We start from the raw sequence: 72,089 nt of genomic DNA, 5'->3' as shown, positions 1-72,089 counted from the left end.
TCATGTAGATGTACTTGAGATTTTTTTCGGAAGTTGTTAGAGTTTTGGAATTCCTTAGGGTGAATTTGGGGAAATGTAGTTCTATATTTTATAAAGTTAGAAACACATGATGTTTAGATGAAAGGAACTCAAAAATGGTATCTTGAGTCTCTTTTAGCTAACTTAACTTCAAAATTAAGTATGGAATATCAGGAAATTGCAATATTAATCTTCAAAGATATGCCCGGAAGTCACTCTGAGTGGCAATTCTACCTTGGAGCTTTTGAGGCTCAACAAGAGCTTCCATATGCATTCCATAAATATTCTGCATCGATATGACTGCATTATAGAGGCGTTTTCCATTTAGATTAAATATATGAGCTTGGTCAGAGCTTTCAAAACTCCATCTAGGTGCTTTCTTCGTTTGTGTCATTTAGGAACAAGGTGAAGAAAATGCGATAATAATGCCTTAAACCAACTTGATTCTTGATTAGGTAAAATCCGGTCTTACATCAAAATCACTCCAAATAGACAAAGAACATGCTCTTATATATGCTCACAAAATTGAACATGGTTAATTATATTGATTGATTATACTCATGATTTTCCTCATTTATTGGATTATGTTCAATGTCTGTTGGGGCAAGACGAACTATAGTCACTTTTTTTGTCAATGACTGCAGTATGTTAGCTTATGGAATTGCTGTGCGAACAACGATACAAAAGTTCTGGGAATTAGAAAGTGAAAGAAGTTATCTAATGACGGATCTAGCTTTCGATGAACTCTAAATGCGGCAATTTGTCCTCAAGCGCCTTCGCCAAGCGAGTACCTTAGTATGCTATATGTCTCCAAAAATCCAACATCATTTCAATTCATTTCAATTCAAAAATTCTACCCAAAAATCACCCAAGAACACCCTTATTTTCAATTTATAACGATCTGGAAAGCTTTCAAATTTTGAGATTTTATTTCAATTCAGCACAAAAAATAGTTCTTCCTGCATACGTTTGCCATGTGAAACATACTACTTGAAAGTGCATTTTTCATCATGTTTTTCTTTCATTCACAAACACAAAAAATAAAAAATAATTTTCTCTATCTTTGCATTCTTCCCCACAAAATTCTAATGGGAATGTTCTCCCACTTTTTTGTGTGTAGCTAGCTATGATGTGAAATGTAAACCCATTTTACAAATGAAAACTCATTATATGTTTGAATATTGTAGATATATACATACATTAAAGAAGATACGATGAACAATTTTTTTTCATACTCATGAATACCATGACACAATTCTATTGTCTGCATAATTAAAATGCATTCAAGCTTGCCAACCCGATATTTATCTTGATTACGAAATAAAAAAAAAGTTCTTTTTTTGATGTTCTCATTCTTTTTTATTTTCTCGTCTCCATCTACACTGATTCATTGTGTATCATAATTGTTTTTGCTATCTGTATGGATGGGAGACAACAGCGACACTGACAACAGTCAACTGGATGATGACGATGACGATAATTTTAATGATGATTATTTTCGGGAAGGAAATTGTAGTTAAAAATTTTTTGCTGCTTTTGAATTGAGTTTACTTAAGGATGGTCTGATGGATGACCTGGATTGGATAGTCAATTGGAACTGGAAAAATAGAGATTAATCAATTTCTGCTAAAATCTAGCAATTAAAATCCATTTATTCATCAAACCTCCTTCCACATTCACTTCCTTATTCAGCATTCCAACCCATTCAATCAACATGACAAGCTTCACAGCAACAGCAACAAAAAAATCAATTTTCTCAAGCCACTAAAAAAAAATTCGCACTAACCTGAAAATTAGAAAGCATTTTACCGTCGATTTAACAATTGTACATCCACAAAAGATCATTAAGCATCGAATTGTATTGCTCATATGTATTCACAGGCGGTCACGACGGCTTTCTATACACCATCACATATTGATTGAAATTAATTATCGTTGATTTATCAAAATAGTGATAAATATATGACAAATTGTGTGAAATTAGACATCACAATAGATTTGTGGCTGCGGTGCTGTTTTTTGCTAAGTTCATGATGTTTCTATTAGTGACAATATTTTAGAGGGCATTAAACTCCTATTTGAGTGCTATTTAATGACTAGATGAGGGGTTTGATAAGTGTGAATAAAAAATCTATAAAGTGACAAATTTGTCGAAATTCCCTTGAGTCCATAAATATAAAGCTACAGCATAACAATTTTCCACACCATCAATAAGTTGCTAGCTATCATAAAAATGACAAACAAATTATGAAAATTTCATAAGTAATTCATGCACATTTTACAGTCTCGAATCTGCAACTGAGCAAAAACTTTCCATTTCATTAACACAAATTTATTTCTCATCATCTTCACTTCTTAGCGTTACAGCTGTTACCCAAAAAAGAACGAGAAGTTTTCTTAAATGGGGAAGTTGTGGGATTTGTGTGCATAAGGCGCATTTTTTGATTTGTTGAGGAGAATTCCTTGGGTTTGAGGTTGATATTGGGAATCTACATGACTATCCAAATATAACAAGTCATTCCGGGTCACGCCGGGATGATACTGGATTTTGGATCGATTAACTCGATTTCTGCTATTCGGGTAACACTTTCGGAAGGTCTAAGACGTATTAAACGCCAAAAATGTCGATCTAGGCTGACTTAAATATGGTTTGGTACTCTATTTCACTGAATCACGTCAGCATTACAGATTCTTGCTGATCTGGAGACAATCCTTTCATATTCTGTATATCGCATGCCTTCCGGCGTCCTAGTTATGTCCAAAATATTGAAATGCGAGCTTTTCTTGCTATGTGACAGTTAATTGTCAAGGTTATTGCCTATTTCGGATAACTTAACACCATTTTCAAATGACTCATTTATCAAACTAATTCCAAAATCACCGAACCTTGTCAATCACTCAAAATACAGCACCAAACATCTCTTGCTCTACAAACATCTACTCCAAAAAAACCGTCAGTAATTTCTGCAGCAATAAAAGAAGCATTTGAAGAACAGCTGAAGTTGAATCAGCAAATTGTTAAATGTTGATTGACTAAAATAATAATACTAAAGCACTGCTACTCATTTTTTTTTCCTCTCCTTAATTGAAATACTTCTTACTTAAGACGAAAATGAATGTGCTTTCAATTTTCTGCGAGCGACTTTTTTTTGTGTCTTCATACTTTTTTTTTTGTGAATGTTAAAATTAACTTTACCGCACATCTGAAAAATGAAAATTGCGATACGGATGACAGTTGATTGCATTTTAATTAATTTTCGCCATCCACATGAAATCTGGAGTATTTTTTTCTTCTCACTCGTGCTGGTGCTGGTGCTTGAATGGAAATAATTAATCGAGCTTTAAACAATTTATTGCTACTATTGCTTTTGATAGTGGTTCACCCTCAATTGATGGTGGTTTATGGTTATCAAGGTTTTGAATTTGTTAAAGCTAGTTTTTTGTAAAATTTACATCCATGGATGCTTGCAGCTGTAAAATGTAAATTATGGAAATTTATAGCAATTTTTGTATTTTGTGAATATTTTGGTGTGGGTCGATATGAAAATTATTGCAGATAATTAAAAATTTCTCAAAAAATATTAGAATTTTGAACTTTCTTTTTGATTGCACCATGTGCTGAAATGATTTTTGTTGGATTTAATTAGTAGATTTTAATTGTCAAAAGGCAATGAACTACAATTTATAATGTGACAAACTTGTAGTTGAGATTTGAATTGAGGGTTCATTGATGGACGTAACGTGAAAATTGACTTTTTGAAACCCCATGTCACCTCCTTCGCCCAACGCATAGTCAAGAAGCATGTAGATGAATGTGCTTACAAAATTGAGCATTTTCAAGTATTTTGATTAAGAATACTCATAACTAGGCTCATTTAAAGATGTGGATGCTCATTTTATGTCACCAAATTAGGTAATCATCGGGCTAGATGATTCAAAATTAGTTCCTACTCAGGGAATGGTCGGAAATTAAGTAATACTGGAATAAAAGCGTTTCTAGACCACTTTCCTGTACTAAAGTGTTCCGTAGTCACCAAAATAATTACTCCGTAGCCACAATCTTAAACCTTCTGCTCTCCTCTAAGTTTTATTTCATTTCCAAACCTTCGCAGACAGTAAAACCAAAACAAGCATCAAATCTCATTTACTATCATACCTCCATCCAAAAAAACGCAATAAACTTCATCAATTTACAACTTTTTACCTCAAAGCACAGCCACTAAGTCGTAGAAAATCTCCATATACTGTGGGAAATGACATTTAGTTTTCAACTTCAATTTTCACGCTAAAACTTTTCAATTTCAAGCTGTAAACTGCAACAAAAAAGAAGTAAATTCTCTTAAACATGCAAAAACTTTAACATCAATTAAATCGAATCGACTGGAAAGTATTGAAGATGCACAAAAAAATAAGTCTGTATCCGGAAGGAACCAATTAAAATATACAACAACTTAATTTTTTATCAAATCATGCTTAGAATAAAATTTTAATTGGAATGTGATTGAATAGAAGTAAGCTCATGGATATAATGAGACATGTACATAGATTTTCTAGATCCTAAATGACAAAGTTTTTCATACGTGTCGAGTGTGATTCGGAAAGTAAAAAAAAATGCTCAGTTCCTCCCACAAAACCATGAACTATAAAGTTGTTGAATGAATAAAAAAAAGTGAAAAAGCCACAATTAAAAATCGTTTAAAAATAAATTACCTTTTTTTCTGCACTCTCTCCGAAAAATGAAAAAAAGTGTTGATTTGAGGGGAGATACCAGCAGGGGAGGACATTTAAATAAATTTCATTAAAGCAGAGGCATTAATGTTGATAAAGTCTCACACCTCTCACAAGTGCGTTTATGGAAATTAAGCTGAATTGTTGATATTATTGCATATCATATGATTAAAATTGAATGAAGCAGTTGATGAGGTTGAGTGTGATTTGGAGATGGAGACGCAGTTTGAGTACGGGTTGTCGAGATCGAGAGCAAGACCAAGACTTGCTGGAATAGCACAACTTGTTCGCTGGTACACCGCTACGTCGTCGTTTTAACGGGGAGACGCAAAGCAGTCATGATGGCACCTTGGTGACTGATTATGATCCATATCTATGGGAAAAAGTGCTATTCGTCGCATTGTGTCGCTTAAGTTCCCACTTTCGGTGTAGAGATTTGGAAGAATTTCCTTGTAATCTCGTTATCAGTCTCGAATTTTTGTCAAAATCGAGACTGTCGGAAAGCCTAGCTAAAATCCTTAAATCTGAAGAACATTAAAAGACATGAGATATTGAATTGGCTACAAATGACTTAACTTACAGATAAACTGGCTGACACTATGCTTTTTCGCTCAGGATCGGGATCTAGATTTCCCGATTCCGATCCCGAAAGTCTACCCGGTCGGAATTTCGAGAAAGCATAGCTTAAACACAGATAGAAGAACCGAAAGTCGGATTTACAGACAGTTACTCGGTAGACACAAGACATATAAAAGTTGAATACTGACCAAGTGTCGACATAACTCTAGGTAGGGCCCCATTCACAGAAATTAAATCACATACCAGAAAAGCTTCAACCTAGACACAAATGGCTCACTTCTGCATCATATGCCTTCCTGATTAAATATGCAGACATCCAGTCACAATTCTTCTAAACTTCAAACATGCTCAATATTTACCTCAGCAAATTGTGCTTAAACAAGACCAATAGAAACGCACCTTTCATCATATCATATCACATTCCATATATCCGTGCGAGTGCATGTAATATTTAAATTACAATTTAATTGAATTTTTTTTATATATTTTGCTACTGTTAAAATTGTTTCCTCTTAACACTCATATTCGTGCGGGGAAACGATTAAAGAAAGAGAGGAGGTAACATGGCATCATCAAGGGGTGTTTATACATGTGAAGGAATAAGAAATTGGATTAAATTTTAATATCATTTTACATCTCATTTATACGTGTATGAATGTAATACTCTTGTATATTTAATATTTTTTAATGCTCTGCATTTTCATTTCTCGTTCTGGTTTGTGTAATATTCCTTGTGCTGGTTTAATGGATGCGGGGTTTAAGTAAATAGGGAGAATTTTTTGAAAATTGTGAATTTTTTGATAAAAATTGTATTTTAATACTTGTTCCTTAGTGATACAAATGAAGAAGGCTCTGGCTGAACTTTAAAGACTCTGCCATCCGTATGCCGTCCGTATGACGTCCATATGCCTGTCAAATTTGGACAAACTCCATAAAAGAGGTTAAACAGAGCCTTAAAAGCTGCGAGACTTAGCCTTCTTCACTTGCATCGCTCGGATATCCAACCATACCCTTGATTAACTCATCACAATCCAAGTCTTTGTCTCAAAACCCAAAACAACCTTTGACTTAATAAAAATTCAACAATTATTTCCTTTAAAAAACAATGCTGATTGCCGCATTATTTTATTTGATGATTTAATTAATCTTTTTACATAATATAATTGGATTAATTAATCTCTAACAAGTGGATTAGTAGACTTATGGATTATTGAATAATAGAGATCAGCATTGATACATCACAAAAGATGATGTCACTCTATTATGTTAATCTCAAAGAATTAAACAATTAAATTAGTGAATTGATTGAAATGCGGCATAAATGAAGATGAGATAAGGTTGATTTTTGAGCTTTGATCAGCAAGTATAGCACAAAGATTGAATTAAGATGATCTTGAGAATTTTTCATTATTTATTGCTGCAAATCCAGCAAGATTCTACTCTAAAATCAGTCAAATTGAGCTTTTATCAATTAGGAACAAGAAAAGTCATGAAAAATTCTACAAACCTTTCAATTTTCACTGCCAAAATTATAATGAAAGAGTCACAGCACAAAATTACAAAAAGTTCCGGATCTCAAGTTAATTGAATCCAATTAAAAAATCATTTTTGAACCCAAATTTTCATTTTAAATTCTTCTTTTGTCTATATTAATTGATGATAAATGCTGAAAAGGAATACACTCCACCATGGAGCATGATGAAAAGGAACAGAACAAAAAAAATTGTGAACAATGCTTTTTAATTATTTTTTACCGCATGTCTTCGGTTCAATGGATTCATTTAATTGAGAGAAACCTTTTTTTTCCTTTTTACTGATAATTTTTTATATTTTTTTGGGATTTTTACTGATTTTTCCTAGAAAGGGATGGTAGAGATGGCAAAAATGACCAAGGGTTTGATGATTTGCATGATTTTCGTCATGATGGGACTAGACATTTGAAAAATGAAGCTTTTCAGGTACTAAGTTTGAAAAATCAGGGAGTTTAAGCTCTGAAATTTACTCTGACTACACTCCATGCTAATGCCAACATGTCTATGCTGTAAGGTCCACTGTTTTTTGACATTTTCACGTCCTGAGACTTTGGATATCAAATAGAAGACCCTGTAGAATCCTTAAGTTGTGCATGATACTGATGCAATCTTCCTACAATCTTGCAGAATGTAAGACAGTGGTGGACAACTTGTGTGCAGCGGCACTTTAGTGAGTCGATTTCTGTCGAGGCTTAACACTTCGGTGTGTTCATCACTGTTGTAAGAATACTCCTCTAAACTTAATGAATTAACAGCCCTTAAGCTACCAAAACTCGAATAATTGAATAAACCAGACGCATTATGAACTGAATTGTCATCAATCAAAGTCACCTTCCAAGAAATTCAAAACTTGACATTAAATTTGTTACTTAGAAGAAGGCTCAATAGTCAATACTTGACAATAATTTCAAATGCTCTTCATCAACCAAACATTCCAAAATCACCTCTAACTTCATTATCTCCATGCCTTCTTCTTTTCACCCTATCCAACCAACAAACCAAGCAATAAAATGGATGAAAAAGAACGAAAAAGAGAAAAATGATCACAAAAAATTGCGATAAGAAGTAAAAATGAATGTCGATAGGTATGTCAGGCTGAGGTTTTTGAGGGTTAATAAGGTTTCGAAATATAAAAAAAAAATTGATTACTCAAGAAAGGAACAAAGAAGAAATAAATTTTTCTGCACCAAAAAGTGCCCTTGAAGAATAATTTTTGTCTAATGAGCTTACATGAGCTGACTGTTATTGATGATTTTCAGATGTTACTTCTTCTGTCTAGAAAGTTTTTTTGGGTTGATTCTCGGAAGAAGAAGCTGATGAAATTATGAGAAGAGGTTTGGATGTAATTTGATGAGATTTTATGGGAAAAATTGAAAGTTTTGAAGATTTGGAAAAGTTTGGTGATCTTAAAATTTTGTGGAAAGTTGGAATTAAATGGTGCGGGTTATTGAGTGGCACATCTATAAGTCTAGCAATTCATAAGCTATGCTGACTATTAGCTGGACTAGTTTTAACCATAAACTCATAATCCCATCCATGTACTTCATTGTCTTCCAAAACTTCCCAGCATGTTAACATCCATTGACCCTGTCAAGTGCTCTTAAATATTCAATAAACCCACATGATGTCAAAAAAAATTTCATCCATCCTAATCGAAGCTCAACACATCGATTTATAACTTCTAAATCCAATAATCCCATTGACCAAAAAACCACACAACTTGACCATTTTCCCCTTTCTCTATTGAAGAAATTAGAGCAGTAAGTTAATTGCTTATGCAACTATAAAAACTCCAAAACCACACAAAATTCGTTCCTCACATTTTTCATCGCTTTTTATTATGTTTGCATAAAAACAAATAAATATAAAAAAAGTATCAAAAAATAACCGCACAAAGTGGAAATTTGCAATTTTAGACACAAAAACACACAGTACAACAACAAAAAAAAGAGCGAACGAGACGGAATAAGATGAACAAAAAAAAACAACTTTCACTGGTGTCATCACAAATTCCCAGTATCGCGCGCACAAATGAATGAAGTAAAAAAAAAACGAGAATTTCTGTTTGTTCAGTAATAACAATAAAATGTGACTGTATGGGTGACATGATGCGAGATATATTCATTCTCATCTCGACACTCTGTTATAACCTTTTCACCAACAGTTCATTTTTGATGTCAACAGAAGCAACTAGAGAGCGATGGAGTTCCACATTTATTTTTTTTGTGCTTCGTCAATATTTGGTACGAATGAAGCCAAAAATTGACAAGCGAAATTGAGAGAAAATATTGATAGAGATTTTTATCTTCGTTCCCGGAATACCTTACCATTGTGTCAATGGTGATGCAGATGAAGGAGAAAAAATGTTGATAGTAAAGACGAAAATGGAACTAACAGTTAATAATTTTTTTTTTACTCGCTCGCTTTAACATAGTATAAATGCTATTTCAGCAACTACCATGACACCTCATTTGAATAATCAGATTTGAGTCTGTCCTCTCCTTCATTATTATCGTCAACTTGTATACCTTTTTTGAGTGGAATTTTAAATTAAGATGGATAAAATATTCACTTTTCTGAGGTGATGGTTGATATCAGGGGTATAATCAGAGGGTGGAGGAGGTGGTCAGAACCCCCATTATTTGGTTGTAATCTCAATACTTGCCCAATATCCTCCAATTTTTCAAAATTCATCCAAAAAAATGTCAAATGTCAAATTTCTTTCCCATACCACCAAAATATTCCTGCCTACATCCCTGGCTTAAATACTGTAGATGAACTGTGGAAGTGACAATGATTGTCAATACTTTAATGTAACTGACCATTTAGGTTGAATTTAAATTGAATTAGATGTTGACAAGATTGTCATGAAATTGACACTTTTGTGCTATTTATTGTCAGTTGATTGATTTGGGATTAGATCAAAGGGAATTTCAGGGAGTAGCTTTAAATCCGTATAGAATAAATCGGTTAATTGGTTCAGAACTCTGAATCAGGCTGGAGTGACTCTGGTAAATAGTCGGATTTAAACCAAATCAGGATCTAAACCTAAAAGACAAAGAAACTGTTTATTGTGGTCTTTCTGTACCATTTAAGCTTGATCTTTGTCAGTTGATGCAAGTCAGAGTCACGTAAGATCAAAATTGTGCCATCCAAAGAAGCTCATAAATACGATGCTTACTTACTTTCTTGGCTAAGACACACGTGGGTCCATTGCCGCATAAAGGAAAATCTAAATCCAGCTCTATCATTCGAGAGCTTCTATCAAAATGCTTGGACAGTTAAGGACTTAAGCATTCCGGTCTACACTATACATCCAATCCTGGAACTCTTTGATCTTCCTCGATAAATGCGCCACATCCAATTACTCCCATCCTCAGACTAAACTAAAATATTTTTCAATTACTCTCCATATATGCCACGATCAGATGTACTGTCATCATAGCATTACAGCATTTACATAAAAAAGAAAGAGCGATATATGTAAATCAGGTACGAATGGATGCAAAAGAAGAATAAAAAAAAGATATATCAGAGATAAGAAGATTTAACTCATTCACATACACAGCATTTACAAAATTCTTCATACATCATTAAGCTCCTTCTCAACTTTTTTCCGAGTTCATTTTTCAAATGCAGCATATAGCATCTTAATTTGATTAATTTAGCTAACTGCTTTAATTCTTTCCTTTAATGGTAATACGAGTGAAGGGAGATTAAATGCTTTTGATGTATGCAGCTCAGGATGGATGATTTTAATATAATTTAAACAAGAATCATCGAACTAAATAAGATTGTCAGAATCAGCATAAAAAGTTTGTAAAATTGATTTAAGTTTGAGTTCGGGGTAAATTATGAAGCTATCCAGAATACATGATGTGAAGATGATGAAAATTGGCGAATCTACAAAAGTTTTTAATTAAAGTTGAAGTTAAATTGACTTGAGAAATTTGCGAGCAGTACTATACTTGTTGATTTGGGGATATTAATCAGGAAGAGTAAGAGACTAAGTTTTGGATTAAGAATTCATAATTTTTTTGAAATTAATTCCTATTAAAACTTTAAATTTGGTAAATTAAGGAACTTAAAGTTTGAGTATTTAGAAGCTTGTGAAGAGCAGAGTTTGAGGGGATTCGAACCCACGTCTATGCAAATGGTAGATACTTGCTCTAACAAAGCTGCATTTAGAACTGTTAAGAAACTTGACCGAATAACATAAATCAGCTAATCGATCGAAAATCTGATGACAGATCAGCATTAATCCGATTTGCTGTCAAATTTGAATTAAATCCAATATCTTGCAAGGGTTACAACGGTCTGGTGCTGGATTCTGGATCGGTTAACCGACTTGTGCTACTCGGGTTTGCTAATGCCATTTCGCTAATACAATCCTAAGTGGAGACCATACACAAACCCTTAAATACCTTAATTGACCATCTCCCAAAAAGCACTTTCCCTCAGGAACATCCACAAAACCTCACGAACACTGATTCAATTTCATCAACAATATCAACACATCTCAATTCAAAGTGCATTAAATTTCACTCAAATGAACAATAATGGACTCGAAAATTTTCAATTTTTAGACGATAAAAGCAAAAAATGTTCTTGTCATGCTCACATACCCCACCTTTGCATTTGATGATTTGCATAACTTTTTTCTATAAACATCTCAGTGACATAAACAGATACTTGATGATGACATTAGTGATGTTCTTATTCAATCTACTTTGAAAAATGTCGATCATTGCTGTTTTTTCTCTTTCTCGTGCTTGACATGTGAGAAAAAATTGAAGCAAATTTTGTGAGTCATTGAGTAATTGAGATTTTTTCTTGCTGACATGTCATCATTGATAGGGGTAAGAAGGAACTGACATTAAATTGAAATAATTGAATGATTTCAGAATAAATGTGATTAAAAATTATAAAGGAACAGCTTTAATCAATTTCCATTTCTAACGACAATTCAAAATCAATTACCAAACTAATAAAGCACACACTCGCATCCCAAATATAGTCGACAAAACCAACAAGCAAATCACAATGCGGTTATGAATATAATTCCACGAATTTATGTTGAGCACGTGCGACAAATTATTAACAACCATAAGCTTAAAATAGTTAACGCAACAATAAACATATTGCAATTAATTTATCCGACAATGACTGCATGCTCACACACTCGGCTGCTTATGGTAGCTATTAAATTATCGTTAAGCGAACAAAACTGAGTGACTTTTTCTATTTTCAATGCTAGTTGCATACCTTTTGTGTAAAGTAAATCAACAATTTTCCCTTTTTCTCACGAGTGTCATTCATAATTGGCTTGTGTGGCGCCTCCATTGCGTACGATACTAAAAAAAGTATAGTAAGTTCAAGTTTCTAGGGTGAAGATAATGACACTACAAAACTTTCAAGTTTTGTACTCGCTCTCTTTTTTCCCTATTCAATAATTAAGAAGAATAAGCGACGTGTCTTCTTCTCAGTAAGTAAAAGCACGACAAAAGGAGGGAAAACTTTTTTAGTTCCACGAACTCCACTGAATGGGAAGCAAAAAAAAAGTTTCGTGTCGTTGCAAGTTAAAATTAGATTTTTTTATTTTATTTTCTAAAGAAAAACTTTTTACTCTTTTGCATCTTTGTGCCATATCTCAGGCACCATGTATATGCTTTTATGAAAATTTATAAAATGTATCTGATGAATATGATGTGGCAGTGCAAAATACGTGAGGGTTATAATGTTTATTCATCAATCTTTCTCATATTCATCATAGTTTTTTGTGCATGGCTTTGTGTTATCATATCTTGTTTATTGATGGATGTCGTGAAAAGTTGGGAGAGATAAAAGGTCATCGGCATGTGAATAGGATATTAAGTTGATCCACAAGTGATGTCTGTTCAGCCTTGCGATGAGAGGAGGCTTTAGGATTGTGTGAAATGTTAGTTTGAAGTCACAGATAAGATCGAGATCAAGACTTCCCATTCTCATTGTAATTACATCAATTAATTAACAGGTTCTTGCTTTTCTTACTTCGTTGGCCATGAATATGCAATCCATGGGTTCTATCGTCTACATCTGCCTATTTCTAACATCATATGCCAACACTGTTCTCTGCCAACAGCTTCTTCCATGAATTCTTTGGACGTTCTTACATCTCATAGATGTCTTTAATTCTAGATTTCCGTCTTTAAGCTGTTGCAATTAACAAGCCGAAGTATTTAAACTTCCGAAAATTCATTGGGCTGAAGGATGAGATTCGAACTCGGGATTTCAAAATTTAACACCAATTTGCATGAGCGACACCTTGCTAAGTGAGCTATCAAGGAACTTTTGCTTAATTTGTGTTCAATAGTTAAGACGGATACAAACACCAACCCTAACAGTCAAAGACCATGCTATCGAGAATCTGTTCTTCTTATTGTGAGCATACCACTTATTGCTCTTCAATCCTTGTCTAGAACAAGTAAATTAGACTAAAATGCTGCTCTGCTTCAGAATCAATCATACTAAAATCACAATACAATCAATCAATCATCAAATTCATAGCCAATTATATAATTTTTAATTGAGTATCATATCACAATCGTAACAGACTCAAATTGAACACGATTCAACAATTATAATAATTTTACTTAATAATAATTAATAAATCACATCATGCTTTCCTCATTAATTTGATTCATTCAATTTTTGTGTATTTATGTAACAAAGTAAACATGATCTAAAAAACAATCTGTCGACAATACATCTCATGTAGAATCAAAGCAACAACATAGTGAAAATTTACTCATATCATCTTCTATGTGGTCTTATTGATTACATACCCAAAGAACCATAATTGTATGAGTGCACAACATAAGTTTTCAATTAACAATAAATTACATACAAGACATGATACAAGACTTACTGAGATACAAGTTTTTAGATATTTAATAATGAAATTCAATAGTTTTGAGAGTCATAATATCTAATGAAGATTATGAGGAAGTGATTTTTATGAAGAATTATTAAATTTTGTTCTGGACAAGGAGAGGAATCTGTTGATTATTTTGACTTTAGTGAACTAAGGTTGAGATTGTGTTGTTAAATAGTTGATAGGTTGGATATAGTTGCTCATGTCTTTGACTAGCAATACAGATCAATAGTGATCTTTAACCTTCTAAAGAAGTCATTTGAAGCTTGCTTTTAGGCTGACTACCATTTGCTAATTCTCGATTCCAAGAGTCCTACTATCTCAATAGACAGGGTAGGCAAACTTCCTTACTTACCTTGCTGTTCTTACAGATCAATTGTAATCCATGAGCTCTATCAAGGTCTTGGTAAGTCAACTGCGTCTTGACCAAGAGTGCTCTCAATTTTGATGATTTTTGATCATTTCAAGCAATTGCACACCCCTTTTCCAGTACCATGATTTAATCATCACTCCACTTCATCTACCATCATCACAAGAAAATTGTCTTCAACTTGATATCAAAACAATATTTTTTTTTAAAGTTAATTTCTCAATTTTCGTCTCATGCTGTTGCAGGAATCATACAATACCCAACTCTTCTTACATGTCAGGTCACTGTACAGAGAAACTTTAGTTTTTATGATTATCGATATGTTTTGACAACTCATTCCCATGTAAGCTTTATGCTTGCCTTACCATTTTCATGTAATTGACTTACACTCGACTAACTTCTTTCCTACTACTTACATTCTTAAATGAAGTAATGAAGCTGAGAGAAAGAAAAATTTTTGGGGAAATTGCTTTTCAGTTAACTTAACTTTTCTACTCTGTCTTTCTATCGGTTTTGTTCTTCACATTGCCGTTCTTTTTTACATTTAAGGAACGTGCAGATATATTGTATTTGATTCCGTTCTATTTCCACTTCAATATCTATAACTTTAATTAATTGGTTCAATGTTTTTATTCTTTTACATATCGTGTGAGTAGCATGAGAAGGCAATAAGCTGTGTACTAGTTAAAATCGAGTGCTGTGTGTCATTGTGGGGATTTTGGGTAGAATTTGGTCGGTGTTGAGGGTGATTAGGCATCAATAATGATTATATTAAGAGGGAACTGGGATTACCGGAGGTGGGGTAAGAGGAATTGGTTATAGAGAAACTGGTGTTAGGGGAATTGGGGTAAGGAGAACTGGGGTTAGGAGAATTGAAGTTAGCAGAACTGGGGTTAGAGGATCTTCGGCTAAGGGAATTGGGATTAGCAGAACTGGAGCTAAGAGAACTGGGGTTAGTGAAATTGGGTTTAGTGGAACTGAGTTTGGAAAACATGGACTAATGGAACAGTGGTGGACTCCAGCAGTTAATAGACTCTAAGATCTCTTTTGCGTCCAAAGCTCCCTTAGATCCCAAAACTTCAAACTTTTGAATCACAATTCCAATGAAATTCTCACAAAACTATCCCAAAAGACTCAAGAAAATCTCAAGAGTAAAGAAAAGAAAAGCAAGAAAATTTTATGAAATTCGACTAAAGTTCTTCCACAAGCCACTCACATGTAACTATGGTGCAGAATCACTACAGTTTAATGGTTGAACAACTTTAATTTCTATTCAGATTATATTATAGTAAATTAGCAAGGTTAGTTAGCTCAACTAAAGTTCATAGCTATGAAATGGAAGAGAACGATTGAGATGGAAATATATATTATATGGCATTATAAATTAGCTACATAAATGGCATAATACTTAGACGATGGAAGAAGAAGTGAAACTTTCTTTGCCAAAAGAAAAACGGTAATAAAAGATAGAGAGAAGAATCTCGGTAAAGGGCAAGGCGAAATAAATTGGTTGCCCACATTTGCAAATGTTTAGCAATAAAGTCATAAGAGAATGGGAGAAAAATTGAACGTAAACAAGTTTGGAGGGCATTGTCGGAAGTAATTATTAAGTTTGTAGTTAACAGTTATTAAAAAATTTGAAATTTTTTTGCAATTTTTCAAAATTTTTCTCACTTCAAAAAGTATTTTTCGATTTATTTGAAATAGCAAAGGTAAATTCTTACAAAAGCATGTGATTACTGACTAAAAACATGGCAAAAGTGGAACAGAATATCCTAAAATTGTAAATAAATTCGAAATTTCATAAAAATTCAAATTAAAGTGACAAAATTGAATAAAAAATGGCGGAAACAATCTAAAAAGCTCAATTCTACATTTCAACAAAATACTCAACAGTCATCAGCAAATTTTCCCATCAACTCAACAAAAAACGAGCAAAACATTCACAGCTTTTCAATTCCACCCACATCCAAAATGACAAATCAAGTTCACGGCTTTTCTAAACAAAATTTTTGCATTAACTAAGAAGAAAAAAAGTGAGCAAAAAAAGGGCAACGGCTCAACAATGAACTTTCTTTTTCACACCATACTCATTTATGCACAATGTAACATGACCATTATAGGCCACACCAAGGACGCGCGTGAGCAAGCAAAAGCAACTAAATAACAATATGTTGCCGACGTCGTAATTTTATGCACGAGCAGAAGAATAAAAAATATTGCTTTAATGAATCTCTTTTTCTTGTGTACGGGGTATTGAAAATTATCGGAACAGCAATATAAACATGATATTAAATATAAACGATGACTTCGTGATGGAAATTTCATTCTCAATACATTTTTTTTTGATTTTATTCAATGAAAACAAAATCCGAAAAAAAAGAGAAAGTCTTCATCTTTTATTTTGGAGATGATTAAAGTGTGTTTTTCTCCCATTCTTTAATTTGAATTAATAGTAAAAAAAAGCCCTACTTGTGCCGCATATGTGCTGTTGGCTTCTATTTATTTATGTTTATGGTATTTTTATGCAATTTTATATAAAGAAGATTGAAGAACTTGTCTGGTCAGTTTGGAGACTGTTCGGAAAGAAAGTAGCAATAGATTTGCATAAGTTTAGTAAGAGGATTTATGAGATTTAAGATTGATTTTTAAATTTGTTGTTGTGGTGTCTGAAAAGTGGAGTCTGTGGTATCGGGCCATATATAGGCAATTCTGCCAGCGCGAGACTAAAGCCTATGTGGCCGAGAAATGGTTAAACCGACCTAAAATTTCTACTACTTTTTTGTGAGTACGTAAGTTCGATTCCCATCAGAGAACGATGAGAATCAACATAATGCTCTGTGTTAAATACCACATAATATTGCTTTGGAAATCACTTGATAGCCATAATAGTTGCTCCATAGAAGAGCCTCTGCCATGGGTATATACGCTTGATTCTGCTTATGCAGACCATTTGATCTCAACGTGTCAATACTAATGTATCGTTTGATTGTTCAACCAAAATCGGCAAACATATGGTTCTTCGACGACGAGAAAACACTGTACTTAGAACCAAGAATCATATATTTGCCTATTTTTCCACTTAGCTGATTCTGTGTGTGGCGATCGGCTACAGATCTTATTCTCCATACAGTTAATTGGTACAAAATTACCAAACACGACTTAATTTTATGGACACGTGCTGATTTTTCAAATATTTGCTAAAAATTAACTAGAGTTTGTAATTTCAATGAATCATAATTAAAAAGTCAAGTTCCCAGTTTTGTCTCTTAATTATCGTTAGGTTTGCAAGTCTAACCATTTGTCTTCTTCTTCTCCAAAACTCCACGAACTACAAAACTTCAGAAACTACAAAACACCTAAGATGTCACTGAATACTACAAAACTACTTCCAACAGTTAATCCACTCAAAATCGTCAAATTAAAAATAAATTTGTAAAACAAAACACAAACTTCCTTACATAATCCATTATTTGCTGATTCAAGTCACTTATCGCGATAAAAATGCACCTCAGTCATTCATTCAACAATGAACTTCTTACTAACTTTTTTTGTTTTTTGTCTCTTTTCTTCTTCGACATCATTATCATTTTTCTTCTATATATTTATTTTTTTCATTATTAACACAAATGGTACCGGCAGCATATACATAGAAATATGTAAATAACAAAGAAAGCACAAAAGATAAAAGAAGAAATGAAAATATTAGGCATTAATGAATATTCACTATGCTTCTTACTTAAAATATCTATAACATTATGTGTGTTTGTTGTGTTTAGAAAATTACACTTATCTAGCTTTATTGGCTGTTAAATTAACAGCTTGAATGATTTATTATGGATAATTTTAGAAGTTTTACTTTCAAACTAAGCATAATGATATGGAATTATAACGATATAATGATCTGATCATAAATGATGTCGCTCTTTTGAAATTGGACTGGTCAAGCTGAGGGCGCAGTCGACTCGAATTTTATATGGAGCTGAGTAGTTATGTCCATAACAAATTCAAGTCGCATTCGAACTCTGGAGTCAAGTTTCACTCAATTGAACGAGTTTTGAGCTGCATGACAATGTCTAAAATGCTTAATATGCTAGATTCGTTCAAAAGCTAAGTGGGTGTTCTCCTAATAGTCCTACAAAGTAGGAAGTGTAGTCCATGCTGAGTTGGACTCTGAACTTCGTGAAGCTTCTAAATGGAGCTTTGTATCTGATTAGCAAACTATACACACGAAATTGGGCATGCACAATTATAATGATTGAAATACACATGATTCGGGTCATTTGAGTGAGTATGCTCATTGCTTCTTAATGGTGTATTAGGAACACTGGAACCATACTCCGATGTGGAGGCTAGGTTACTATGCAAATGGTAGTCAACTAAACCTAGGTTTCTTTTCATCCGACTCTATTACCGGCCTTATCACATCTAACTGGCAACCCTTAAAACTATCCTAATCCATACCATATAGATGTAGACCCCAATTGACATCACTTAATATCGACCCTTCCCTGAATATTTCATTTAATTGCCTTTTATTGCCACAATTTGTTACGGTTATTTGTTTTTATAGTAAATTGTTTGTGACTCTTCAGACAAACTATATAAAAATGTCAATAAAATATATTTTGTAAAATTCAGGAAAATATCAAGTATGTCGTAAAAATTTACGAACTGTGATGATTTAAGACTAACAATATTTTTTGTGAATTTCTGGAGGCGAAAGTAAGTTGAATTGAATTTTATTGAGTTTATTCAACTTTGTGCATGATTGAGAATTTGAGAATGTTGCTCGATCGATTTTTTGGATTTTTGTAAGTTTGTAGACAGGTTGAATAATGTTTCGTAGAAGCAGAATTATCTGAAGGAGATGCTTACAATCTGTATAGTATTATTCCCGAGTAACACAATTCCGGGAACCGCATTTTTGAAAATTGATCAAAATCAACATCATGGTGTTGTCATGGCAACTTCGCATCCTATGATAACATGGCAACTTAGCAAACACTCTGTGCTGTCCGTGATTCTATAAGTTGCTTGAGTTGCTTAACTACAAAGCATAGAAAATTGATTCATGGAATTAGCTCAAATCTAGGGTATGAAATATAGATTTCAATGAATATTCAGCTATCCAATGTAAAGCTACATCTAGGCACTAAAAATATTCAAATTTACCTGGAAATCTAATAACACTTCCTAGTAATCTATCCAATATTCAACACTATTATTTGATTCTCACAACTTCAATTCAACATCAACACGCCATCGTGTCAGTCATTTATCACATTTACGTCATGTGAACATATTCAAAAATAAAATTTAATTACTTTTCAATTAGCATTCAAAATTCTCATACTTTAAATTTAATTTTGTATTTCCTCTACCGCAAAAAAAAAAAAAACTTTCTTCCACTTCAGTTTCACTTTTCATTCATTCTGTTTTTTTATTATTTTTTTACTCTCTTGCGTTTCTGAAGTGGATATACAAACAATATTATTGTTCAAACGCGAGCGATCATAATGAGAAATGAGTCAGTTAATGTCAAAAGTAAATATACACAAAAACACTTTTACTGGGTCATTTGGGTTTGTGGAGCAGGTATTGGTTGGGATTGAGTGTGATTTGATTGCACATTGGGTTAGCAGCTTAGCTATTTGAGTATTTAGACCCAGATTGATACAAAGTTGTAAAATCGAGCATCTTCTAGCTTCTTGGAGCAGACTTTGAGCTGCATCTTCACGTCAATCGACGTACAAACTGATCCAAGAGTTGCCAAGTCGATACTGGCATCCAAAATCCCTGATAAAATCAGAATCAAACTACATCAGACATTCTTCACTCTAATTATCACCCATGATGCTTCTCTTACCTCACAGCATAGCATGACACCAAACCATTATATTGTACTACTTCCAAATTACTAACTGCTTCGCTTTCATTCCATATTTGAGGTTAAAATAATTGAATGATGAATGAGAATATGTAATGAGCTAGCAAAAGCATAAAGCACACCTTCCAAAAATTATTACCTGATGACAAGCTGAATGATTGAGTTTTCACTATTCCGCGTTTGGTCATTTGATGAAATTAGATTCAATTATAAGCATGACATTAACAATTCCTCTTCTTCTATTTTTTACAGATCTATCTTTTATGTCTCTTCTTCTTAAGCGTTAGTGCTGTTGTTAATCAAGAAGCACAGAGACGTGAAGCGCCAGCATTTCCACAAAGAGAATATGGACCACCACAACGACAACCAGGACCGGTTGATCAAAGACAAAGGAAGTTACATGCAATGCAAAGATTAATTGCTTCTATGAGAAATGGTGGACATAATGGACAAGCACGTGTTGTCAATAGACCACAACCAATTCCTGTAAGAAACACTTATGGACCTCCTGCACCTCAACCAATTCCAGCAAGACCACAACCAACTTATGGAGCACCTTCAGTAGCTGGAGGACATAGCAGTAGCAGCGGAAGTCTTGAAGCATTCACACACAATCATAATCCCGATGTTCGTTGTGATGGATGGATTCCAATTCCCGGACCTTCAATTGCTCATTCAGCTGGAGGTGCTGCAAGTTCAGGAGCAAGCATTGACACATCTTATGGACCACCAAATCATAGTTCAGGAGGAAGCTTTAATACACTTATTGTAGTACCTGAAGATACATGTGAGTATATCCATAAAGTTCATTTTTCTACCAAATTTTAATAATTTATTTCAACAGCCTTCACAAGTGGATCATCATCAGCCTCATCTGGATCAATTGACACATCTTATGGAGTTCCTCCAGAACCACGTCAGCCACAAAACAACTATGGCCCACCAGCACCAGTAGCTCCTCAAACTAACTATGGTCCCCCACATTCATTCGGAAGTGGATCTTCAAGTTCATCTGGATCGATTGATACATCATATGGAGTCCCAGCACCACCATCAAACCCACAAAAAGAATATGGCCCACCACCAGCAAATCCACAAAAAGAATATGGACCTCCACCATCATCAAGCTCTTTCATTCGGAAGCAGTTCGTCTAACTCATTCTCAAGTGGATCATCTGGATCATTTGGATCAATTGACACATCATACGGTGTACCACAAGAACCACGTCGACCACAAAGCAACTATGGACCACCAGCTTCTCACAGCAATCACGGTTCCTCACACTCGTTCGGTAGTGGATCTTCTGGTTCCTCAGGATCAATTGATACATCATATGGAGTTCCACCACCACCATCAAACCCACAAAAGCATTATGGACCACCAGCTCCAGTAGGACATCAAAGCAGCCACGGCTCCTCACACTCATTCGGCAGTGGATCATCAGGTTCATCTGGATCAATCGATACATCATATGGAGTCCCACCACCACCATCGAATCCTCAAAAACAATACGGACCACCAGCTCCAGTAGCATCTCACAGCAATCACGGTGCATCACACTCATTCGGAAGCAGTTCATCTAACTCATTCTCAAGTGGATCATCTGGATCATTTGGATCAATTGACACATCTTATGGTGTGCCACAAGAACCACGTAGACCACAAAACAACTATGGACCACCAGTTCCACCAGCACCACCAGCTCCAATAGCACCAGTACCAATTTCACCACACAACACTTATGGAGCTCCAAATTCATTTGCCAGTGGATCATCAGCTTCTTCAGGATCATTTGTTAATCAAGAAATCACTTTTGTTATTCCACCATCAGCTCCATCTGCACCACAAAATAACTACGGTCCACCAGCCCCACAAGTAATTCCAATTGCTCCTCAAAATACTTACGGACCACCTTCAAGTGGCAGTGGATCAGCTAACTCAATTCACACACCCGACTCATCTTATGGACCACCAATTATTGTTGGAAGTGGACATGCTTCATCTGATTCAGCAATTGCTTCAATTGGAAATACCTATGGACCACCTCAACCACCTCCAGCTATTGAAAACAACTACTTGCCACCACAAGCCCATACAAGTTCAGGATATTCATCATCTGGTTCCGTTTCATCAAGTGGTAGCTCATATTCAGGCCCAGCACCAATTGGACATTTGACTTATGGTGTACCACAAAATCCACAAGATTTTGGACCACCAGAATCATCATACGGACCACCACCAAGTGGACTTGTTGAATTCAAACACTCAGCTACACATGATGGAGAAATTGATACAATCCCAAGCCTTCCAACAGACATTCAATTGCCAAGTGCTGAATCTGGTGGACATTTTGATAGTGCCATTGGTTTAGTGTCATCAACTCTTGGAGTTTCTGGAAATAGCGAAGTAATTAAGTCACAAGCAATTCATGAAAGTCACACATCAGAAGTAAGTATACCTCACTTTTTCAACACCAATTCCAATAGAATTTCATTTCCCATCAATTCACACAAATTTCCTCATTCACAAATTCCCCAACAACAGGTGCAAACTTCAAATAGCTTCTCAAGTGGAAGTGGCTTTTCAGCCGGAAGTAGTGACTCATATTCAGCACCTCCATTGGACTCTTATGCACCAGGCAAATACCCATCAGGATATGCCGGAAGAAAGCCATCAGGTCCACCTTCAAGACCAATTGCTCCACAAAGACCTATTCATCATCCACCACCCCTACCTCCACAAAGACCAATTGCCCCACCACGATCAAACTATGGTCCACCAATTCCAACAAAGACAGTTAGACCACAAGCACCTCCACCAAATTTCCGTCCATTAAACAATCACGCACAATCAGTTGCTCATAGCTACTCATCGCAATCTCACTCAATTCAGCAAACTCCAGCTCGTCCAATTCGTCCATTGATTCATCGTCAGCCAGTTCCACAAGGATTGATTCAGTCAATTGGACAAAGTGTTCAAGCACAAGATGCACAACGAGGAATTTCACACGGACTTTCAGGCGGAAAGACTTACTTGCCACCACCAACAAATGACATTCCAATTCCACCAATGAAATTGATCGTCCCAAATCCAGGACCAGTTCAGCAATTCCAGCATCATGCTCAACATCACTCTCAAGCTGGCGGTGTTGCAACATCAAGTTCCTCATTCTCACTCCAAAACAATGATATTAGACATGTCCATGTTATCCATGACTGCGGTAAAGGTCCACAATTGTCAAACACATACGGACCACCATCAGGAGGATCTGTTCAGACATACGAAGCACCATTGGTTGGCGAATCTCATTCAGCTGTCTTAAGTGCAGGTTATGAAGTTCCAGCTCAAGGTTTGGAAATTCCACAACACAATTCAATCAACTTTAATCAACCATCGAACACTTATGGACCACCTTCAAATTCATACGGACCACCAGCATCAGGATCAGGACATTTGGAAGTTGTAGGACTTGAATCACGTAACAATGCAGTCGTTTCTGAACTCACACCATCAGAATCAAGAGACACACCAAGATCTCAACTTCCAGGTCTTAACAGCGGTTTAAGCGGTTCCGGACTAGATTTCATCTCAGCTATTAAGTCATACTCAATTGAAGTTCCACAAAATCAAGGTTCAGTCGGTAACTTCCAACTTCAAATTCAAGGTTCACAATCACATGACAATCAACTTGATGGAACTAATCATAAGCAAATCTTAGATGATGGACTTTTACAATCAATTTTGACAGCAATCGAACAAAAGCCAGCACAAACAGTGCCGCAAGTAACTGAAGATGCCGAGTCTGAACATACAGAAGCCAAAACATTCCTTAAGAGTCGCGAAGGTCAACAAGTGTTAGGAGATAAACCAATTGCCGATGCCAAGAAAAATTGAAATGTGACAAAAAGAGTTTCGACTGATAGGAAGTTTCAAAAATATGCAATCAAAATTTATTAGGTCTGATGAAAGTGCCATTTTCATTATGTATTGGAACCATAAAATTATAGACAGTAGATGGGGAAAGAGGAAGGAGATAGCAATAGAGATTAATAAATGAATAATGGCACTTTCTTCACCTTTTTTTACGTTTTCAAAACTGTTGTGTGAATGTGAATTTTTGTGAATGTTATGTCTGTTGCTTGATAATAAAATTTTATGGAGAGGCTGTCATCTGATTTTTTGGTGATTGAAGCGCATTTTAAATTAAAATTTTAAGAAAATTGCTCCACTTTGAAAAGTTTATTGCGATTTTTAAGAAAATTTTAAAGTAAATCAACTTGAAATTAATTTAGTGCTCAGCAAAAAAGTTAGAATCAATCAAGTTCCAATGCCATACCTTAAGAACTTTAAAGAAACCAAAGTGTCAAAAAACTCTAGTATGCAAAAATGCGCTAACCCAAAAAAAAATATCTCCATAAAACTTTTTCTTTATATCAAGTGAATGTAAAATATTTTAAATGCTGAATGCTGATAGTCAATAAGCTGCTTTTATTTATTATTACATAACTCTATCAAATAATAATCCGCTTAATTTAGTATAACAAAGTACGTTGAATGAGTCTTTTGTCTCAGTTCCGAAAATGAAATAACTGAATTAAATCATCATAAAAAATTATTACAATATCAAGTGGAAATGAAGCAGGAATAAAAAAAATATAACATTGTTTTTGTTGCCATAAAAAAAAATATTGTCTGCATTACTTATCTGAAATTTGCTTGATTTTTGTGTAATTGGAAAGTATGGAAAATATTTTTAGAGGAATTATGTAAATTGAAAAGGTTTTAAAAATAAAGATGAGATTTGAAGATGCTTTAGGAATTATGTAAAGTGTCATAAAATGGATTGAAAATTTGCTCTGAAAATATTTTTGTGAATATGACAAAATGAAAATTTTATGTTACCATCAAGTTTGTGAGCTAAAGTTTATGATGAGATTAATAAAGAAAAAAAAATTGAAAATAAATTAAATGTTTACTTTAATATTTATGAGGCTGATTACTCGAATGGACAGGCTATTGCTTGACTAATTGAGTGTCTACTTGAATGACAGAAGTCGGTTAATTGATTAAAAATCCGACAACAAGTCAGCGTGACTATGTCACGATGTCGAATTAAAGCCGAGTCTTAATTCAGATTTACTTTAATCGGTCTAATCGGTCGGATTTTTGATCGATTAATCGATTTGTGACATTCGTTCGAAGGATAAATTAGCATCGTGATGTGACTGAGTAATTTGAAAAGGTTCCATATAGAACATCATAAGTCCCACCTAAAACACCTTAGTTGACCTTACGAATAGACATACAACTTGTCAAACTGTCCAATCGAGTTCAAACCCGAATTTTATTTAGATTTATCATTTATTTTTTCAGATTTTTTTTAGTAAGTACATATTATGTGGATACTTATTAGGCGTCAATTTTAAGTCTTGGCCACTATGTACGAATATCATTTATCACAAATTATTAGAATTTATTCAAAATTGCAGGCTTGAAGCCTATAAGGTACATAAACTACAAGGTACAGCCCAAAACGAGTGTATTTTATAGTTCGTCCAAGCTGCAAACTTACAATCTTGCTGATTTCGGCTGTATCTTATTGTTTGCCCAAGGTTGCAGACTTATGAGCCTGCAGTTAAATGCAGATTTGGACAAACTCTATAAAATATTCAAAATATCATCAAAGTCCTCAAAAGAGACGTTCTTAACTGACCCCCAAAAAGCCATGCAAACTTCATACAATTCACCTCTTTTATGCACATCAATGAGAAGAAGTTATCTAAAAACGTAAAAAAAAATTAAGATTATGAAAATAAAACTAAAGACTGCAGTAACATCTTAACGTGCGGAAATCGGATGAATTATGAAATGGATTGAAAGAAAGAGAAGTAAAAAAAATTAAAATTTCTTTCATAATTTCTCAAAAGAAGACTTTTTTGTTGTTTGTTTCATTTTCCGCATGAGCAAGACGACGTCAGAATTGAATTGAAATTAAGGTTCATTGTATTATTTGTAATGAATATGAATGAAGCTTGCTTTTATTTTTGATGATTTAATTAAGAATAATAATAAAGAATTATAAAGCAAAAGGAGAGAAAATTTTAAAGAAAGAAAAACTTTTTATTGTTCTTTAAAAGCTTTTTTTGTTCCTTTACATCCCTTCGATCTCAAACCTCCTTTTTCCATTCATACCATCATTGTGACCAGCATTTCAGTTATTTTAATAATCGCAGAAATAGGGGAGAAATGAGTTTTTGTGAAGCTATTGTGGAGATGGTTTTGGAGCGCATTCTTGTCATTTAGGTCTGCAGTCTGTTGCTATGTCTTACTTTATTTCAGGGTTTCTTAAACTATGTTTCGTCACACCCTCCTGCAGTGGTGGTGAATCTTACATATTTCGCTCACCTTGTTTGTGAGCCTTGACCGAAAACGCAGACCGCATCCGGTTCATGGTAATTCCAAAATGTTTTGACGACACACTAGTGTGCCGAGATTTTATCGAGACCAAAATTTTGGAAAATTCTTAGTAGCCTCAGTCTCAATCTCAGTCTCAATCTCAGTCTCCGTCTCAGTTTCAGTCCCAGTCTCAGTCACAGTCACAGTCACAGTAACAGTCACAGTCACATTCACATTCACATTCACAGTCACAGTCACAGTCACAGTCACAGTCACAGTCACAGTCACAGTCACAGTCACATTCACAGTCGCAGTCACAGTCACAGTCACATTCACATTCACAGTCACAGTCACTGTCACAGTCACAGTCACAGTCACAGTCACAGTCACATTCACAGTCGCAGTCACAGTCACAGTCTCAGTCTCATTCTCAGTGTCAGTGTCAGTGTCAGTCACAGTCACAGTCACATTCTCAGTCTCAGTCTCAGTCTCAGTCTCAGTCTCAGTCAAAGTCATAGTCTCAGTCTCAGTCACAGTCCCAGCCTCAGTATAAGTCGCAGTCTCAGCCTCAGCCTCAGTCACAGTCTAAGTCTCAGTCTCAGCTTCAGTCACAGTCTCAGCCTCAGACTCAGTATCAGTCTTCTAAAGTTCCTGTTTTTTGAATGCTGAACATCATAACTGAACTTGACCCTTAAAGACAGCTAAATTAACAGTTCAACACACCCAAATTACACCAACCACCCATCATAACATCTCAAAAATCCAGCATCAGACAACAAAGTATGAAAGAGGGATGGACAAGGGAAACGATCATTAATGAATGAATTTTTTTTTTTTCAAGTTTCTCATTGTGAGATTCCCTTTTTTTTTGTCAATGAACATTATCTCCAACATCGAAGATAAAAATGACTATGAAAAAAATTCAAAGACAATAAAAGAGACATCATCATAATTATTATCATAGAATTTTTTTTTCCTAGCTCCTCATTTCTTTAATTTTTTTTTGCCATCGTTTATGATGTTTTAATGATGATTGTGATAAAATGTGATGGGTTTTTTCTTAAAGAAGAGAAAGGGCGAAGGAATGGAATGAGATTGGATTTAAAGAACTTTGATGGACATGCTTAAAGATTTCTAGAATTAGAGTTGGGGTGGTGAAATTGAATGCCTGAAATTTAGAGACCCCGATTTTATAACTAGCTCGAATAGCAGAAATCAATTTATCAATCGAGAATCCAACCCCATGCCTGGTCCTGACCCGGTGTGAGTCTGATTCGGTTTGAGTCTGATCCGGTATGAGTCTGACCAGGTATGAGTTTGACCAGGTATGAGTTTGACCAGGTATGAGTTTGACCAGGTGTGAGTTTGACCAGGTATGAGTTTGACCAGGTGTGAGTCTGAGCAGGTGTGAGTCTGACCAGGTGTGAGTCTGGCCAGGTGTGAGTCTGACCAGGTGTGAGCCTGACCCGGTGTGAGTCTCACAATATCAGAGTCATGCCAGCCTTGTATCAGGTTTCTGATCGCTTAATCGACTTGCGCTATTTGTTTAGATGATTTACTTAGTTAATGTCTATTTAAAAGAAATAAAAATGACCTCCAGATGCGATTAGCTCGAATGGCGCAAGTCGTTAAATCGATCCAAAATACGTCATCAAGTCGGCGTGACTCTGGCATGGCGTCGGATCTATATCTCAACTCTGTCTCCAAACTTGAAATTTACAATATTTTTCCAAAAAAAATTTGCTAGAAAAAATATGTCTGTCAAGCTACGACATTTCTGCTCGATAATTACACAATTTATCGCTATAAAATTACAGTTCCATCTCATAAAAGCAGCAACAACAACAACAAACCAACATACATGAAAAGAATATTTTTCATCCATATTTATCATCCTTCAACGCTTATAAAACTTTCAATTACATCCAACATGAAGAATTACATTCAGCATTACAAAACGAAAATCATCATCTCATGGCATTCATTTCCCTCATATATCATCATCATTTTATGTCATGATTTTCGTTTAGATATGATGGCTTCTTTACAGTCTTTAAGATGTCATGCTGGAAGGGCAGTGCAATGGATGAGAAAAGATATTAATTATAGATACTGGTAATCCTAAATTCTCTCGCTACAATGCTTATGATGATGAAAATAAATTATGTATAAATCATTCCTGTAAGTGACAATAAAAGCTGAGATGTTATTATTATATTTTGGTTTTATGATGGATTCATAGATGTGATGTTTATTGTTTCATTTAAACATCATTAGCAGGATTATTGTTGTGGAGACATTATCGGGAAATTAATTAAAGTTACTAGACTTGAATGATGTGGAGTTTAAAATCTAGGAATGTTACTGATTTCAGGTACTGATGTCTAATTATCAAATTCATTAGAGGCTGCTCACTAGTTACGTAACACTAAAAACTGTCTTTAATTCACCTACGAACCCCAGTGCCATACCTACGCACTCAAACCTAGGCCTACAGTACAAAGTGGGTTCTTGACCATTTCTTTGAGGACATTACTATCTGTAGTGTACAAAGGGAGGCAGTGAACTACGTTCAATTGTATAAAATTTGATCATTTTGCCAATGCGAGTCTCGAACCCAATCACATGGGCACTCGGTCGGTACACACTGATTAGGTTCCAAAAACTGAACAACTTCGCAATCGCGCCACTTTAACTCGCGCGTACGGCTGTCACTCCAACGTAGAATTCAATTGGCGTTAGCAAATGTATCAATCATAAAGCTACTGTATTATGTCACTCGGGTCACTAAATATTTACAACAGTTACTTAATTCCTTGGCTGGGGCACACAAGAGCCCATTGCTGCGCGTAGGAAATGTCTGACAACTCTATCCTTCGAAACCTTTTCCAGTTCAAGATATTAAGGACTCTAGCATCCTTTTCAACACATCCAATCCAAGAGTTCTTCGGTCTTCCTCGCAATCTTTTAAGGTTTAATTTTACAAATCACTAAAAATATTTGAATTATACTCAATATTATTTCAAATATTTGAAATTATGAATCAAATACCACAAAACCCATCAAATTCAACTGAATCAACTTAGAAATCTAACAAAACCTGCCATAACATCATCATCACCATCATAATTGACTTTGAACAAAGCACTTCAAATCGAGAAACTTTATCTATGAAAAGTTGTGATAGTCAAATATTTATTGTGTGAAATGTAAAGGTAAACACACAAATACAACATTTTTGACACAATGACCTGGAAATGAAGATAGTAACACATCATGAATGATGATGATATTGATTGTAAACCTACATTACGAATGGAGATATCAATTTCATTGATGTCTGTGTATTACTTAAAAGATGTTGGAAATTTGTGGAAGTGAGATAAATTATTTAGTAATTTGATTGGATTTGTTTAAGGTTGAAATTTATGTAGGAACTGTTTATGAATAACTTACTTACTTACTTCGATGTCCGTTGAGATCAACTGTAACTAAAGCTGGTTCTATCGGTAGCCGGCTTTTGACTGCCAATTGCCAATACCATCTTATGAACAAAATCAATGGAAAAATGGAAATTATTTTTAGATACATGACTGTCGTTCCCTATTTATGAATGAACTTTTAAGTTATTCTTTGTCACCATGGACTTCGTAAGTTAGGAGCTCAGGGAGGATAGCAACCTGAGAAGCACAGGTTCAAATGTATTCTGGTTCCTGACCAATATCAGATCAATCGAGCGGCACAATGAGGTAAACCGCATTATTTTTAGTGAAAATCCTTCAAGGTGACATTAGGGCATTTTTTAATCTTACTGTTAATAAATCTACATGGCGGTGATTTAGAAAACACATGGACTTTATGGGTTGATAATGTCATGAACCTGACACTTGCCCAACACCAAGAGTCAAACACCAGGGTAAACATCTAAAATGATAACAATTTTTACAATAGTTTCTGAATCTGGCTCTACACGATGCTGGCATCAAGCGAGATATTTGACCTTTTTGGTGCCGTATGCAATCCGGATGATTTTTCAAGTAAATTTATAGCTACAACAGTAACCTTTGGCATAAAAATGTAATTAATCGTCTTTATAGCTAGACAAATCCTCTATATATCCACTCGAGTCATACAAAACATACTATACGACACGTAATGCCAGCTATTGCAAACCTAACCACCAAATCAATTATAATAAATCAATATTGAGCTCAATCAATCTAATCAATTGCGTTTGCAGCATCCCAATCTGCGAATAATTTCATACCAATTTCTTATGATTATATTGTGGACATTATCACTGATCGTGACAAAGAAGAAAACAATTTTTTTTCTTATACTTCTCTCCTCATTTTTATTATTATTAAATTGATGCCCAATATTTAACTTTTCTCTTTTACTGATGCCATTTAATTTTAAAAAACGAAAGTTTTCTCTTTTAATTTTTTCTGCTTCTTCCTTCATATTCCGATTTTTTTCTTCTTCATCATCATCGGTTATTTTATATTTATAAGCCAAAAGACATCATAAAGATATTGAATTGGTGATAATGTGTTCGGCATACAAGCATCTCCATATAGCTCTCTTTCTGTTCAAAATCCGGAATTAAAGAAGAAAACACAAAAAAAAATTTCTTTTCTTTCTTTTTATTTCATTTCATTTCATTTTCTACAATAACGACAACCACAAACGACCTTGTGCGCACAATACACAAAACAGAGACTCGCGCGCATTTCAATCTCGATGTTCTGCGTGTGTATTTAACGAAATGAAAGATTAATGATTATAATTGTTAAGTGAAATACACATGTGCATTGTTTTTTGGATGTTTAGAGCCACTGTCAAGCTTTAATTACCACTGACGACTTTTTAATGTTTTAGAAAAAAAAGTGAATCTTATCAGTAGACACATCATTACCTGTAAAAATTCATGACTTTCTCATATCTTGTCACGTATTAAAATACTTCATAGAACACGTTCAACACTGTCCTATCTACATGCTGAATTAATCCTAAGAGAATCTTTTGTCAAATTTTTACGTGATTTAGGTCTGTGTGTCAATTGTAATCGCAATCTGGCCTTGCAAATTAACAATTAATTTTATTTATGTGACATCTTACAATGCTGTGTCTGGAAGGTTAATGGAGGACTATTTAGATATTCTAATTTGAGGCAAAATCTATGGTTTTTAAAAAAAATATTGTTTGAGCATTAATTGAAGTCTAATTTAACTTAATGGTTCAAATTTACAGCTTTTTAATTAAGCTTAGACAATAGATCTTCTTAGCTGATGTAGCTTTCCTTGCCAAGATGAACAATTTCTAGTTACTAACAAGAACTGCGATCGAGAAGACCTACGATCGACTAGACCTTGGATTGAGTAGAACTACGATCGACTAGCTATTAACTAGAGATTACGTCAAGCATCATGCCAAAATAGTCGACCGTCTAGCCTAGCATTCTTGCCTAACAGTCTAGGCCTAACTATTATATCAAGGTAAAGATCTATACACTGTCTGGAAACCTTCAGAGCTGGTTAATAGTTTAAGTTGGCATTCTGTCAAGCAGTACAAAACAGCCCCGATACCTCAAAGGTAAAAGCATACGACCGGAATTAGAAGGAACAGATCAGTTGTGATCCATGACCTTCCACAGGAGTCGCCTGAAGCTGGTTCTGTCGCTGGCTACCACTTGCCAATTTCCGATACCAATTGCATTACTATCTTTATCGACAGCTTCCTTCCAATAGTTCTTTGGGCGTCCACGGGCTTTTTTACCGTCCAGAAAATCAGCTTTGAAGCAGTCAAGCACTCAAGCTATTAAGTATCAAAATGAAGTATCATCAAGATCTGACACTATTTGACCATATCCATATCTTAATCATCAACAATTGCAAAGTGTCATGAAAACAATTCGACCTTGACTAAGACTAATCACCTTATTTACCCCCAACTAACCTCTCCATTACATTGAACAAGACATAAAAATTGTTATTTTCAAAAAAATGTTTAAAAAATTTCTCTCAAAAATACCTTCACATGCTGTAATTTGTACGATAACAGTAATGGTGATCTGCGTGGTGCTTATTAATTAATAAACAGCAGACAACAAAAAAATATCATGAAGCAGAGTGAAAGAAAACGAAAATACGAAACGGATACATCAAAAGACAATAAATATGTTCCGAAATATGAGATCATATGTGATAGTTCGGTGTTTGGTGAAATTTTTACAGCACCGAGGAGAAAGAAATGAAAAAAAAAATGCGAAATATAATTTGTATGAAATGAAATGAGCGGACAGTGTCAAGTTCAATATGAATCAACAAGTTCACTGTCGCTGACTTTCAAATATTTTTATTGGATTTTTGTTCAAGGGTTGTTAATAAATGACGGCACTGATTCCCAATAATTCTCAATATTCTCAATTTTATCAGCATATTCATGTCCATACACCTTGTCTGTTCGGATACTACAAGATTATGTGTCTATTTATTGGTTTTATTACATCAGGCATCATTTCACTCAAATTTAATAGTCTTAAAGGAACTAGCAGTTCACACTATTAGCCATAAAAACTCTTCAAACTCAACCAACAACTTTTACAAATCTTTCTTTTTGTGCAAAAAAAATCATGTCCGAATTTTTTATGACCGGCAAAATTTTAAAGCTTTTTTATTAAAATGCAATTAAAATTTTAAATTTGTGTGAAATACCTAAATTGGTGTGAAATTAATGGTCATGTTACTTAATTAAAAGAGAAACTGCATATTTTCTATTATTTCACACATAGTCTTCCTGTCCAGCTATTAAATCATCGATTGATAGAAATGTGGCTATGCATCAGTGAATGTACCATCAAATTCAACAGGCTGAATGCTCCAATTTGCATCTGATAAACTGTAAAGATATCAAATTAGTGATCCAAATTTTAAAACAGTCAGTTGCCCACTTACATTGATCTTATTCCAAAGAAATTGATTTGGAAATAATCTTCCATCGTATATGCTATATATGGATATGATTGACCTTCTTTATATACTAATATGACATTATTAGCCCATGTTATTCGAAATCCAGTCCAACTATCTAAATTTAATATGCCAGGTGATAGTACAATAGCTACATCAGTCGAATTATTCCTCACTATTCTGGTTCTTTGATTGTTGCAACATCCAATGACTATTTCAACCATTGGATGCGTTGGAAAGTCACAATGTGAGAGGGCGATATGAATCACGTGCCTGGAATTCACACGAAATTGTATTCCTGGACTTGGAGCTGAGAAGAATGTATATTCATCTCCGGGTATGGTCGAAGCATCTGAAAATGACATGATATCTGAATGCTGTTAAGCTATTCATCTACACAGTGGCGCATAGCCATTCAAATAGGTCGGATACTGCTGCAAAGACACAGATCCACTGGTACAAAGCCCTAAACTGATTGGAACAGATTACGATTAGTCAACAGTACTTCTAAATTTGAGCTTGACATTTGCGGAACTTACCAAGTTGACAACAGAGTTGGCAGACTTCAACTGGCAACCAACCTCCAGTTTAGGCCTGCCAACTCTGATGTCAAGTTTAAAGGTAGACAAAAAGTCATCAAATCCCATCCTGTCCCAATCAGGTAATCTTCTCAAATCAATGCTGTACTTACCAACAATATACCTAAAATTATTCATACAATTCCCAAGTCTTGTCAAGAACAATGCACGATTAGTAGCAAAATTGAAGAACCGCTCATTCAAGCACTTGTTGTTCCACATGTAAAGCACATTCAGTGACATTGCATCCTCAAAGATTCTCTCATCAATTGCATTAACTGAATTCCTATCAAGGTTCAGTAACGTCAGGTTGCTTAAATTTCCAAAAAAGTTCCTATTAATTGTTTTCAACTGATTATTCTCAAAATTAAGCTCAGTGATTCCTTCAATAGATGAAAATATTCCAGCTGGGAGTTCATCGATTCTGTTGTAGCTTACATCAAGTGATTGAAGTTGTGACAGTCCCTCAAACCATTTTGGATTGAGTCTCTCAATGCGATTGCGATTCATTCTTAAATTTATAAGGTTTGGAAGTCCAGTAAATAGGTTTTCAGGTATTGTCGATTCTGTAAGTTGATTATTTCCCAAATTGAAAATTTTCAAGGTTGTTAAGTTTGAATTTTCGAAGATATTGTCAGGAATTGATGCAATTTCATTGGAATTGACATAAAGTGACGATAAGTTCTGGAAATTTTGAAACCATAGTAAATTAAGCTTGGTTATTCTTGTCTCGGTAAGGATCAAGTGAATTAAATTTGTCGAGAATCTGAAGACTCCTGGTGCAATATTGTCATATAGCCTATTCCCGCTGATATCAAAGAGTCTTAGTTCCTTCAAGCTAATGAGGATGTCTTCTCGAAGTTCTGTTATCAAATTGTTACTGACTATAAGTCGATGTAAGCCTTCCAAAGCTGTGAACCATTGATGATTTAATTCAGTAATTCTCGTTGATTCCATATGAAGTCTTTTTAAGCTTGTAAGACCATTAAATAATCCACCAGGAATAAGACTAAATGGATTATTAGACAGTTCCAATGTATGTAAATTAAGCAAATTCCTAAAGACACCTTCAGGTAAGGTTTGGAGTTGATTGTACTCAAAATTGATATTAATTAGTCTCAGATTATTAGAAAAGGCATTCACATGAACATCAGCAATCTTATTTCCTCGAAGTAAGATTGTCTCTAAGCCCCTACAGCTTCTAAGTTCATTTTCGCCCACAGATAAAATCTCAAGCCACGAGTAATCCAAATAAAGAGCATTTGAAAACATTGAACATAAAATTCGTGGAATATTTAAGGTTTTAGAGGTTGGATTTCCTAATATTGCAGTCACGTCTTCATCTGTTCTTCCATCCAAATGTGCACCATCAATTGTTGTAAAATTATCAAATCCAAGTGGATTGTAGATGTTCAAATAACATGCGTAATAATTTGTAGCTCCAATAGTTACGTCATTGTAGACACAATCTAGTGTTTGTCCTATCGATGATCCAAAGAACAAGAAGATTAAAATAATTTTTACTTTTACTTCCATTTTTTTATACTTTTTGTTAAGGTTAATGGATTTACTGAGAGCTGGAATAATTTTGCATTCCTTTTATACTAAATGGTAAGAACCCGAACTCGTGGCTCTGAAAACTGTCGGGTTGTTATCAACTTTGCTGTTTATAGAGGGTCGGAATATGAATTGGCAACAAGATGAGATGGTTAAATTATATGATTAATTGCAGTAATATGCATGACATTGGTGAACTCCTTATGAAATGGACCTGGCAATTGTACACAAAATATGGTTCTTAGATTGCTTGTATTCAGTTCAATAATATGAAATTCAAGAAAAAGCTGGAACCAAACATAACATCATACACTCCAGGAAGACACACGACGTTAAAAAAAGCAAGAAATATGACACCAGACAGGCGTGACTCTGGGTTGTGGTAGGATTTCATCCAACTCAGTGTCATCGCGTAGTTACGCTGGCCTGAGGCTACATTTTTCACCTTTTTATCGCTGAACGACTTTCGAATTCAAATGAACATTGAATAATGTCTGGATTCAAAGGATGGTGTTCTTTGCCATGGGGACGAAACTGATTAATTACATTTTTGATCAATTATGGTAATTTATTGAATTTATCGATCAGTTCTACAATTAAAATTCAAGCAACTACATAGACTTCGAAGTAATTTTTTTCGATTGAAGCTGCAATATCATGAAAAATCCTTAATTGAATTTTTAAAAGAATTTCATTCAATACACAAAATTGTCAATATTCCCTAATTACCATAAATCCTCAACATTCAATAAATTGTCAATTCCATAAAATTACATCAGCATATAGCATCCATCAAATTAATGGAAAATTTTAAACACAAAAACACTTGAACCTTTATTGCCAATCTTATCTTAGAACAGACGTTACCAATAGACGATAAGAAAAGTATTAATGTAGAGTTCGTGTGATTGCCCCGCAAGCTATTCTTTCCACTGCTCGTGCTAATTTTTTTCTTGTCAAAAATTTGCCCGCAAGCAATTTCGCCCACTTTTTAAAAGTCTAGAAAAGTTCGCTTGTTTAGACTAACATTGTTTAGACTTTGACACGTGGATTGATTAATTTTGAAATTTAAAGGTTTAAAAGTTTTAGGTAGTTGATAGGAAAGGGTATGGGTGATTAATGAGAGCACTGCTTCTCAAACTTTTGTAAATTTGTTGTGTCGCCATAATTTGTGGTGCACTAATCTCGGGAGACGAACGACATAAAAAAGACTGGATATCCAGTCACTGGTTAGCCTGACTCTGACCTCAGATCAGAGACAATTCGTTACCAGATCAGACTTAAGTTGGTCTGATCACAGATTGGAGTCTAGTCGGTCACAGACCAGAGTCAAATCGGTTGCAGACCAGAGTCAAGTCAGTCCAGGTAAAAATCAAGTTGGCCCCAAATCAATGTCAAGTCAGCTCAGACCAGAGTTATTTCGACCCAGACCAAAGTCAAAACGGCCCAGACCAGAGTCAACTTGACTTAGAGTCGAATTATCGGAAAATGAAGCAGCGGATAACTATTATGTGCCACGGAACACCTCAGCCAGAGAATATTTTCAGGCACATTTCTCAATACCGAAACCAAAACTTCCCGGAATTCAATGAATTTCTTTGTAGATAAGTTCTCGGTTCCATTCTGGGACTCAGTCTCGGTTGCGTTCTGGTACTCAGTCTCGGTCTCGAAAATTCATTGATTCCAATACCTCGGGAAACCCTAGCAGTACACATGAGATTGTTGTGACGACAAACTCATATATCACAGCACACGGGTTGCCCACCTCTGAACTAATGTGTCGCAAAGTAGGGTTTTCAATACCGAACCAAATTTTCAATACCGGTATTTCGGTATTGAAAAATCTCAATACCGGTATACCGGTATCATACCGGTATTCAAAATTCAGACAAAATTGCTGTCTCAGGTCACGAAATTGGTGAAATTTTGCTTTTTTTGACATTTTTCCGTTTATTAATATCTTTAATAAATCTTCAAAACGTTTCAAAATATCATTTTAATTATGTGAAAAACCTTAAACAACTGTTATCTTTTTATAAAAAATTTCAAGTTTTCCATATGAAAGGACAAATTTTTCGATATTATTGGAACTATTTTTCACATGTTCATATGAATGGGTTTATAATTGCAAAAAAATTAACCAACCCTAAACAGCCAAAAATTCATTGTAACTAACTGATAGCAAGATAATGTGCACTCGATGGCTAGTTTTAACGTATCAGAAATAACACTAAGAAATAATATTACGCATCATTTTTTAATAATGAAAACTAAAATCAGTTACAACAAATTTTGGTTCAATATAAAATTCATATGTTAAGTTTAACACGTAATTTGACAATAAACGAGTGTAAATAATTTTTTTGACCATTTTTTATGGACTCCAAATACTCAACGTTTAATTTAATAGAAAATTTTTGAAAAATTATCTGAAATTTACTAAAAATATTAAAATTTTCCCTACATTTTTCCATACCGAGAATACCGGTATTCAAAAATCTTTAATACCGGTATTTCGGTTTTCAAATAATTTCGGTATACCGGTATTTCGATACCGGTATTGAAAACCCTATCGCAAAGCTTAGTTTGAGAAACACTGCTTTAATAAACTCGATTATTTTAATCCAATATATCCCATCCTACCCCAACAGAAGTCAACAGCCTAGAAATAATGAAAATAGTATTGTACAAATAAAAAAAGAAAATTAATTAATGCACAATTAGTATAAATTACAAAGCTTTTAATCTCAATTTCAATTTTTTCCATTATGAAATTAAAATTTTTTAGCAATAAAAAAAATTATTAAAAACAAATTTTATTGTTGAAAAAATTTAATTTCATTTTTCAAATTAAAGTTTGAATGATTTTATTTACAATAATAAGCATAAATAATTAATCACTCGATTATTTTTTTAATTTTTTTCTCATTCTCCTCCTTTTGCAATCCATCCAATGATGCTTTATAATCATTTTTGTTTCAAATTTTTACACTGCTGTGAATTAACGTCTCGTCTTACTCATAAATCATCAACAAATTAACGTATTTTTTGAGAGGAACAAAATTGAAAGTGTCAGAATTATAAAAGAGATGATATATTTTCGTTTCTCATGGGCTTTTGCAAGCAATTTTAGAGCATAATTGCTAATTAATGCTATCGCTTTTCATTTATTGAGCAACAACTTATTTAATTTTTTAGCGATAAATTCAATGTAATTGAGTATTTGGTTAGTGAGACTATGGAAAGTTTTTATGATGTAATTATCATGTGGGAAAATGCTTTTTTTATGGTCAGTGTTGTGCCTATGTTGCAGCATATTTTTTACTTACTTACTAACTTCGCTGGCTGGACAAATCAGCTGTGATTAGGATGGCCAGAGGATTCTCGCTAAAAATCGAGACACTTTTGGAAAACATCGAGACTTATTCTTCGTTGGGACACTGCAGCAAGACTGTAAAGTACAGCAGCGTTCCAGCAAAAATACTGAAGATGGCAACCTTAGCTGTGATCCATGACCTCTTTCAATCGACGTTTAAAACTGGTTCTATCGCTTGCTGCACTTTGGCAATTGTCAACTCCAAGTGTTGCAGCATAAAAAGATAAGTATGATGGCATCGCTGCCTGTAGCTTTCTAAGGAAGGCTGTGAGCCACGTTTCTACTTCATATAATTCGAATAAAAGACAAGAAAAGAACCCATGAACATCTCTGAGTTAGTATTGCGACCATGATATCGACGAGCCACCTCAAATCACATGTTGCAACGGATGTAGGCACAAAAGACATAGGTTCGTTAAAATCAATACCCCCTCCTCTCCTTGAAAGCCATATTTCTCAATACTTCCTTTCTTACTTACTTCGCTGACCGTACAGATCAAGTGTGATACATGGCCTCCCTCAGTCGGTTCCTGAAGCTGGCTACCGCGTGCCAATTACCAATTACCAATTCCAAGTGTGACACTATCTCTATCGAGCAATTTCTTAATAGACAGTAATACTCCTCCTTAATTGACATTCTGTCTTATGGAGCTATTAAGCAACACAGTCTCATTAAGTCTAGAGACCTCATAGAAAAAAAGTCTTATAATGAACAATCTTTCCTTTAGGGGGTGATTAGCATCCCTTTAGGGTGTTTTGTAGAGTAAATTCTTAACCCTCTTCCCCACCTTTATCTTTAATAGAAATGAATTCATAATTCTATGTCACTATAATTCTCTTCTTAACTCCCCAACCCTCACACTTAATATTATAAAATTCTTCAAAAAATTCTCAATTTATCAAAAATTTACCCCCCAACATCCACAACATCTTCCCACTTCCACTTAAAATTCAACTTAAACGAACCGTGGTTTATAAATTGATCATTTGAGTAGGAATTGATTTTAAATAGCTTACTTGTTCAGCTGCTATACAGTACATCATAACTTACCTACAGAGGCAATAATTCAAAAAAATTTCAATAAGATTTATGTTCCTTACTCTTATTCTTCCTTTACATTTATTGATTTTTTTTTTTTTTGACTAAACAACATCATTATTAAAGCATAATTCATCATCAGGTCTGGAGATGGAAGTGCGATGGGGATGTTTGGCAAAAATAATGATCTCGTCTGTGTCCAAAAAAATAAGAAAAATTACAAGAAAAAGTTTTTCTCGGCCAATTTATGCTCGAAACTAAATTCAAAGCATTTTGTATGGGGTCAATGATACGAAACTGTAGAAATATTATTTTATGGACTCAAAATATTATTCTTTGTTAAAGTCAAGTGTCATATATGGAAAGTTTTCAGCAACTTCACATGAGAAACTTTAAAAAAGTTTAAGGAAGTTTTAAATTGGCATTATTGTTACGATAAAAGGTTGGAAAAACTTGGAAATTTTTTTATTAAATTGCTTATTCTTATGGATATGATTAAGGTTATGATAAAATTTTTGTTAAGAAGTCCCGAGCGACATAATGCAGTGAACTTTATTTTTCGCCATAAAAATGGGTCAAGATACCATCAGGGCAAAATCGCTTCTTACCGTTAATACGATAACATATCACCGGTGCCCTATGGAACATAGGGTTCGATCATTTACCATACGATTTATTGTCGAGCGCTCTAACAAATAAACTATTGAGGCTGTTTTAAAACGCTTAGCAAAATAATAATTTTTATTCTACCTTGAAGGCTTGTAGACAGTTTATTGATCTTTTCGAATGATGCGGTTTTTCTTAGAAACTTCAGTTTAACATATTTAGCAAGATCTTTCGGGTTTTTTATGTAAGGTAGGATGGAAATAACCTTTCTCTAGTACCAAAATTCTAAATTGCTTCTTTTAACTCCCGACATTTTAAGCGCATTTTTGAAAATAAAAAAATCATAAATCATTTTTAACCAAACGATACCGAAATAAATAAATGACAAGGAGATCTCGTTCTTTACCAAGTCGACCAGCCGAACAAATTGAATTGTTATGTAGCTTTTTTTTAATAATTCGCTAAATAAACTAGCGAGTTTTAAAACTCGCTAATCACGTTTCTCTGGGTTTATTTTTTGCTAGTAATTTATTAAAAATTCTTACAATATTAAAATCAAACCATTTAGGTATTAAAAATTTTAGTTTCTTTTCAAATTTACTGAAGTAAGGATCAAAAAAATGAACAGTATCAATTATTTTTCTATAATTTTCATCATCTCAGCATCAACATTAATTGCTTTTTGTGATGAAAATTACTTTCAAATTAATTCATCAAAAGAATCAGAACTATGTTCAAGTCTAATTAACACTATTAACAAGGAATGTAAAATATCATATGGATCGTACAGATGGGAGGATATGCGTATTAACTTTATTCTACCACAAGACGCTGTTTATGGAGGTCAAAATTGGGGCATGGAACCACTTTTTGTTGTCAGAGGAAAAGGAAGTAATTCTAGTTATTATGGAAAAATACCAATACCATATCAACGCAAGAATGCTTTCCTTACAAATACAGAACGAGAATTTGAAGCTGCTGAATTTCAAGTAAGTAATCCAATTAAATAGTTCAAGAAATGTTAATTAAAATTTCGGCCAAGTGATCGTGTGACTACTTCTAAACTACTTGTTAAATCATAAGTTATCATCATCTTAATTTCAGGTTCTCACAGCAAAATCCTACTCGTGGTGCAATCCAAATTCTGTAAACAAATTTGCAACAAAAATTGACCCAATATGCAGAGCATTTTATGATGGATTACTTACTCCAGGTACATTGGTAGGAAATAGATGCAGAGTTGGATGGGGAAAGATATATTTCTATGATGAATATGAAGTCCTTGTTGTTGGTGCTGGATGTAGATAAGACGTACTGCTTTCGTCAATGTAAAGAATACATTTCATCAATAAAATTAGTTGATAAAAAATGTCAAATAAATAACCAATTTAAAGCAATTGTTTTGTTTTTATATTGAGGGTCGTGGCAAAAAGATTCAGCTGCAGCTGTAATAGAATCAAGTCCGTGCTAAGTAGAATGTCAATTTAAGCTGATAATCAGCAGCGTATAGCTCTTTTCCAATGATGCGGCTTTTCTTAGAAAATTAACACATTTGGAATGGAATTTAAGATTTTTTAAATAAGAAAGGATGGATATCCCCAATAAGGTCTTGTAATTTCTTATAAAAACTAAAAAAATTCTTTTAGCTACTTATTTATTTGACATTTTTATCAATTTTTATTTCATTTTATCTAATTTTATTGATTTAATTTTTTCAGTTGCGAGCAACACTTCTTATTTACAACCTGCACCAACAACAAGGACTTCATATTCTTCAAAGAAATGTGCAATTGCTCCCCATCCAACTCTGCATGTATTATCTATGAGTGTACCTGGTGTATAATCTCCGTTATAACGAGCTCTGCATATCGGGTCAACTTTTGTTGCATAGTTGCTTACAAAATTTGGATTGCACCACGAGTAGGCTTTTGCTGTAAGAATCTGAAAGATGGCACGTAAGACAATTTAAATGCTAAAGTTTAGTCAACGGAGTACTTACTTGAAAATCAGTAGTTACAATTTCTTGTTCGGCATTTGTTAGGAAAGCAAACTTGTTTTGGTATGGTATTGGTAATTTTCCATAGTAGTTAGCATTGCTTCCTTTACCTCTGACAACAAAAAGTGGAGCACCTCCATAATCAACCCCATTTTGACCTGCAAAAACAGCGTCTTCTGGTAGAACATAATTAATACGCATATCCTCCCATCTGTATGATCCATATGACATTTTACATTCTTTTTTAAGTGTGTTTATTATATCTATAAATTGTTCTGATTCTGTTATTAATGAATCATTTTCATAGTAGTTTGGATCACAAAAAGCAATTGATGTTAAAGCTAAGATGATGAAAATTATATGGACACAAATCATATTTCTTCTGTTCTTGACTTCTCTAAAAGTGAAAAGAAACTAAAATGCCAAACACTTAAAAGGTTTGATTTTAAAAGTGTAAGAATTCTAGATGAACAAGTCGCGGATAAAAAATCCCAAAGGAACTTGATAAGCGAGTTTTAAAATCTTTCATGTTTTTTAGTGAATTAATGCTCGAGGGACTTAAGCGCATTTTTGTCCCAGCCTACAAAACGGTCCACTTCTCAAACCTTAGAAACGAGATCCAGGTCCCCTCCCGACCCACAAAACAAGATCCAGTAGGATCCAGGTTACTTCCAGACCTAAAAACAAGATGCAGTAATGTATAAGTCACTTCACAGACTTGAAAAATAATTCATATTAAGAAGTGCTTCACGTAACGGTTTTCTGAAATTCAAACTATCTAACGGATTTGCAAATTTTAAAATTTTCCCGCAAAAAGTTATTTACATTTTGTACTGAAAACAAAAATTCATTAATTATAGTATTTTGACAATGTTTCAAGATTTTTTATTGGCCGTCGCTGCAATAACTTTATGGAACTGAGCTGATGCAAAAAACCAGAGCTCTCAATGATGGAAGCCGACCGAACAAAGTAATTTATTAAGCTACCTTTTTGAAAACAAGTTTCTAGTTTATAATAATACAATATGTTCGACTAGCTGACTGGGTAAGCGACAAGAAATCGGTAACCAGAAATCGTAAAAAGCACCAGAATAATTCAATGGCAAGGGGCTAATGCTTTAAACTTTCTTAAATCCCTAAAAGAAGAGACTTACAAGATTGTACAATTCGCTAATCACCTTTCTCTGAGAGTTTTAGTCATTTATTGAGAATAATTACGATTTTAAAAAGTATTAAATATTTTAGTTTCTTATCAAATTTAGACAAGTCAAGAACAAAAAAAAAATGAATTGTGTCAATATAATTTTCATCATCTCAGCTTTAACATCAATAGCTTTTTGTGATCCAAACTACTATGAAAACAACAAAGAATGTACATTATCATATGGATCATATAGATGGGAGGATATGCGTATTAACTATGTTCTACCAGAAGACGCTGTTTTTGCAGGTCAAAATTATGGAGGTCAACCACTTTTTGCTGTAAGAGGTAAAGGAAGCAATTCTAATTATTATGGAAAATTACCAATACCATACCCAAACAAGCATGCTTTCCTTACAAATGCTAATCGAGAATTTGAAACTGCTGATTTTCAAGTAAGTACTCCGTTGACTAAACTTTAGCATGTATATTGTCTTACATGACATCTTCCAGATTCTTACAGCAAAAGCCTACTCGTGGTGCAGTCCAAATTTTGTAAGCAACTATGCAGCAAAAATTGACCCGATATGTAGAGCTCGTCATGAAGGATTTTTTACTCCAGGTACACTCGTTGATAATACATGCAGAGTTGGTTGGGGAGGACTTGCACATTTCTATAATGATTATGAAATCCTTGTTGTTGGTGCAGGATGTAGATAAGAAGTGTTGCTCACAACAGAGAAAATTACATCAATAAAAATTAGATAAAATGTATAAAAGGTGATAAAAATGCCAAATAAATAAGCAGTTTAAAGGAATTTGTTTTGTTTTTATATGAACTAGTTCGGGAAGTGAACTGGATCTTGTTTTTAGGTCGAGTAAGTTACTAAGATCTTATTAGATCAGATTTTTATGTCAGGAAAGTAATCTGGACTTAACTTGATCTTTTTTTCCTTCAATAAAATTGAGATTCTAGGTCGGAAGACTCCAAAATTTCAATGTTTTAATGAAAATAATTAATAAGCATCCCCAAATAACATCCATTTAAACTTTTCAATGCAAATATTTATAAAAGAACTTATAATTCATTCTCAAACTCTTGCCAAATTCCCATAAGAGCTCTGTGTGAATATTGAATGTCTACTGGCATCAAAATTGTATTAAATATTATTTATAATGCTTATCAATAATAAGCTTGAGACGTCTAGTGAACCTTGACATTAAGAAAAGCTTATCATTATTATTGCTCTTTTGTTTTAAAAAGTACAATATAGTTTAAGAGTTCAATCAGCTGCTTTTCTCATCTCAAATTTGATTTTTGAAGATAATTCATTGATTTTGATGCAATAACAACATGCAATAACATGCAACGTCATCGAGTTGGTGTGACAAGAAACAGCGATAAAGCACCCGAATTCGACTAGACTCTCCCTGGTATCGAACCCGGGTCGTTAGAACGGTAGCCTAACGCTCTAACCACTACGCCACTGCTGCTTTTTCGCTACCCAACATTATTATTGCATAACAAAGAAAAAGATATCTTAAACTTCCTTTTTTATATCTCATGTTCGTACTTGTGACAACTTCAACTACTGAAGTCATGCTTCACTCCTTAAGAAAAAAAAGTTTCTATTTTAGTTAAAACTTAATCCCTTCCCCATCCTCCTGGCAACAGTTGTTCTACATTGACTTTGACATTTTTATATTCACACCGTTTTCACGTGTGAATGTATTGAATTTGTTCAGATTGAAAAATCAGTTTTTTGGATTTTGCAACAAAACTAAGCACAATGGCAAGTTTTGTTCTATCGCAAAAAGTTTGTGCCTGGAATTCCTCACCATAATCAAAAAACAGATTTAAAATTGGTTGTGGCATTGCTGAGAAAATCGAAAAATTCGCTTTCTGTAAGCAAGCAAACAAGCAAACAAGCAAACAAACAAGCAAACAAGTTAATCAGCAAGAAATCTCAATAACGAGACATCGTAGAGATTTCTAGTTTTTTGCAAACGATCCGTGCTGCTCTATAGAAGAGCTGATTAGATTTTGGGCATGGCAGGAGCAGCCGTTGCTTCTAAAAAAGCAAAAAACTTTCGTTTTGATACAAAATTTCAAAATCAATGTTTACCACGATTTCTTGGAACTTTGAACATTGTATGAAAATTCAATAAATTATTTACAGCGAAGCTTGGCCTACCCGCTGGAGCTTGATTCCTCAAACATTTGCCAAGCGAAGCTTGGCCTACCCGCTAGAGCTTAATCCCTCAAACATTTGCCAAGCGAAGCTTGGCCTGCCCGCTGGAGCTTGATCCCTCAAACATTTGCCAAGCGAAGCTTGGCCTACCCGCTGGGGCCTGATCCCTCAAACATTTGCCAAGCGAAGCTTGGCCTACCCGCTGGAGCCTGATCCCTCAAACATTTGCCAAGCGAAGCTTGGCCTACCCACTGGAGCCTGATCCCTCAAACATTTGCCAAGCGAAGCTTGGCCTACCCGCGAGACTTTTTATGGGACGGTGTGAATATATCCGCATTGGGTTTCTACCCGATACACTAGTTAAATATTTGATTTTAAGCTCAACTAATCAGATTATGCAGAAGCTGATATTGTAAGGAACAAAATGCTTTTCCACTTCTTATTTTAATATGAAAATTGTATAAAATTTATTACCTCCTACACAGTCAGTTCACTCTTAATGTTCAAGTAGCAAATGATTAATTTAATATTTTTTGTGTTTTTCTGATGTTTATGAATTTTACTCTAGAATTCATGAGTGGGCGCTGAATTTAGTTTGGTTTTAATGATACAATTGATATTATTGTTTAGTCTCTCAATAAATGAGCAGCCATTAAAGTAATAGAATGAAGTAAGGATTGTACGAATCGTTGTCATGTAAACACTTTTTATAATAATTGAGAGTTTGGAATCGAACCTACGTACTCACAAATATAGTCTGCTACTTAACAACACGACCATAGATGATTACTCTCGAAACCGCAGAATCACTTATAAATGGTGTACTCTAAAACAGTGGTGGGTAACCTGTGTGCCACGACACAATAGTGTGTTGCCTACAATTTTCGGAAATGCCATGAATCATATGGCAAATGCAGTTTCGATCTAGGGTAACCACCAAGGTGTGTCATATCCTAAAAGCGATCAAACAACACTGCAGTATATCCTTAAAGTAATTCACAAAAAAATGTAAATTGATATTAAATAAAAATTTCTTATTATTCAAAATCTGTTCAATCAGAGGTCAAGGTCACTGCCAAAAATTGCTCTCAAGTTTCAATAACAAGAAAAATGAATGGAATGGAACTGAATAAATTAACTTCAAATTTTCACCAAATTGATGTGGTAAGGATGTGAAAATTTGGGGTTCACTAAATTTGCATATTTTTTTTTTTTATTTATTCATCTGTAAGTTTTTGTTTCCACTTGTCTGCCTGTCTGTTCAATTAAGTATCTTCCTTAAAATCTTTGTAAATTCATGTTGATGTAAATTAATTAGATAATCAGGCTGTTTGCTCTCAAATACTTCCTATTTCACTGTACAGAAAAGTTTTGAGAGGGTTCAGAGTGTCTGGACCGGCACAGAACAGTTTTGAAAGGTCTAGATTGTCCAGAGAGGGTACAGAAAAGTTTTGAGAGGGTTCAGAGTGTCGTATAGGCATAGAAAAGTTTTGAGAGGGTTCAGAGTGTCTGGATAGGCACAGAAAAGTTTTGGAAGGTCCAGATTGTCCAGAGTGGGTACAGAAAAGTTTTGGAGGATTAAGAGTATCTAGAGAAGGCACAGAAAAGTTTTGGAAGGTCCAGATTGTCCAGAGAGGGTACAGAAAAGTTTTGAGAAGGTTCAGAGTGTCTAGATAGACACAGAAAAGTTTTGGAAGGTCCAGAATGTCCAGAGAGGGCACAGAAAATATTTGAGAGGTCCAGACTGTCTTGAGAGGACACAGAAAAGTTTTGAGAAGGTTCAGAGTGTCTTGAAAAGGCACAGAAAAGTTTTGAAAGGTCAAGAATGTCCAGAGAGGGCATAGAAAAGTTTTGAGAGGTCCAAAGTGTCTTGAAAAGGCACAGAAAAGTTTTGAGAGGTCCAGATTGTCCAGAGAAGGCACAGAAAAGTTTAAAGTTTATCAGTTAACCGCGAAAACTAAAAGTTCGGCCATTACTGGTTTAGACAACAATGATATACTACAAAATAGAAATATCCCATAAATTCCGATACATTCCGTCCAGTTGAATGAATTTTCAACAACAAGAAGCACGAGATGAATGAGAATATTGAGCAAAAAGTTTGTTATTTACAGTCCTGTCAATGATTTATATGCCAATTAATCAAATTCAAAAATTTCATTGAGCTGAACAGCTAGTCATGAATGAAAATTGAGGAAGTAAATATTGAATATTTAAAATCGTGCTGAATAAAAGCTTCAAACCATCAAATTTCATTGTAAATTCTGTTTGCATGTTTTGTCAGCTCTCACTTTTCAAATTTTTACCCGAAAAAAAATTCACACAAAACTTTCAAAACGATTTGACATTTAACCAGCTTGTTAGCATAGCTGACCTAACCTCACAATTCGAAAGTCATTGTCTCTGACCTTAGTGGATGCACTTGAATGAAATCAGATGACCTTGATGGAAACCCGCAATTTTCCAATTAATGTCAAGACAACATACCAATGGAATTCCACAATTTCTACGCAGAAATAAGCTCAAAAAATCAGAATTTACAGAAAGAAAGTCAACACATCGCTCACAATTTTCAGTGTCGACGATATCAACAGAAGCAAAGTTGAAAAAAAGAAAAGAAGAAATCAAAATAAATGAACAGTCAAGCATCGCAATATACAAGTTCATGGCTATTCACCTTTAGTCATCACATTCTCTTTCATTTTCATTTTATGTCCCGGGCATTATGTCAAATTAATCTTATCTCTCTCGTCTGTTGTATATTTTTTTTGGATGAATCGTCGATAATTCACTTTTACTTCTTGTTTCTACTATCGTCATCATTATCATCATCATCATGATGTTTTTAAAGCTCCAAGCACATTTTTCACTCAATAAGCAACTAAATTTCATTGAGGAATTGTTACGTTAATGTTAATGCCTTGCTTTCAGTCTCTCGGAATTGAAATTGAAATGTTTTTACTACGTTGATTATTGTGTCTTGTGGTATCGATGCGAGACATGGGAATCTTTTCCTTTTTTACTTTGTTGTATCTTTTGGAATTTATTTTGGTAATCAGCTTGGTCGATGGATATCTTTCATGATTTGATTGTTTCATTACGTTTTGTTACTGTTGTTAATGTCATGTTAAGTATTGGAGATTAGGTGATTATCATTTGCTATGAAAATTTTATGAATGAAGTTTGTGGCTCAATTTATTGGCAGTTGTTTGGTAAAATTACTTAAAAAATTGGTAATCAAGTGCTGCTCAGAGATTTGGAATGTGAAATAATTGAAAATTACCAGATTGTCCTCTTCTTCTTTCTAACTAATTAACTACTTTACTTACTTCGCTGGTCATACAGATGAGTTGTGATCCATGACCTCTCACAGGAGTCGCCTGAAGCTGGTTCTATTGCTGGATATCACTTCCGTATTTTAATATAAAAAAAAAAAATACGTTTTAAATAATTGATGGCAATTTAATGTCCAGATGATGACTAGTTCTAACGTATTTTTGTCCACTCGGGTAGGGTTCGCCCAAAACTGCAAGCCTACAGCAATTGCCGAACTACAATATTCAGCCGAAAACTATGAACTAAAATTCAGACCTGCAGGACTTGACCGAACTCTATTAAAAACTAAGAACAACTCAAATTTACAAATTTGAGAACAAAAACATAATTTATTCAGTTTTGTTAATCTTAAAATTTAATGAAAACTTAGCAAAAATACTTCATTAAATGCTGATCAATCTGATGATTAAAAAAGGCATACGGCGTGAAAAAGTCGAAAAACAGTGTACCAAGACGTGATTCTAGCTTTGAATCGGATTTTGTGAAAATTTTGTAGCCTGTCCCTAGTCCGGTGTGCTTCGAGCAAGCTTCCAGTCTCATACCTTTTTGTCAGATTAGACAAAATCCAGCACACAGTTCCAATAGCGCCTTTACTCTGACTTTGAGTATGATTGACCAAAATCCGGCCCTATACTAAAGTCTGACCTGGAGATACCATTTTCTGACTTTTTCACAGCATATGCCCTTTTAGGATGCCACGAACTACAGATCAGCGCACAGATAGTGATCACATGTTGATTGAGACTTCAATTCCTCTTACTTACATATTATGCTATGCTGCACATTGATTTTTCATAACAGCTATAGCATCCTCAACCTTCTTTCTTGAATTATTAATATTCTTATTAATGCATGGAATTGCCTGGACCCAAAGGTAAACTAATTTGTTCAGGGTATCAAAAGCATTAGGATCTATGTGAGTAACTTTGCTTTCCAGAAATCCAAGAATTCTCAAATCTGGATTATAGTCGAATAAACCTTGTTCAATGACTTCAAGATCATTGTATGCTAAGTTTAAGCATGTAAGTTTTGGGAAAGGTTTTAAGTCAGATTGATGAATTTCTTTCAAGCCGCATTTTTTGATGGAAATTAGCTTGAGATTTTTAAAGGTATTTTCTAAGCCTGCAGGAAAATAATGGACTGTCTTGCTTTTGACAGAAAATCCAGCAACATCATTGTCATTTTTTAACCAGTGATGTGATCCACTAACTGAGCTGATTACTGCTGATTCCTTAGATGTGATGTTCGGGTTAGTTTTGACTTCACAATCATACAAATTTCCAGCAGCTTCATATCTACTGTCATCATAGAAACAACTAATACTTGTCGATGCTGATGAATCAAGAATTGAAAGGATGAGGCAGGAAATTAAACTAGAAGACAAATATACCAGTGATGTGAACTGTTCCTTAATCAATTTTATTCTAACTTACATCAATGCCTTCATTTCAAATATTTTTGGAATTAATCTTTAGATTTAAAATTTAATTTTAAATTTAAACAAAACAAACTCACAGAATCAAACTTTGACCGCAGAATGCTCTCCAAAAATAAACCGAAACCTCTCATTCCATTGAGTTTAGTGCCGTACTCATATAACATTACTGTGTCTCATTATTCTTGTTTCTCTTTGAGTTCTTATTCCTCTCTTAGTTTGAAAATGATCTCAAAATGAGTACACTTGAAGCTAAGCGGCTACTGTTTAAAAGATGTTAGTCTAAAGCAGGGGTGGGTAACCTGTGTACCTCCAAAAAATTTTTAGAAATGTCATGAACCGTATGCCGTTTGCTGTTTTGTCCATGATTGCAACAAGGTTTGCGAATTGCGGAACACGGATCGGGAATGGTCGAGACAGGGAATGGTCGAGACAGGGAATGGTCGAGACAGGGAATGGTCGAGACAGGAAATGGTCGAGACAGGGAATGGTCGAGACAGGGAATGGTCGAGATGAGAACGGTCAAGATGGGAATGGTCGAGACGGGAATGGTCGAGACGGGAATGGGATGGGAACGGATGGGAACGGATGGGAACGGTCGGGATGGGATTTGCGGGAAATTCCTATTCCGTTCCCGATGAAGCCTACTTCCAACATTTCAACATGTGCTGATCGAGCATCTACTACTATAGTAGTGTCTTACTCACTAACTTCACTGGTTGTACAGATCAATTGTGATTCATGACCTCCCTCAAATGTCGCCTAAAATCAGCTCTTTCGCTGGCTACAGTTTACAAGTTTCCGATTCCAAAAGCAATACTATCTCGATCGACAGCTTTTTTCCATAAGTTCTTTAGCCGTCCACAAGTCAGTGAGTAGCGCACATAAATATTTATTTAATGGATGTCATTTAAAGACGAGCCCAAAAATAACATCATTATCATTATTCGCCTACCTTATGTACAGAAGCCCTCTTCAGGCTTAAAAGGTCAATAACCAAATTATTATTAATTATCACCAATTATCCTCAAGCTACTTATTGAATCATAAATCGTTTTGACATCCGATTTAATATTAAAAATTATGCATTATCGATCTCTTTAACTCGAAAATTGCAAACATTAAATAATTGACTAAATTAAGGCCATAAGCAAAAATTTTTCGAAAATAATTGTAATTTGAGAGTGTAAATATGATGCTCAATTTATTCGTAATTTGAACAGCATTCAGCAAACAACAGTGAAAACTTAATTGACTGAAAAGTATTTGATGTTGTTATAAGTAGATAATGCAAGCAAGGTAATTTAATGGTTGGTAATTTTCTACAAAATTACCTTAATCCGTTCATTTCTTTGATCTTTAATGTCGTCTGTAAGATGGGTTTATGTTAAAATCAGCTACAGTAGTCATTCCAATGGTGATGGATAGGAAAGGTTCGATGATAAATGTTGGTGTTAAAATTGATCATTACAATGTAATGGAAGAGATTATCGATGTTGATTTGGATTTATTTCCTTCACGTGTCTCGGTAGCTTGTTGAGATTAGATTATGAGTTTGGACTAGGATAGAAAGTTGCATCATTGTTGGGATTGCTATTAAAATTCCAATTTTAATGTTGCTAACTAGTAATTTTAGGGTTTAATTTAAGGTTAATGTTCATTTATTACGGATGTTTCATATCTAGGAGGAACAGATGGTCTGTAATTGAATGACATTAAATAAATTGATAAATTTAACCTTAAAATCAAACGGATTAGCAGGGAACCTAGGAAGTTACTGATAGTTGTCCATCAAGAATTGTCTCGGCACATACTAGAAGAGTTAAAAATCTGCGGAAACTCGATTAGGAACGATTTTAAAATTCGAGTTTGCAGCTATCTGCGTAGACCTCGAAAGAACTCATGAAAAGAAGCTGTTGGCAGAGAAAGTAAAGCTTTTGGAACCAGGAATCAAAGGGATTCAGCAATAGAGCAAGTTTTTGGAAGGGGATGTATTGCAATTGATCTGTACATCGAGCAAAGTTAGTTAGATATCAACTAGAATAGCACTAATTGGTAAATCGATCTAAAATTTGGCACCAGGTTGACGTGACTCAGGAATTGCTCTAGATTTGAATCAAATCAGACACCAAACACACCAAGTAAAGAGCATGCTTTCATCAATCCCACTACAGTATCTTAAAGCAGTTTCAGTGTCTGTTTAGACAAGTCAGATTCACGCCAGTCTACGACAGGATTTTTGATCGATTAACAAATTTATGCTATTCGGGTAAGTATGCTTCTTCTTCGCTGGCATTATAGATAAATTGTGATCAATGATCTCCCTCAGATGTAGAGTAAGCATTGTTGGACTTCATTTGTAAACAACCAAAACTTCGTCTTTCCTAAGACTTCAACATCCAATTTCATAGCCATAAATCTTCAAATTTCAACCAAAACAAACATTCCCAAAAATTTATTAACTCATCAAAAATTAATTAATTAAAATCTATGATTATTAAAAACAGCACTAAATAAATCACAAACTCTCATCATCTTCACGAGTGAAAGTTAACATTTTGCAATAAAAAAAAGCAATAATCTATGAATTGCAAAAGGGAGAAAAGGAAAGGTTTGCAATTGAATGAAGACAGCTGGTTTTGTAAAATGATTTTAATGCTTTTGATGCTCACGTAAAACCTACTTATTTTCGAGTACTTTAAATTACCTTCAGATGTGCACTGAATATTGCATTTTTTCTGGGGCAATATTTAATTTCCGCACTGACTATTTTTTGGACTGAAAATTTTCTACAATATGTTGTATGATAATAAATTTTTTTGGTTAATGGACTTGGAGAGTGCAATAATAAAAGTCTGGTTTTTCTGGTTTACTGCATGAGATTTCATTTGCCACTTTTTATCTCATAATAGAATTTTACTTTTTGCATATGTTTTTTTTTGGGTAATGGAACTGCGATGTTTACTTGCTCTTAAATCTTAATTCAGTCTAAAATGTGGTGTCATAGCTGTGAAAGATCTGGGGTATCGTACTTTTAGGAAAGTGAATTTACTGAATTGCTGGTTAATAAACCTAAAATCTGACCTTAAGAAGCAAAGGGCATGTTCTCGAGAGTTTGCGTACCTTAAGGCATGGACACTGAATTTGATCCGGATGAAATTTCTTTAGTTCGAATCAAAGATTTTATTGTTCCAGATGAAAGCGAATGTAAGTATTTATATCGGATGAAATAATTTTGAGAGTCAATGCCTTGATGAGCATTCTCGTGAGCGTTACTACTCTGCTCTTGAGAGCACATACTTTCCTTGCTACGGGAAATCATCTCTTTTAAGAATACGAGTGTTCGATTCCCATCTGAGAACAAAATGATTGAGAACTTTTGACTTCCTCGTCTTTTATTACAGATAGGACACCCTCTCCCTAACAAGCGAATGTCCTTTCAGACGAGATTCTCTTTCCCGTAATAAACGAACAACCCTAAAACATTCCATAAATAAATATTCACGTCTTATTCCCTCAATTTCACTATCTATTTCCCTAAGGGAAAATTCAAAAATTATGTAAAGCATAGGGCGTCCCGAGGCGGCAGGAGGGAGGAAGACTCATTATTTTGGGATGTGAGGACTCATGGGGGGTCTAAAAACCTTAAAATAGGGATCCCCGTTTCGTAATTTCTGAACATTCCCAAACCATTCATAAATCTTCAATTTTCAATCAACATTCAATTCTCAGTAATTCACCACCAAAAAGTAGCTCATGACTTGCTTATAACAGCAACAAATTCGCACATGCTTCTCATGTCTCTTCTTAAGTCAATAACAACATTCATAACTAAAAAGCTTAATCAAAATTGCATAATACAATTGCTAATACAGCACTCACGTAGTAGCAATATTTCAATCTCATTCCAAATTGATCTTCGATTATGATGATGATTTTTGCAGACTCTGCAAATAAAATAAAAAAATTTCAATTTAATTTACTTGAGAAAGAAAAAAATAAACATTTGCTGTTGCTTTCAATTCGTTAAATTGCAGCATTCGCCGAGTTAATTTAATTGAATCAACAATGTGAGATGAAAATTATCAAAAAAATTTTGGATTTTTTGTAAGAGAAAGTTTGGTGATTTTAAAGTATTTTTATAGTAAAGCTTTGTAGTTAATTTGTTATTTAAGATATTTTAAAACGACTTTTTGAATTGATATTTTGCAGCTGATGATGGTTTTGAATTAAATTAGGATTAAGGAACTGATGTTGCTTTGTTGCACTGTTGTTAAGAATGGTGTGCTTCTGCTGAGTTGATGTCTTGCTGGCTTAGTGATAAGCTATTAGCCGCACTATCCTCTGACTAACTATCAAGTTCTAGACTAAACTTAAAGTGCGTGGGGGCAAAGTGCATTAATAACAGCGCCATAGCCATGTCAACGTCAATTTAATAGAAAATTACTTAAAATGATCAATTTCAAAGCTGTTTAGCACAGATAATCTATGCCAAAATTATAGCATACTTCCCAGATAGCACAGACGTAGAAATGACCAAAAATCTGAACCCAGACCAGCTTAACTCTACCCTGAGGCTAGATTTTATCGAATCTGGTCTGGCGCCAGAGTCACGCTAATGTAGGATTGGATTTTAGGCAATTTCTTCGTCGACTGCCTTACAGGATTGCACTTGCTTCATTCCAAATTGCTATCCCGAGTCTAAAAATAAGTAATCCAACATTCAAATCGCTTTAAAATTAACAAAATGCTATTTTTCTCTAAATTAAATCATCCTTACTTCTACATCACTTTAAACCAGCATCAGTTCATGCCTTCTCTTCAAAATCACAACAGATAAAAACATCAAAAAAGAGAAGCTTTTTTATAAATCTCAAAAGAAACATTTTTCTTTATTCAAGTCATTTCGCATTTTGCTTTTTTGATTCTTTCGCATCAATAATTGATATTGATTCTTCCGAATCGTTTTTTGTATCTTAAAAGCTTATACAGAATACAAAGAGACAAAAGAGAACAAAAAAGTTGCGTTATCGGCTCTTTTGTTCTTCGTTTTTTTGGCTGTGCTTGAATTTTCTTTTGTTTTTTTGCTACAAAAAAAAGTCTGATGGTTGTTGTGCTTTAAGGAGAAGAATTATGTACAGCTTTAATGGGAAATTAAAGGCAATTTATATTTAGTTCGTAGTGACGCGAATACTTCATTTATAATGACTTTTATAGATTAACTCTATGATAGGCACATGTTGAACTGTTGTCATCACGGCGATCAGGTAGCAAGAGGCAGTTATTTGACAAAAACATTCAAATTTGCCAATATGTTGCCTCAAAGTTCTAAGTTTGCTGTCAAACCGTCGCAATGAAGACATCACTTTAATATGTGCCGATCGAGCGCATCCCTAATTTACACCGACTGGTATTCTCTACTGTAATCAAAACTATCCACGGTAATGAACTATACAGTGTCTAAAAACCTTTATAACTGAATAATAGTTCAAGTTAGCATTTTGCCAATCACTCCAAAGCAACTTTGACGGCTTAATGGCAGGCTTAGTAGTAGGAGCATACAACCGGAAATCATAGGATGCGGGTTTGATTCCCGTTAGGAACAAGCTGGTAAATCAAGTGTTCTTTTTATGCTAAACAGTCAAGACTCAACTTATTCCCTAACAGACAAAAGAGCAGCACTCTCTCGAGAGCGTGCTCACATTCTATACAAATACTCAGGGTTGTTAAAAGCCGAATCTGGTGTGTTTAGAAAATATGTCACTTGTAAAAATGTGTGGATATGTGTGGAAAATGTGTGGACATTCACACATATCCACACATTTCTTCTGTGCAACATGAGATATGTGACATATATGTACACATTCTGTAAAACAGAATATGTATCAACCCTGCATATACTAGATGAGCATGCTCATGAGCGTGGCTCTCACTTAACTCTTCTCTTGTGAGAGCACACTCTTTGTATGCTAGAGGATTAAGTACGAAAATGTAAATATTATCATGAACTATCAAGGGGTCCGTTCACTTAATACGTTCAGAGGGGAGGTCCCCTACTAGAATTTACCTTCCAAATCTAGAAAATCACAAAACCATCAATTCCCATCCAACCTCTTGACATACTCTCGAGTCTTTAATCTGTCCTCTTAAAATTCATTAAACGTTTTTCAAATCTTAATCTTCAAGGACAGAAGACATGACTCAAGTCTTTTCTTTGAAGATTTTTTTTATATGCATTAGCATACAATGAGCACATAAAAGCGTTTTTTTTGCGTCTACGGATGATTCAATTATGTCATAGCACATTTTCTCTTGTCGAACATTCGTCACCCATTTGTACGTGTCTACACTGCTGTAATTTCTCTATTTGAGTAGTTAAATGACTGAGACGATTAAAAATAATAATTTCTTTGTATTTGAGCTGACTCAATACTTTTAATTGTAAAAACGTATACAATGATGCAATAGGCAATGAAATGGAATGAATAAATAAAATGGAAATGAATTAGCAAGTGAAATCATTAAACTTGAATTGCGAAATACCTTAGTTTTATTATCATCAGCTTTTCACTAAAATATTTTGTTTGTGTAATAATTTGAAATTTGTAATGGAAATGAGCTGAAGAATTCTGAGATTTATTGTTTTAAACATGGAAAGTACATTTATAGACTTCAAGGTTTATTGTTCTCAATGAGTGAGTCTATTGATGTGTTTTGTGAATTTTAATCGACATTTTTGAGTTGCTTTGGATGTGATTAAAATAATGAAATGAGTGAAAACTTTTTATTGACTTTTTGACACAAATTTAGTTGGCATTGCATAACTTGTTAGGAAATTGGTTTGTAGATTTTATAAAATCTTTAGGGATTCAGATCATTTAGGTCTAGAGCTAAGTTTGGGTGCGCCAGACCACCGCACTCAGTAGACCTACAGTTTAAAGTGGGATTAGTATAGGGCGGTCATCTGCTGTATTTTTGCCGGGACACTGCTGTACTTTTAAGCCTTGCGGCTGTGTCCCAAAAAATCCTCTAAATGTCCTTATTTTTCAAAAAGTCGAAAACTCCATACACATTTTGGACTTTTTGACAAATTTTGAACATTTTCGTTTTGAAGGTCCGGGTTCAAGCCCAGGACTGGACTCAATTACGGAATTTCAATTATTTTCTGAATTTTTTGGAAGTTTCTAACGTAATTTGACTAGTTTTTTGTCCAAAAGTGCCATATTATTGCCAAAAATTAGAACCTCAGAGTTGGCAGGACTTTGGAGTCCGGACTCCAAAAGTTTATTCTCGAAGGAACTCTATAGTAAAGATCCATTATTGCTGAACACAGCATACAGTGTTCGCTGGCGGACAGTAACGTCATATTAGCAATAAAACGTGAAGTGGGTTTGGAGGCATCATGGTTTCTTAACCTAGATTACCCTTTCCCAACCTATCCTATGAAGGTACTCTAGAGTATCTTGGAATAAATCTGCTTATTCTGGTAGAGTAGAGCACAATATCCCGTGTAGATTAAGAATCCGGCTCTCCGATTGCCTTTCTGATCGGTTTTCTCTTAATTTCCACCCATTTTTATCGCAAAAAATCCAGTATGCCGTATTGTGACACTCGGTCATTACCATTTAATTAATTAATTTAACACCAAAATTCAAATCATTTATTCAAAGTATCAGAGGAAAACTGAAAATCATCTAAACGTCAAGTTAAATCCTCGCAACACTGAAACACAATATTAATGAATTAAACGTCGACAGCACCGACGAGAATATATTACAGTTCCGTGAGCATTTCTAATGTTATAAAAAAGTCATACAACGTGTACTAATATCCTTCTCATTGCTGTATGTGAAGCTTAAAGAATCGAGCATTTAGTAAAGCATTAAACCTCACTATGCGAAACATATGCCGTCCACGCATGTGAGAAGAAAAATGTGTAAAATTTTTTAGCTACACATTCATCAATAAAGTTTATAGTTTCAACAACTTCCGTCTTTTCATCGATTCTTGACATGCAAATGATCATGATATATTTCACAGCTATATCCTCATTAACTATTGATTGCTTAAATGTAGACTAGGAAGTGATTTTTACCTTCAAGTTCATTAAGTTGACGACGTGAATGAATTGCACGTTATTTAACATCCAGATTCCTTTATTGTACAACTTTGGTGAACAAGACGATGAAAATGATTCAGTCACTGTTCTCATGTCGCAATTTATTTCACATTTAATCCAATTTCAATAGTTTCGAGGTGAAATTTGCTAAATGAGTCATATACAGCGAAAAAAAATGTTCCATTGGCAATTTTGCAAGTGATTTTCACAGTCTTTTTTTTTTTGCAGCAATTGAAACTATTCATTTTTGTTACACTAATTGAGAATAATTTTCAATACTTTTTGCTGTCAGCTTCAGGAAAAGATTTTTAGTTTTTAAGCATAATTTAGGTTTATTGTGTGATTTTACAATGGCTCAGGAGCATAGCTGAAATTGGCTCGAGCCAGAAATTGCTTGAGGTAGAAATTTTCCAATTTTTACAGGGTTTTCGATTGATTATATTTTCCAAAACCTTAGTATAATCCAAAAGCTAACGTTAATCACTTCACTGAGTATCAATTGTTATCCATGAAATCTCATGGAAATTGCCTGATGCTCAATCGCTGACACTTGGTTGTCTGTTCGCAATCACTGGTGTCATACTTCTCAATCTATTGTTTCTATCTACAAAAAACCTTAGTTCACTAATTTCGTTATGCAAAAAATGAATTTCTAGACCCCTTCTTCCTCCTAAAAAGCGAACGTTCACTTAGAACGGTCTCTTAGTTAATTGAGAAATTCTGTTGGTAAGGAGATGAACGTAGTGGTTCAGCTGCAAAAACACACAACTAATTTGAGTTGGTAACTACGAATGATATTAAACAATACTTTTTTGTGTCGCATCATCAAAAAAAAAACCGAGTTCCATTGGAAAAAATTTAAAAAGACATATCCGGGTGATATGACATAACATGATAACTATTCCGTGCCCAAACAGCATATCCTATTCTCTAGGACACCGCCATGCCATTGAATTAACAGTAAACCATGAAGCTATTCTATCGATGGGTCTTTTCGAGCTATTTTAGTGGCGAAAAATCCAGCTCGTCACATTATTCCACTAAGTAACTTACATAAGTACTTACTTCGCTGTTCTTACACATCAATTGTGATCCATGACTTTCCTTAGATGTCTCCAAAAGTAAAATGTACCCACTCGGGGATCACTGATATATTTTCACTTTTCTGTAGTTTTCTGGTGAAATTTTTGCTTTATCTAGGAGTAATAGTAATATAGGCGATATATTGCAATCAATATGGTGTAGATAAGTTCTCACTTCTCAATATTTTCTAAAACATGTAATATTTTCCATATTTGTCGCTCTATATCAAAGCCTGCAGTATAACTATTAAAAGTCTGAAATATATCCTAAATTGAAGTAGCACCATAAATTGCATTCCGAGCATGACTATTCTCAATTTTTTTTTTTTTTTTTTCAAAAATTTGTTCCATTTTTTATGTTAACATTTTTTTATTTTAACAATTTTGTTCCTCATCGCTCCATAAAATCAAATTCTATCGAAAATGACAGTGAAAATTGTATCGCGCGGCGACAATTTGCTGCTGTAAAAAAGTATAAGTGTAATTTCAGCATCAAGCAATTTTCATTTTTTTTTTTACAGCAACAGCAATTTTATATGTATGAAAAAACATAAAAATGATAATCCAATGATCAATTTAGAGTCCTATGTTGACGACATTTCATCACATTTTTATTTACTGATATCCTATATATGCGTACATATGACATGACATAAATATGTAGAAACATAAATTTTATCATCACATTTTTTCTCGATTTAAGGAAGCGAAATTGATTTGATGATGGGAAATAAAAAAAATCGATGGTATAATGCCTTTCTGGAAATTGAAATATTAAATTTTTAAGAGACATGAATAAAGTCAACGTTAAGCTTTGCGATGGATATCAATTTCAAATTATAGACTTTAATGTTTTAAATAATCTATCTGCAAGGTTAGACATGCAATATATGTAATTGTCGTGCAATTAAATAAAGTTAAGCATTTGAATAAAGAATGTGTTGATAATCAACGGATATGTGTAGAATTTTCTGTTGAATATCTAATTGCCCTCGGTGCAAATATCGTAAACAACACTCTATTCAAGTCTCTGTAATGAGACTCGAACCTTCTATGCTTTCTCGATGCCGGGACAGGGATCGGAAATCCCGGTCAAGTCCCGTCCCGGTCCCGTCCCAAAAATCTTCCGGGACCAGTCCTTGGACCAGGTTTAAAAACACATATTTATTTCGGGATACAGTTATTTAGTGCCCTGTCTAACCAATTGGCTGCTGACTTTATGTTTTTACTGTATCACTAGTTTAATCTCCTATTTAAGGTTCGATACTCTAGTTGCCACACACGATGTTTACCTTAGTTGAACCTTGATCATAACTTTTAGGATGTATATCCCTAAAAATGCATACTAATGACTATTTTGGTGCTTAATATGCACTTGTGAGTCAAATGAGTCGTTGGCAGAATCGTTAAGATCTTCGGCATCTAATTATTCCAACGCTGACCCTGAGATCATGAGTTCGAGTCTCAGCAATTAGAAATTTTCCACATGTCCTTTATCGAATCTGGATATCATAGACAGTCATCCTTTGTAGACTTCAAGTAGTAATGTCATCAAAGTTTGATTCTTTGCAAAAAAAGTGGTTCTGATCCCATTACAAACTGCTGGCTTTCTGAGTTTAGAGATCCAACCCTTTCTCAGGATGGTGAATAAGTAGCAACACAAGTGTAGATCTGGAATTCAATAATCTGAATTAGTTGATCGATTTTTGTGGAATTTGACACGAAATTTTCGCAATTGTACTGTCAGAATGCAAGTGATATCCGAAAGTATGCTCCTTTTGATATGGCTGAATATTATGGATATCAGGAACAATCCACTCTTTATTTATTTCTGGAAAAATAACGGAAGCACGGAAACATTGATTGAACCTGAAACATTAACTTAATTATGAAAGTTTCCGTTTAATTTATTTAAAACCTGTGACTTTACATTTGTCGTCCTGAAATTATTGCTTTACGGGATAGAAAATTTAAAAGTTAATAATGTAAAATGATGAATCCAACTCTACGCATTACATATGTTCCGTTCTCACGCATGAACATCATCCTGTAATGATTGCATTAAAGCTCGAACAAAGGAATATCAGTCAAAGTTCTGCATTCATCGAGTCAAGTTTGAAGTTTTAAAGATCTCAAAAATGATAAAGTTTGACGACTATTACGTAATATCTCACAAGTGCTTGAGGATGATTGGCCTGAACATGCATTATAAGCATCCAGTAACAAAAAATGAAATTTTCAAGGAACGATGGAGAAAAATCCTGTTTTGGTCCAATATAATAGGAGCTTTTACAGCCATTTTAATTTTGGTCATTTACATCGTTCAGCATAAAGCAGAACTTAAAGTTGTTGGAACTGCTTTCACCAACTTCTTCTTATTTGCGATAACAATTGCGAAGACAATTCACATGTCCTATAAATGGAAGGAAATGATGATATTTAAGGGCAAATTGAAGAAGACCTTTCAAGGTACGACCTTATTACATCACAGTCGCTATCAAAGGAACTTAAGAATCAATAACATCACGTTTCAAGTCTACTTTTTGGCTGTTTATGTTGCATCTATAATTTTCTTATTGATGCCGATCATCGAAAATGTTGTCAACATGATTAATGGAAGTGACCATTGGGAACGGATTCTAATGCATCAGGTTTATTTTCCATTTGATCATGAACCACTTCCTGGATATATTTCTGCATACTTGATAAGCATATTTCTGTCCATCATCTCGAACAACTTCATTACTGCCAATGAGATCTTCTTCGATACTTTGCTGGTTAATTTGTCGATGGAATTTGACAATTTAGGTGATGAGTTTGAGAATTTTGACTATAAACATGGAACTAAAGATGACTTTAAGAAGCTGGTTGATCGACATAACATTTTGCTTGATTTGAGTGGTGAAATGGACTCGCTGTTCAACTTACCGATCATGATAACATTTCTCGGCAGTACAATCCTCTTGTGCTTCTCACTTCTGCAGTTTTTCGTCCATGAATTTGTCTTGGCTAATTTGGTGAACTTGATTAAGTTTGGTGCTTATTTGAATGCATTGATCATTCAAATATTTCTGTTGTGCTATTTCTGTCAAAAGTTGAGAACTTCAAGTGAGAATGTTGGAAGGAAGATTATTCGCAGCAATTGGCATGAAAGCAGTGACAAAACTATGGTCAAAAACCTTCAGCTAGTTCTTTTGAAGTCTCAGAATCCAGTAGAGTTGACGGCTTTAAGCTTCTTTGGAATTGATTTGAAGGTTTTCACTAATGTAAGTTTTGTGTTTGTTGAAGTTTGTGAGTTTTATCATGACTTGATTTGTCAAGAACATTTTTGGTGTTAGTGGAGAGTGGAATCTGTGTTAATATTTGGTTAATATAGCTTTATATAGACAAATCTTCAAGTACCCAAGTAGTGCATGTGTAGTTGAGTAATTAGATAAAATAGCGGAATTCCATAACGCTCTATGTTCAGGGCGTGTGTTCGACTCCTAACAGAGGCCAAATTCACTACAGGCCTGCATTTTCTGAATATTAGATGTGCAATCCTGCAATTTTGGACGAGCCCTAGTCATAAGCTTTTCTTATTTCTTCTTTTCAGACGATGTCAACTGCTTACTCATATTTCTCGTTCCTAAAATCATATTGGTAAAGTTTGAGGTAAAATTATGAAAACATACGCAATCTTTTTGATTGAGATCCTACTTAGTCAATTCTAAATGCTATAGAGTCACATAGTAGATTAGATTACATACATAGAAGCAACATAGTCATCATCAAAACAGGTTATGTGAAATAAAAGTTGTTTAATAATTAGTTTTCGTCTAAAATTGCATGGCTGAAGCCTTAAACATCCAAAATTACAGATCAAAGGCTATTGACAAACTATAACTGTAGACGAAAGCAGTCCTGAACATCTAAAATGCACGGATGTATTTTTTGATCGAACCCAACTAATAATCAGTCAACAATCAAAATTAAAAGAATATTATTGCACAGAGGAAGTAAAAAAATCTTTGAAAAATCTTTAATATCCGATAAGTTTCTAAACCTTGTCCTCAATGTCATAAAACTTAATAATTGTATAATGTTGCTGATTTTAGTCTACAAAATATTCAATAAAATTTCACAATTTTTCAAAGAACCACAAAATTTTTTATATTTTATTGACTTCCTGCTTAAATAAAGCTAGTATTCAACTATATGCCAATTCATATCTCAAGTCATGTACATAAGAAAGCATTTTTCCAAATTGTTTTTCATAAACTTACAAATAAAATTATTATGAAGGCGAAAATGCACATTTTCAAATTGAATTCTTTCACTGGTTGATTCTTATCTCTAGTCACGTATTGCTATGTGAAACCGATATTCTAATGAATTTGCTATTCTTATTCTTTATTGCATCTACTTACATTCATCTTTTTTATCATGATTTTTTTCGGAAGCTGAAGATTTTGGAGGTGTTGGGTTGTGCTGATTTTGTCTTATTGTGGATTAAGGTGGTTTGGGAAACTTTGAATATTTCAGCAAGCTATAGACGTGATTAAATTTGATCTTTCAAATAAGTACTATGCGTAGGCCTGCGCATATGAAGGTCTACGCATAAGGAGGCCCGCGCATATCGAGATCTGCGCATCTAGAGACCTAAACTTTAGCAATCTAGGCCTGTGGTTTTTGAACATCATATGCTCCTTCAGCATCGACACCTTAACATCAGTCAACTTCCTCTCTATATTTTATATTCCTTTATGCAGAGATATTTTATGCTTCTCTCATATTTCATATTTTTTTCTATATTTTTATTATAATAATTTTCTGAATTTTCATTCATTTTTTCCTCCCAATTTTTCTTGTATTCATGATTTTCTTCTTTAAATATGATTGAATTTGCAAAACAATAAATTTCATTCGATATTGTTAAAAAATTTTTTTTCGTGCTTCTTATTTTTTGGTTTAGCTTATTTATGCTGATTCTATGGGTATTCTATGTAGTTCATGAATATCAAGTACAGGTTTTGATGGTCAATTTACTTAAAATATAAATGATTTTTAAAGCAATTTATGAATAAATGTTAACAGCACCTATGGTTAGAATCCGCAAGAAAAACTGGATCCGGGAGCTCCAAGAGCTACTTGGCTACTTAACTACTTGCTCATCGAGCTGTATAAATTCATATGACATTTTTTAAGTTGAATGTAAAGAATTTAAAAACAATTTTTAAAGCTTAAAAATCGAAAAACAAAATTTATCCAAAATTATTCAAAAAGTTTTCTGAAAATAACCATCCTTTAAGCTAAACTGGTTCAGTAATTTATTGATACTGAAAATTATTTTGTAGCAACTTGGGAGGAGAAGTAAATTTTCCTTCAAGCAAGAGAAGAAGAAGAAAATTGAAGTAAATTGCTCAATTGGAAAAGAAATGACTCAACGTATTTATGGATTTTAATGAATTTTTTAGGGAAAATTGATACAAAAAATTCATTATATGGAAGATCCATCATCATGATGTATTGATTTATTTTGGATTTTTAAGTCAACGATCTTAAATTTTTTGAATTTAAAAACAAAGCATGAATTTTGAGAATTCAACTCTTTTGTACACAAAAGTCGACGAAGAATCGATTAACTTTCACTAGATTCAATGTCTCTCGAGTGACACAAGTGAAAAAGGCTTCATTAAACCTTTTTTATCGACACCATATCGAAACGACCTACTTTTAGAGTCCATATGAACTTAAGATCGCTTTTAAAGCTTCGTGGCTCCTCTTTTTCTTTTGTATAGCTGGAGTCTTTGACCAGTCTTTGAATTGGCAACAAAAACCTAAAAGCATTTGGCTGCATTAAAAGCAAAGTGGCTGCCTCTTGGCAAATCCGGTTGTTTTCGCAGCCACTTGGCTTTAAGTATACAACCGACTCGTCGCCGTGGTGGCAACATTTCAATATCTGCCAATCAGGAACGGACTGCTCTTCATTTGTGTCGCTCGGTCAAAACTCTCATTATAACTTATCATAGCAAATTTACAGCACAAAAGCTAAACAAAAAGTCTATAAATAGTCTTACTATTTAAATTAATAATAAAATGATTCAGTTTTGTAATTCCTTGCATTATTCAAAAGCTTCATAATTATGAAAAAACATTTTAGACTTTTTCATGTTTATATAAAACATTTTTCAAAAGATTTAAAGCTTTTTGCACGAAACTTCGTCCTTTTGCACATGAAATATAAAGAAGTTCCTCAACGTTTATAACTTTTCAACTTACTTTTATGATTTTTTCAGTCGTTATAAATTTTTCTATCACGTTCATCATGGTAAAAATTTCTTCTCGCTGCTTAACACAGGAAGCGAAAAAAGTCATAATTTGAAAGTGTAATAATGAATGTGAGATTTTGCATGGATGCATGACATACATGCAGTTTGCATTTTTGCAAAAGGTGAACTTTTTTGTGTGTGCAATCATAAAAAAATTTTGCTTTACTTTTGCTTTTCATGCCTTCTTGTGGTTTCCTCCTTTTGAACTAAACTGTGTAAATAAATAAAGGCAAACTGTGAAAAAGTTATTTGAAGGTTTTTGGAAGTAGGATTATGATGCAATGTGTCAGGATCATATCAGATACCTTCTTTCAGAGCTCGAAGTCGAAAGCTTGAATTTTGAATTCGACTTCTGGTTGTGCCTTCTATACACGATTCTGAAGATCAACAGCTACAACATTCCTTAACAGACATAGAGACCGCTTTTAGACACCGTAATGTTATATCTGTACCATGAAAGCATTTTGTTTCTGGCTGTTAGGAATTCTGCAATTTAACTTGAACCTGGACTATAGCTAGACTATCCATAACTGACCATCATCATACCCAGATAGTACCGTGATGGAATCGTAGAGTATATTCATTGTCTGTTAGGGTTCATATTCAAAGAAATTTGCAAATACATGTATCTTGGTGCAGGCTGTTAAATAACTAGTCTGGGTACCTTAACAGACATAGAGCATGCTTTCATGGAATAGAAATACCACTAAAATGGCCTCTTTATCAGTCACTTAAGCCTTTTAAGGGTAGGGTTTCCCAATGTCTGAGTTTCGTGGAATTTTTGGGACTGAGAACGAAACCAGAGCCAAGACAGAAACTACAAGAAAATTCTTCCAATTCTTGATCTCAACAAAGACTGGAAAGTCTTGGTGTCAATTTCGAGAACCCTTAAATCATGGTTACCTAAGCCTAAGTTCCTAAAAGTCATCATTAGACATAACAAGGAATTAAATCTTTATTAATGTCCATATCCGCAATAAACCAACAATTCATCTAATTTTATTGACATATCATCAATCCTAGGCTTCAAATGTTCCACCTAAAATATTATAATACCTTCAACGTCATCACCACAGCGCTTCCTGCATTCAACAAGGAAAACTTTTCCGCTATTCACATGCAAAAAAGTGTTTCTGCATGCAATGAAATGCAAAAATATAGAACAAAAACTAGTACACCGTCGAGTGTAATAAATTTGCTATAAATGCAATTTTAATGCACTCGTAAGCACATAGAAGTGCTTAATGGCCATTTAAAATTGTTCATTCTCTTTTCTATGCTGTTTGATGAATCACAAAATTATTATGAAGGAATCATAGAAGTTCTTTTAGTGGAGGAATTGTGAGGGTTGTATAGAGCCATAACAGACAAAAAGTTTGATTTCATTGTACAGCAATAGAACTAAGATCCATGAAAGCGTTCTCTTTGTCGGTTAGAAGAAGAAGCTTCGAGTTCTGCAAATTAAATTTTTGCGATAAACAGAATTTTCCACAAAAATTCCATAAAAAGCTCACTTACTTACTTATTTCACTGCTCGTACAGATCAGTTGTGATCCATGAACTCCCACAGAAGTCGCCTGAAGCTGGTTCTATCGCTGGCTTCCAATTGCCAATTTCCGATACCAAGTGCACTACTATCTCTATCGACAGCTTCCTTCAAAGGGTTCTTTGGGCGTTCACGGGCTCTTACTGTCCAGAAAATCAGCTTTGAAGACCTTAATTAATGGACTTTCCACAGGCCGCCTAATAACATGACCAGCCCATCGCAGCCTGTTCACTTTTATTCGCTTTACAATATCAGCATCCCAAAAAGCTCACAAAATTCCTAAATTCAAATATTCAAGATCATCTAACTAAGTTTTATTCAGCACGAGCATTTAACTGCATTTGATGCATGAACAAAACAGTAATTTCCACAGGAAAGACCAGCATTTAAATTTCAAATCAAAAATATCAGCACAGTCAGATGCTGATTTGAAAGTCAAATTATGTTAGACCATGTAAAAATAGTTTATTGATTCTCATTCATCTCCATCACTCATTCGCACAGCCTTAATTTGCCATAGTATAAAATAGAAAATGTACAAAAAATTTGCGGAGCTGAAAAAGTGAAATTATTTACACATTCATCTCATACTCGAGAGTAAGTGCTTTAACGCTTCCACGATTATTCACGAAATAATGTCTAACAAGAGCCACAAAAAAATGCATGGAATGTAAAAAGCCAAATACACGACTTTTTACCTATGTCAGCTAAATTTATTTGATTACTTAAATTGAAGTCGTTTCTGTTTGACAATTGTCATGCTCATCATACAAATGATGATGATGAGATGTAAGTTTGCACATTATGCTTCCCATGTTATGACATAATATATCAGTTCCTTACATAAGATTACATATAAATTCATATCCTTACATTCTTTATTCCACTTCCTCAATTTGTTATAATGTAAAGAATATGAGCGTATGCTGTAAGCGGAAGTTTTTATTATTTTAGAATAAATATGCTATGATGTTCTTTTCACAGGAATTAAATTGAATTTTTCATCAATCTACTTCAATTGTGATTCTATGCTTGCATTGTGAACAGATTTGTGGAAGAAAATATGATTTTTTTACTTCCGTTTTGTCTGCAATTGAGTGTGATTACCGTTACTTACTTACATTGCTTGCATCGATTTTCGTACAGATCAATTGAACTTTCATGACATCCATGACCTCCCATAAATGTTGCCTGAAGTTGGCTCTATTCCTAATGTCAAGTGCAATACTATCTCTATCGGCATCTTCCGTTCAAGAGTTCTTAGGTCGCCCATGTGCTTTGATTGCCATTACGAAGAGCTCAAAATGAATTATTGGCAGAAACTGGCAATTTACGCTGCATTATTTGCTACAACTAAGGCAGTATAGGAATAAGCCTTAATGTTCTTACAGACAATGAGCATACTCACCTAAATGAGCGTTTTGATGAGTATACTCAATCAATGTAGTGTAGCAGGCTTAATTTTGGGAGCATACTCTTGAGCAACTCATGAACATTATCTTCGTCTCTTGGGGATGAGTGACACTTGGTGTTGGAATGCGTGTAGTTCATCTCACCTTTCGCCAATGGCCCTTTCCGTAGATTAGCATTTTCGTCGATGGCCCTTTTCGCAGGATGGCACTTCCGACATTAGCCCATTCCACCTGGAAGTTAGTAATAACTTGTATACAGGATTACCAGATCCAATAACATCCAGGACCCTTTCTATACAATGCCACCTGCTGTAAGTTTGGATTGGTAAGTGGTAAAAGAGCCCATGGACGCCTAAAGAACTCTTGGAAGGAAGCTGTCGATAGAGATAGTAGTGCACTTGGTATCGGAAATTAGAAAGTGGAAGCCAGCGATAGAACCAGATTCAGGCGACTCCTGTGGGAGGTCATGGATCACAACTGATCTGTACGACCAGCGAAGTAAGTAGCAAAACTCGACTTCTGCCAATTCTTGCGTGATTCAAACAAAAATCGGAACTAGACTGCATTAAAATTCAAATCTTCCAACCAGAAAAGCGTCTTGATTCACTTCCGAATGCCAGCTTCACACTCATTCCATTCAAAATCTTTGAAAATTCAATTTTAATTTCATAACTTTTTCATATTCGCTCAGCTTCCTCTGATTGCATTTACTTGAGTACATCCTCATTTCAGTAGTTATACAGAAGAAAAAAAAATATTTTTATTGTATTTTAATGCAGTATGCAGTAATAATATGTTCAAATATCAACTTGATTTCAATTGGATGACTTTTTTTTTTATTCCGGAATAAATTTTGACAAAGTTTTCTTCGATGTGAGCAGCAGCATGAGGAACAGTAAATTGAAAGACGGATGAAATGAGATGATGAAATCAAGAAGCTAAACATTATTATAATCAACTTTAACAACGACTTAACTGTTTGATGTGACTTTTATACCAGTTGATATGGAAATTTATTTTTACAATATTAGATGAGTGGACAAAGGACTTGTTGTAGTGGATGTAGCACAGCGTTTGATATGATTTGGTGTTCTGTGAATGGTCAGATTAGACAAAAAATCGTCAGAATGAGTCATTTTCGTGACATTAGCTTGCTGTCAACTAGTTATAACCCTAACAGGCAAAGAGACCGCTTTTAGGTACCGAAAAGGTTTTTCTTTACCATTAAAGCATGATCTTTGTCTGTTAGGATTGCATACTCAGGTTTAACTTGTAGATGACTCGAAAAAGTGAATAGTTAACAATTATGAATGTTGAGTTTCGATCTTATGGCTACTTCAATTGAATTATCAAGCTACCTAGTCAGGCTAGGTCCTTCTCAAAATACTAACAATCTTAGCTATTCTTGGAAATCTCTACGGTCAATACTAGCCCTAACAGACAAAGAGTATAGTTTTATATTACAAACAAACCACTTCAGTACGTAAAAGTGGTTCCTTTTCCTGTTATGATAATTTAAAAGATCTATATCTCCAAGAGCTTCAATCAACAGCATGGCTCATGGACATGTGTACATGTACTATTACTTACTTACTTACTGGAACCATGCTCCGACTAGGTTACTAGACTAGGTTATTACAAAATGCCTTCCATCTGACTCTATTGCTGGTCACACATGCACTATGACGTAGCTTATTGTTGAAAAGTAAACCCGAACAGCAAATCCTGTTCGCTAGGGCACCGTTGCGACACTTAATTAACGATAAAAACCTAAGTTGGCTTGACGAGGTATTTCGGTCCGTTTTATCGGTCCTCATTGTGATTTTCGGGAAGTTCTTTATGAGCACAGTCATTTTTGGCGGCAAAGGAGTGTGCGCGAAATCTAGGTTGCCCAACACTGCTCTATTATAGTGATCAAGTATATTTATGAGCATTCTCATTTGGTCTAAAATGCTCATTGTCTATTCGGACATGAATTTAAAAAAAAATGACATTTCCACATTTTGAACAGCAAACCCCCAAAGGCCATTTCACTCTCTCTTGCTTGTTCTTTTATTAATTCTCATACTCTCATATCCAACATCGTCTATTCATTCATGAAACTTAACCACCTTCTTCCTCTTCAAATCATTCTGCATTATTTGCTTTTTATTCATGTAATTCAAGTGCAGACATGAATAAAATTAATGAACAAAAATTTCTCACAACAGCGACATCAAAAAAAAAGCAAGTAAAGCAAGCAAGAAATGATGATAATGAAGTGAACACTCGACTTGACAGAGGAATTTTTGTGTTTTACATCATCAATATTATCATCATTTTCTTATGCTTCTTTGTCTTTGCAATCATTGAGACAAATAAAAATAAAAATTATACCTTTATGAAGCACAATACGAAGATATGAAGGTATTCAGTCATTTATGATGATCGAATGAAGATGAAAATGAAAAGAATTCACTTTCACTTGATATAAAAAGTATGCATGCGTGAGTGTAAGCATTTGATTGATTGGATATTAAAAATATTTTTTTATGGTCTCATCTGATAACTTTTTGTGCGGTGGCCCTTCCTGTGATATTTCATAATTTCATTTATTTAAATTTTTGTTTTATATCTATCGACTTTATTTATATTGTTTTATGAATCAATAGTTGGAAATACCTGTCACCTAATGATGTAATAGTGATTAAAAAAGTATCATGTAATATGTTTGCATTTATGTTTGTTGGATTTGAGATATTTTAGGGAGCATAAAGTATGTGTTAATTACAGTGAAGATAGAGACGCATTTTTAGATCCATTTAGGCTTTACTAGCCGTCAACATCCTGGGCTACTTGCTGAGAAAAAGACTTAAAAGATATACTTATTTCCTGGACCCATGTTCCGATTTAAAGTCTAGGTTACGGCAAAACCCAATTCATTTGACTCTATGGTTGGCCACATCACAGATCTTGTCCAAGTTGC

The 72,089-nt window shown here is 34.3% G+C and overlaps 4 protein-coding genes and 2 long non-coding RNA genes across 6 annotated transcripts; 3 read left to right on the top strand and 3 right to left on the bottom strand.

Annotated features, from left to right (window-relative positions):
* The first annotated feature begins 19,659 nt into the window (after positions 1-19,659).
* On the top strand, positions 19,660-24,994 carry LOC139099204 (collagen alpha-1(I) chain-like). The gene is made up of 5 exons (XM_070651601.1): positions 19,660-19,725; positions 20,283-20,817; positions 20,875-21,105; positions 21,158-22,479; positions 22,576-24,994. The coding sequence occupies exons 1-5, from the start codon at positions 19,660-19,662 to the stop codon at positions 23,923-23,925; spliced, it is 3,504 nt and encodes a 1,167-aa protein (XP_070507702.1). The 3' UTR covers positions 23,926-24,994.
* A 1,532-nt stretch (positions 24,995-26,526) lies between these two features.
* Positions 26,527-26,943, bottom strand: Srg3 (Sting-regulated gene 3). The gene has a single exon (XM_070651600.1). The coding sequence runs from the start codon at positions 26,941-26,943 to the stop codon at positions 26,527-26,529; it is 417 nt and encodes a 138-aa protein (XP_070507701.1).
* A 6,281-nt stretch (positions 26,944-33,224) lies between these two features.
* Positions 33,225-36,378, bottom strand: LOC139099259 (carboxypeptidase N subunit 2-like). The gene is made up of 4 exons (XM_070651678.1): positions 36,263-36,378; positions 34,090-35,457; positions 33,384-33,750; positions 33,225-33,327 (listed from the first exon to the last, which is right to left on the bottom strand). Exons 1-4 carry the CDS (start codon positions 36,276-36,278, stop codon positions 33,264-33,266), a joined length of 1,815 nt encoding a protein of 604 aa, XP_070507779.1. The 5' UTR covers positions 36,279-36,378; the 3' UTR covers positions 33,225-33,263.
* A 4,777-nt stretch (positions 36,379-41,155) lies between these two features.
* On the top strand, positions 41,156-44,509 carry LOC139099253 (uncharacterized). Its single transcript, XR_011545283.1, has 3 exons — positions 41,156-41,543; positions 41,659-44,146; positions 44,205-44,509. It is a non-coding gene; the product is annotated as an uncharacterized lncRNA (long non-coding RNA).
* Positions 44,510-49,520: 5,011 nt separating this feature from the next.
* Positions 49,521-50,786, bottom strand: LOC139099241 (uncharacterized). Its single transcript, XR_011545282.1, has 2 exons — positions 50,653-50,786; positions 49,521-50,592 (listed from the first exon to the last, which is right to left on the bottom strand). It is a non-coding gene; the product is annotated as an uncharacterized lncRNA (long non-coding RNA).
* Positions 50,787-62,263: 11,477 nt separating this feature from the next.
* On the top strand, positions 62,264-70,323 carry LOC139099202 (putative odorant receptor 92a). Its single transcript, XM_070651599.1, has 3 exons — positions 62,264-63,121; positions 63,451-63,479; positions 70,275-70,323. Exons 1-3 carry the CDS (start codon positions 62,264-62,266, stop codon positions 70,321-70,323), a joined length of 936 nt encoding a protein of 311 aa, XP_070507700.1.
* Positions 70,324-72,089: the final 1,766 nt, after the last annotated feature.

The sequence above is a fragment of the Chironomus tepperi genome, unplaced genomic scaffold (assembly GCF_022539635.2).
Source record: "Chironomus tepperi strain 1889 unplaced genomic scaffold, CSIRO-AGI_Ctep_v1 contig_465, whole genome shotgun sequence".
Taxonomy (NCBI): Eukaryota; Metazoa; Arthropoda; class Insecta; order Diptera; family Chironomidae; genus Chironomus; species Chironomus tepperi.
This window is presented reverse-complemented; position numbering and strand designations above follow the sequence as displayed.

Bases quoted from the DNA above. Each gene is read 5' to 3' on its own strand.
- LOC139099204 (XM_070651601.1), top strand. From the start codon at position 19,660: ATGAGAAATGAGTCAGTTAATGTCAAAAGTAAATATACACAAAAACAC. The intron at 19,726-20,282 runs GTTTGTGGAGCA...TATTTTTTACAG, and splicing joins ACTTTTACTGGGTCATTTGG to ATCTATCTTTTATGTCTCTT. The intron at 21,106-21,157 runs GCCCACCACCAG...ACCATCATCAAG, and splicing joins AAACCCACAAAAAGAATATG to CTCTTTCATTCGGAAGCAGT.
- LOC139099259 (XM_070651678.1), bottom strand. The intron at 33,751-34,089 runs GTAAGTACAGCA...TGTCATTTTCAG, and splicing joins TAATTTTAGGTATATTGTTG to ATGCTTCGACCATACCCGGA. The intron at 33,328-33,383 runs GTAAGTGGGCAA...ATATCTTTACAG, and splicing joins TTCTTTGGAATAAGATCAAT to TTTATCAGATGCAAATTGGA.
- LOC139099202 (XM_070651599.1), top strand. From the start codon at position 62,264: ATGTCCTATAAATGGAAGGAAATGATGATATTTAAGGGCAAATTGAAG. The intron at 63,122-63,450 runs GTAAGTTTTGTG...TCTTCTTTTCAG, and splicing joins ATTTGAAGGTTTTCACTAAT to ACGATGTCAACTGCTTACTC. The intron at 63,480-70,274 runs GTTCCTAAAATC...TCGTGACATTAG, and splicing joins ACTGCTTACTCATATTTCTC to CTTGCTGTCAACTAGTTATA.
- Srg3 (XM_070651600.1), bottom strand. From the start codon at position 26,943: ATGACTTTGACTGAGACTGAGACTGAGACTGAGACTGAGACTGAGAAT.